Source organism: Rutilus rutilus (assembly GCF_951802725.1).
Source record: "Rutilus rutilus genome assembly, chromosome: 8".
Lineage (NCBI taxonomy): Eukaryota > Metazoa > Chordata > Actinopteri > Cypriniformes > Leuciscidae > Rutilus > Rutilus rutilus.
In genome coordinates this window covers 14,046,771-14,118,859 of record NC_140222.1, presented here as the reverse complement: position 1 = coordinate 14,118,859, position 72,089 = coordinate 14,046,771, and the positions used below count along the sequence as shown (strand labels likewise).

The 72,089-nt window shown below is 38.3% G+C and overlaps 2 protein-coding genes across 3 annotated transcripts in view; one reads left to right on the top strand and one right to left on the bottom strand.

Annotated features, from left to right (window-relative positions):
- Positions 1-5,377, bottom strand: part of LOC311294972 (CD48 antigen-like) — a 5,580-nt gene extending 203 nt beyond the window's left edge. The window contains exons 1-6 of one of the 2 annotated variants that reach the window (XR_014628156.1): positions 5,074-5,141; positions 4,282-4,602; positions 3,608-4,071; positions 2,873-2,940; positions 2,242-2,335; positions 1-749 (exon numbers count right to left, since the gene is read on the bottom strand). The exon at positions 1-749 is cut by the window's left edge and continues 164 nt beyond it. Coding sequence is in view for 1 of the 2 variants with exons in the window: in XM_084416103.1 (XP_084272229.1) it covers positions 696-749; positions 2,873-2,940; positions 3,608-3,721; positions 3,790-4,071; positions 4,282-4,602; positions 5,074-5,119 (885 nt within the window). In the remaining variant the exon portion in view is untranslated. Of the gene's footprint in view, positions 750-2,241; positions 2,336-2,872; positions 2,941-3,607; positions 4,072-4,281; positions 4,603-5,073 lie in introns of both variants that reach the window. The other variant, XM_084416103.1, reaches the window with a different exon arrangement.
- A 17,907-nt stretch (positions 5,378-23,284) lies between these two features.
- LOC311295171 (uncharacterized protein) lies at positions 23,285-34,793 on the top strand. The gene is made up of 5 exons (XM_084416407.1): positions 23,285-23,753; positions 30,175-30,504; positions 31,062-31,409; positions 32,638-32,774; positions 33,218-34,793. Exons 1-5 carry the CDS (start codon positions 23,705-23,707, stop codon positions 33,230-33,232), a joined length of 879 nt encoding a protein of 292 aa, XP_084272533.1. The 5' UTR covers positions 23,285-23,704; the 3' UTR covers positions 33,233-34,793.
- The last annotated feature ends 37,296 nt before the right edge of the window (positions 34,794-72,089 follow it).

Below are 72,089 nucleotides of genomic sequence, written 5' to 3'. Positions count from 1 at the left end.
GTGGTGTGAGACGAGATCCGCTACACTATGAATGATCAATATAACAAAATCACTTACTTGGTGGACAGCTGACCATTAGGTTCACTCGGCATGGGGCGTTTCTTCCAGTTGATCTTGTCACAATGGGGGAAAAAAACGACAACTGCCGGGTGTATTAGGGCAGAAAAATCTTCCGTGGTAGTGACGCAAATATTTTAATTGCCATCAAGCCTTGACATTGATGGCAATACCCGATCCCATTCATTACAACAAAGGCACTCGGTTTCTGTCGGCATGTTCCACAGTTACACCACCAGTCCGTGTTCGTTCTGATTCTCCCTTCGACATCAATCTGTTCGGCATCTTGTCTTACAGCTTCCAAAGTTTGTAACTCCTCGCAACATGTAAATAGGAAAATGTTTGCATTATTTTGTCACTTATTGGGATTAGTATGCTACCATTATCCATTTACATCCAGTCTTTGTGCTAAGCTAGGCTAGCGGTGGGTGCGTCAAATAACACTTACAGAACGCACAGAAATGAAAAAGGTATGTATGGACTTATCTAACTCTGGGGGATACTGTGAATAAGCTAAAGTCCCAAAAAGTCGGAGTGTTCCTTTAAAATAGGGCCCTTAGAGTCTGAGGCCGTTGTAGGAGGTTCCAGTGAAGTGATCACAATCTGGGTCTTGTTCTCAGAAAAAGACTGAAGTTTGATCATCTTCTCGTTGCGATTGGTGCATAATCCACACATTCCTCCTCTTCAACTTTCTGTAAAAAAAATGCATAAGACAAGATATAATAATAATAATAAATGTTATGGGTTTTTTTTTTTCAAAGTAACAAAACATCTGATGGTGCTGTTGTGTTTGAGATTTATGTGATAGATCATTATAATATGGATGCACATTTCCACCACATAAGAAAAATGCTCTGGTAAATTAGAGTTAAGACATAAGTCAAAATTGTGACAAAGAAAGTCGATATCATGACATTAAAAAATCCAAAAATATAAAAGTAAAAATCAGTATGTCATAGCCTACTGTAATTTTGACAAAAAGTCACAATTTCAACTTTGTATGTGATATTTTCTTACCTTATAATACCTTATAATTTTGAATTTTTCATGACCAAGACCAAGATTGGAATTTAAAGGAGAAGTTCACTTTCAAAAAAACTTTTGCTGATAATTTACTCACCCCCATGTCATCCAAGATGTCCATGTCTTTCTTTCTTCAGTCGCAAAGAAATTAAGGTTTTTGATGAAAACATTCCAGGATTTCCCCCCATGTAATGGATTCTATTGGGACCCAAACGGTAGAAGGTCCAAATGACAGTTTAAGTGCAGCTTCAAAGGGCTTTAAACGATACCAGACGATGAATAAGGGTCTTATCTAGCGAAACGATCGGTCATTTCCAAAATAAATAAAAAAGTTTAAGTTTTATAAGCACAAACGCTCGCCTTGCTCTGTTCTGTGATGCGCGTTCGTGACGTCACGTAATACGCAATTACGTTGAAAAGGTCACGCTTGACGTGTTTACAAATGTGCAGGAGGAGGACCATATACACATTTTCAAATGTATTTGTGTCAGTTTATCGTTTAAAATGCCCATTTCGTGTGCGTATCCTGGGTGTTTTAATATTAAAAAGCCAAAAAGAACATTTTCTTCAGGACAGAAATTTTTCAAGCGTGACCTTTTCAACGTAATTGCGTATTACGTGACGTCACGAACGCGCATCACAGAACAGAGCAAGGCGAACATTTGTGCTTATAAAACTTAAACTTTTTTATTTATTTTGGAAATGACCGATCGTTTCGCTAGATAAGACCCTTATTCATCATCTGGTATCGTTTAAAGCCCTTTGAAGCTGCACTTAAACTGTCATTTGGACCTTCTACCGTTTGGGTCCCAATAGAATCCATTACATGGGGGGAAATCCTGGAATGTTTTCATCAAAAACCTTAATTTCTTTGCGACTGAAGAAAGAAAGACATGGACATCTTGGATGACATGGGGGTGAGTAAATTATCAGCAAAAGTTTTTTTGAAAGTGAACTTCTCCTTTAAATAATTGAATTATGCTCCTCAATTATAGTCCACTTCATGATTTGTGTCTCTCTCTCTACTACACCTGACGCACAATCTTATGTGGTGAAAATGAGCTTCTATAGTATAAAGACAAAATCAAATGTGCACTGTCGTGGAAATTCTTTCTCAACTTTAAATAATAATTGTAATAATTTAAATAAACATTCACATACAGAACGCATCTGGTATGGGAAGGCCCCGACTTCTGCTTTTTGCCCAGCTTATATACACAAAACACATCCTGGTTAGGCTTCACCATTCGTTTACCTTAAAAGGACATCTCAACTTAATCTTTGTCTTGCATAAATTATATCTAAACAGAACAATATCATGCCTAGATACAAGTTCCTGTTTTTAGCTGCTGCTCAAAATTCACACCTTTTGTCTATCGTTATTTTGATCTGAAGCTGCGCACATATTTTCACACTTGAAGTTCACCAACAATAGGTCACTTGAGTACTCTTAGTCTCTTTGCTACTAAGTCTCCTATAACTCAAAACATTTTGTCACTCAAAACATTTTGTCCCTGCAAGCTTGTCTTAACTTATGCCTTTCTGAAACACTTGATTACACATCTTTAATAACGTGCTTTAGCTTATATGAATATATTTCTTTAAATGCTCATGAGGAAAAAATAAAGTGACAGATGTTAATACAAGTTGTACACTTCTAAAAGTAAAAACACATCTAAGAGTAAAAAACACATCTAAATGTTAAATTTCTATCACAGCACACACTGATCTACATTTGATTCTCTGCTGAAATTGTACAAATACTCAACAAATGAACAATATATTGTCTTACCGATTTCTGTGCGCTTCTTTTGTCGAATGTCGTCTCCGCGTAAGTGATCTCATCTTCACAAGTCTCAACTGTTTGAACAATAATAGAACTGTGAGCATTAAAATATCAAAATTCAATCTTAAAAATATGTTTTTTTACAATATTCCTGTTATTATTAGGCCTTTCAAACTTAAATAAATAAATGTTTAACTGCAGTTTTTAAAAATGGCATTAACAAATTGAATTTACCACACAAAATGTTCCTTAAAAAATGTGTTCGTCTTAAATTTTTTAGACATTCTTTACACATAAATCAAATCAAATGGGATGTTTGACAAAAGTAAAGTATTTTACATTCGTTGTATTTAATCAGCTATTAGGCTCAACAAGCACAACAAAAGTCATCATTCATATAGATTTTAATTTGAACACCAGCATGTAAGAGAGTTCATAAAATTGAGAAAGCTTTTTTAAGTTTTTGAAAGCAGTGTTGATGCAGTTTGAGAAATGCAGAATCTGTCTTTGTTCGAGTGAGAAGAGCAACGTTGTCATTACCGGTATATAGAAATAGACATGCATTATGATATGAGTGTAATCTACAGAGAATAACTACACATATTAGTTTGGTTTTGTATAATGTTTAACTTCAAAATTATGAGAATAGTTTAATTAATTGATTAAATCAGTTGACTGGTTTAGAGCCCATTTTCAAAATATTATTTGTTATATTACTTATTTAAAAGCAGTAATACTTGCCTTCTGTGTCAATTGTTCTACATTTCCTGCAGATCCAGAAGATCACAACTGCAGCAACAATCATCAGAGATCCAGCAGAGATCAACACTATCAGAGACACTGAGACTGGAGGAACTGAAGGAAAGAGTCATTATCATGAGTGAATCTGTAAATACACACATATATCATCAGTGCTGTGGTACCTGCACATGTGTGACAGAGTGTGTTGATGTCCAGATGTGTGGTCTGGTTGCTGATGGGATTGTTCAGCACACAACTGTAGGTGTTTTTATCCTGATATTCCACCTCCAGAGGTAGAGAGAGACTGATGCTGAGATCACACACACTGATGCTGGACAATACACTGATTCCTTTGTACCAGGAGAGAGTCGCATCACGCACATTCAACACTGATGAACACACCAGTGAGCATGATGATGAAGAACAGTGTGAAGAGTTACTGATGAAAGGAACAGGCAGACGAGCTGGAAAACATGAGAGAATAAAGAGAAACATGAACATTCAGTCTAGTTTAGGTGTTGTGAATTGTAGTAAATCAGTGTAATATACTTTGTGTTGAGTGAGTGTTTAGTGTGCTCACGGTCTCTGAATGTGTCTGTCATCTCAAACTTTAAAATAATTTAACGTATGAATATGTAAATAGAATGTGCATGCTTAGATAAATGACGTCTCACCATAGACAGAAACATTGAATGTTTTTGATGATTTTTTCGCTCCACTTATATCTAGTTTATAAACTCCAGCATGTTCAGTTGTGGTGTTTGTGATGGTCAGAGATCCAGTTTGATCGTCCAGCTTCAGTCTGTCTCTGAATCTCCCATCAGGAACATCATCATATGTGGAGAAGATTTGCTTCTTTTTATTCATTTTAGCTATGGTAGAGTTTTCAGCTTCATATTTCCACAGTATATCTTCGTCTTTACATATTTCAGTAAGATCAGTATTTAGAGTGACAAAATTTCCCTCCATCACTGACACTGAATCACCAAACACACCTGATGAACAAACAGATTTACACAGATTAAAGTTTCTGATGGTTTACAAAGCCTGAAATCAGCTGTAGATTTGATCAGTTACATGCAAAAACTCTCAGCACTGATTGGATCACTTAACTATTGCACCAATAAGAACTAAATTAAATGTATATCTTACAGCTGTATATCACCGCAATATGGACATTCCTTTGACTCAGAAAAATAAAAAATAAAAAAGTGTAAAATGTCAAATGTATTCATAAACTGCTACTGTAAACTGCCAAATGCTACCGTAACAGAGATACTGAGTTCAAACAGAGAAAACATTGCAGAATCGCTTACGGATTGCTTGAGAATGAATTCAAAGTTAGTAGATTTCACAATAATCATAATTCATCGATACATAACAGCAGATGAAAATAATCTCATTTGAAAAGTTTTACTCTGAAATGGAAAAAGAAATTAAGCCATGAAAATGCTTTTATAACTCACCGATCAGATTCCACCAGCATGGACAGAAAACAAACATGTGAAACATGTTCTAGTTTTGAGTCTGATCTAATAAAACTTCCTGCTAAGCATACAGCAGAAGTGTTGATGTGATGTGTGAATCCTCCCACGACACAGTCTTACCCTCCTAGTTTCACAAACCTGCATTTACATAATAAACTCTAGTTCATCTTGCTGTTATTAAGACTTTAACTGTTCTTAATTGGCAAAATATTCCTTATTTTTGTCATTGAACTTGCTTTTTGTACGATACTCTCAGAAAACATGGTGTAAAAGCTTTCACTGTGGTGGTACGCTTTCTAGAGGTAGCCTACCTTATTTACCCCTTAAAGGAATAGTTCCCTTAAAAATGGAAATTCTGTCATCATTTACTCATCCTCAAGTTGTTTCAAACCTGTATGAATTTATTTCTTCTGCTGAACACAAAGGAAGATATTTTGAAGAATATCAGTAATCACACAGTTGATGTGCCGCATTGACTTCCATAGTAGGAAAAAAATAAGATTTTTTTTCATACTATGGAAATCAATGGGGTACATCAACTGTGTGATTTTAAAGTTAATTATTCTATAAGGGTGTATATCGTAAATATACATATAAGTGCCCAAAGTGTACATATTACTGCCAAAATGGTACATATTAGTACCTTTTGAATAGGTAGTGCCACAGTGCAGTCAGGCAACTAGCCTACACTGTCAGAAAAGGTCAGAAAAGGTACAAAAATGCACAGAAGCTGGCACTGGGGCGCTACCTATTCAAAAGGTACTAATATGTACCCTATTGGTAGTAATATGTACACTTTGGGACATTTCTACTTTACGTTTAATTGACACAGAGTCGATTAAGTAGCCTGGAAAAACCTTGACGTACTTCCGGCCAATTTGAGATTTGCTCTGCAAGTCCATCTAGAGCCCATTCAAGCCCATTTCCAATTTTTCCAAATCACAAACGTTGAGGGCTTTACATGATGACGTCAGCTCAGTGACGTTGAAGCAGGTTTTAGGTCTATCCAGTTGCGCCCAGAGGCATTTGAGCGATGTCCGTTGGTGACGCCCCTTTGGAAATGGACTGTGTGTGAAATGTGAACCTTCCCCAGACCCACTCTCAGTTACAACTGACAAGAGTCTGCTGTCAACCAGGCTATCGATTAAGTACAAAGAAATTCGTACAAAGAAAAGATGGTGCTCTTTGACAGTATATTGTCCCCGTCACTATACTGGGGCGTTAGGACCCACACAGACCACAGGGTGAGCGCTCCCTGCTGGCCTCACTAACACCTCTTCCAGCAGCAACATCCAAGTTAAACTGTTTTGGAACAGCCCACAATATGTAGGTGAACTGGTGAAAGGTGAGGGCATCATATTTGGGTATAAAAAGAAGCATCCGCCCAAATATGGGTCATGGCTCACCACTTTGTGCCAAATATCATGAGAGAATTCTCAAACAATTCAAAAATCACATTTCTCAATGCAGGATTACAAAGTATTCAGGTGTTTCACCATCTACCATACATAATACTGAATCAAGAAATGCATCAAGAAATGAAACTTGGATCTCTGTTACTCAAGGAAAAGTGATGTGACACAGTGGTAAACATGCGTCTGTCCTAACTTTTTTTGGAGTATGTTGCAGCCATCAAAATCAAAATTTGTTTATATTTACAAAATAAATATAAGTTGGTCAATGAAAGCACTGGAAATCTTTTCTTTGTACTTTTGTCAGTTTAATGAAGGTTGATGAATCAGAAAAAGAAAAAATATAAATATTTCTGGATTATGTTTTATCATTTACTCAAATATCATATTTTAACAAATAATTATTATCATGTTGATGTGTTTCTCATTACTATCATTTTGATGATTTTACTATTAAATGTATTTTACTGTATTAATATTTATGCCTCACATGTAGCTGAATGTCTTAGAGTGAACTTTTGTGCTTGCTGTTTAGATGAGGCCAAAAGACTGTAAGTAGACCACAAATGCTCACCTGCATGTCTCAGTAAAGTGGTAGACGAATGTTACTGTATCTGAACATCTTGCAGGATACGGGCTAACACCTCAGAGTGTGAAAACATGAGAAGTTGTTATGTTTGTGTCTTTAGTGAAAAGTGTTTTAACTGTTCATTTTACACAGTTTCTTTATTAAACTTTTAATCCTGTTTATGGATTAATTCATTTTACTCTTCATTTATTATTTAATTGTCTGCTGCTAAGAAATAAAATTGGACTAAAATCATATGACTGGATCTCTGACTGGAAAATTACAAATCATAGAATATGGACTTTATTTGCAAGTTTTTTTTTTAGAAATGCCAGAAAGCCTAACCATTGATTTTTAAATTATGCATATTTTTTTCACATTTTTAGTGAATGGAAAAACCCAAAGTACAGATAAAATCGTCTGCCATCACTTCACAGTGCCAGTTTCACTGAAGTTCATCTTCTGAGTCAGACTGAAACTCCTCCGGCCGGTTTTCTACAGAAATGTGGTTTTGTCTGTTGGGTGGACAAACATCTTGCATGTGAGAGTGTGCGTTCAGTGTGTGTGTGTGCGTTCTGTGTCTGTGTGTGTGTGTGTGTGTGTGTGTGTGTGTGTGTGTGTGTGTGTGTGTGTGTGTGTGTGTGTGTGTGTGTGTGTGTGTGTGTGAGTGTGAGTGTGAGTGTATGTGTGTGTGTGTTTAGCTTGCTGGTGAAGAGCTTCTTCCTCTCCTGCTATTATCAGATTTGAGACACTTTAATCTACTGGAGAAAAAACTAACAAGACGAGCAACTGTTTGACAGAGGGAGAGAAACAGTAACACAATTATCATATTTAACTGTTCAAACGTTTAGAATGTGTTTCTTTTTCTTTTCTTTCAAATTTCCACCTATGGGAAAAAAACACAGTCTGTCAGAGCTTGGTTGGAAGGACTGAGTTGAAGCCTGGATCTATTTTCAAAGTGGTATTTATCAAAAAGGGTAAAAAAAACACACACCCTGTGACACGTGCTCAGATAAACTACAGGACTATAACTATATTTACAAAGAATAAACAAGACACCAGGCAGTGAGTGAAATGGGCAATAAAGGAACAGATTAACAGGAAGAAAACACAGAAAGAGAGAGATTTCAAACTAAAAGTCCTTGATCTGAACGCAACAGTAGGCCTACACAAAAACAGCTGAAGCCTGAGAAACAGGTGTTATTGTGGTTTATTGAATATTATCTGATTGTATGGGGGTGTGAATCAGGATGTGGTTTATATGACGTTCATTAGACTCCACAAGATCATCCAATAGATTCATTAACATGTGTCTGATTGAATGTGTGAATCAATAATGTTCTTTTTATTTGTATGTTACATTATGATTCCAGACATATTTCTCTACTTCAGTGCTTTGTGTTTCTGTCATTAGTGAGTATAAGTTCACAGCATTGAGGATGTTAAAATAGAGTGATAAAAATAAATGAAAGCGTGAGCTCTGACTCAGTATTAAAACATAACACAGATGAGATCATCTCTATCACCTTCACATTGTGACACAATTTTCATTGTCACATGACTCCTAGTCTGAAATAACTGTTGCATTGTGATCAGTTAGGTCTTATTTAGTTTATTATATAGTGAAACTTTGAATCAATTGAACCATTGCTTCAAAATAATGATTCACTGTTTTGAATCGTTGGAATCTCCACACGCTAGCGACCTCTGCTGGTCACAACATTGTAAATACAACACAAACTCAGTCCAAACATGCATAAACACCTTTTACAAACCCATAAACGTTTTATTGAAGGTGTAACCTATTCAAGGCAATTAATAAATCATACAGTTGCATCCAATAAAAACGTGTCTTTATAATATGTGTTATTTTATGACGGAACGGAATCCCATCCTGAAATCATGTGACTTTGACAGGGGGAAAAAGTAGGTGTGTTCGACATCGCCTGCGGCTGGATGTAACCGATCGGCGAGAGTAGCCGCGTGCAGGCGGGGAGGAGCTGCAAACGGAGACGTGAAGTCGGACACATTCTGGTTCCCGTAGTGACCGCTCACGTGGTGTTTGCATACTTTATGCTGAAGCTGAAGTGAAATAAATGCAATATTTGCCAAATAATACACAGATGTTTCAGAGACATTTTCATTCATACTTTAGCTACTGCTTCATACAGCGTCTGTTTGAACAAGAATAAAGTTCAACATAAACGACCTACTATCAATGAAGTGGAGTCTACGTTTTTTAATCAGTTTTAATTTGATAAACATGACACAATATAACATCGCAACAACATGAAAAGAGTAGGCTATTTACTGTTATAAAAAAATGATTTGTGAGCTTTAGAGGAACTAAAGCTGTTCAAATAAACACGAAACACACATGATCGTTGTCATGCGGTGAATCCGGCCAATCGTGGAACAGCTGTGTCGTCATCAGCCCTCGTGCAGCCGCTCTTGAGAAGCTGCGCTGGCTGAGTTCCCCGGCTACTCTCGAATCGCTCTCGCGGTACTTTGATGGCATACGTCACAGTCACGTGGCGTCGGCGCTGTATCAAGTCGGACAAAATTTCTAACCGGCATGCACTGCTTCAAGTCAGCCGCCGATCGGTCTGCGCAGAGCTGCATGAAGTCGAACAAGCCTACTGACTTTGCAGTCTCATTGTTCGAAAAATGATTCACAAAGGTTTCGAAGCTTGAAGCGTGTTTCGAAAGTGCCCATCACTCGTTCAATATTTTCCGCTTATTTATTCATAGCGGACTCTATTGGGTAAAAGTAGCACTATTATTAGAGATATGTGATTTTATGATTTGGACACTAGAGAGCGATGATGTGCTTGTGCTGAATTTGCCAAAATATCCATGATTATCTGTGATATCCTGTAAACTATGCATTCCATATTCAGTTGTCTATTTATTTAAACAGGACCAAGTGATAGGCTGCAGAACAGTGAGGGATGAGATCAAACTGTAATAAAGTTTATATGTGTGTTGAGCTAAAAATAGAACATTTAGTTCAGTTTCTGTGCCTTTTGTGCACCACTAAATTAAACTAATACTCAGCAACACAATTTCAGACATAACAATAGATCTTATGAGAGTGTACTGTATGTGCAAAAGCAAAAAAAAAAAAAAAAAAAAATACTTAGATGGAAAAAAAAAGTGAAAGCAAACCAGAGTCAGAGGAAAAAGCAGAGATGTTGTATTTGATCACCGTTTTGGGGTGATATTTTCATACACGGCCTCCTTTGATTTCTGCAAGAAAAAAATATACAGTTAATCAAGAGCAAAAGTTTAAATACTTTTGTAAAATGTATAGCTTAATAACATTTTATGTAGGCTTCACTAAACCCTATTAAAGTGTCTGTAAAATTATTTCTTTGGCTGGGCATAGCTTTTAAAATTTGAACATTTTAATTGATTGTAGCCTAGGTGACCTAACCTTTGGTTATCGCCCATCATTTGCATAAATTTGAGACTTTCAGTTACGCCTGGCTGTTTCATACTCCGTTTTCCATAGGCTAGCCTACACATGTTAAAGGGGTGGTTGATTATGATTTCACTTTTCTAACTTTAGTTAGTGTGTAATGTTGCCGTTTGAGCATAAACAACATCTGTGAAGATCAAAGCAAATGGAGATATTTTCTTTTAAAGAAATTGATTTTTAAGGACTAACGGTGTAGGGACAGCACGGGTTAGTCACATCACCCACTCTAAAATGTAGGCCTACATAAAATCCTCCCGCGGGAAGCGATATTTTTTTTCCCAGGATGGTAGGGGAAGACTCATGAATATTAATTAGGGAAGTCATCCCTGATTGGTCTGATGACCTACCCCTAAACCTACCCGCCACTGGGGGTCTGATGATCTACCCCTAACCCCGCCCTAAACCTACCCGTCACTGGGGTTAGGACCAATCAGGGATGACTTCCCTAATTAATATTCATGAGTCTTCCCCTACCATCCTGGGAAAAAAATATCGCCCCCGGGAACCAATGGATGGTACTACTCATCTCTTCTAGGAGGTGGAAAAACCAACAAGCTATTTATGACTGTGTACAATGTACTGTTTAGTTTAAAAATTGTTCAGCGCCTTGGTTAAAGGCGCTATAAATATAATTAAATAAATAAAAAATGATGCACAGGATTTCTTAAAGATTTAAATACAAATGAAAATGTTTTGTCAATTGTAAGTTTTAATTTAAAATGTTTGTGCTTTTAACTTTAAAAAAGTAAGTTTAAACATTTTGTCACTTCCTTGAGCAGCTTAATATCTAAAGAAGTTGCATTAATAGGCTATGTTGTTTAAATTGTGTTTAAACGTGAATACGTCTACGAGTGTAACTGTACTGTGTACAAAGAGAATCGTAACGCTGACAAAACTTTTTTTTTTTTTTTTTAAATAAAAGTTGCTGATAAAAACTTTTGGATTTCAGATAAAAATAGTGAATAAATGTTTGTGGTAAAGCCGCGGATTGGTTGCGCGCTGCAAACACAAGCATGTGAAAGCACAATGGCACGTGCTGCTCCTCAACAACACAAACACTGCAACACGTACCGCATACACACTGCAAACGGAGTGTACAGATCACTTTCATTGTATGGAATAAACATGCAATGTAATTGAATCGTGACTGAGGCTGGCATACTGCCAAAAAGAAACTCATAACAGTACGGTGAGTAAATTAAGACTTTTTTTTTTCATTGAATAGCCTATAAAAATATTCTATTGTTATTGAGGAAAATTAATTCATAGGTCTGCAAAATGGAAATACTGTATGTCAGTATTTACACTGCAGTGAAAACAGTAGTGTAAAAAGCATAAAAACATCCTTCTAGTCTTTCCTCCTGAAGGTAATAATTAACAAGGTTGAGCATCCACATCTGTTCACTGATCGTCTGATGCATATAATGAAACACCAAAATGAACAGATTAACTGACTGCATCAACTTCTTGCCTTTTCTTCACAGAATGATCTCACCTTATTTCGTCTTGTTGGTTTACACAATGCAGAATTATTCATGTCTTTCTCCTGGGCCTGAACTGCATTAACAATAACATAATGCATACATATTAACAACAAAGTTTTCAATCAAATATTGAAATATGTGCCTTATAAAATATACATATTTTAACATATTAATTGTTTGCACTCCTGACCTGTTTTTCTACATTTCCTGCAGATGCAGACGATCCCAATGACTGCAAGTACAATCAACAGAGATCCTCCAGAAGCGGCAGAGATCAACACTATCAGAGACACTGAGACTGGAGGAGGAGAAGAAGAAGAAGGAGACTGTGTTGTAATGTCTGAAGAGAGACATTAATGTAAGTGAATGCATCAGTGTGATCTACACCAGAAGACAGAGATCAGGTCAGTAAACACACACATATATCATCAGTGCTGTGGTACCTGCACATGTGTGACAGAGTGTGTTGATGTCCAGATGTGTGGTCTGGTTGCTGATGGGATTGTTCAGCACACAGCTGTAGGTGTTTTTATCCTGATATTCCACCTCCAGAGGTAGAGAGAGACTGATGCTGAGATCACACACACTGATGCTGGACAATACACTGATTCCTTTGTACCAGGAGAGAGTCGCATCACACACATTCAACACTGATGAACACACCAGTGAACAGTTTGATGATGATGATGATGAAGAACAGTGTGAAGAGTTATTGATGATGACAGGAACAGGCAGACGAGCTAGAAAACGAGAGAATGAAGAGGAGTATTGATATCTTATTTCCAGCTCAATGTTTTGCGTGATTGTTTAGGGCGGTGGTATTCAAATGGTGGACCGTCATTGGTTTCATCCGGACCATGGGACATAATTGTGCCCTTTTACCATTTCTAAAGTTTAAAACGAACAGCGCATCAAAAAAACGCAGTTCCATTTCAAAAGCTTCTCCTCTATGATGTGCTGTTAGTAGCGCTATGGGAACACTTTGTGTGTGACCGGCTATGAAGAATGTGTGCAAACACACCAATGAAATTGGCCTTGAACTTGAACCTCTGACGGTGATGCCATTGGAATGCATCACCATCAGAGGTAAGATAAGATAAGATAAGATAAGAAAAACCTTTATTTGTCCCACACTGGGGAAATTATGGTTTGCAACAGTAGAGACAGGACAGAGATAGAAAGACAGGACAAAGATAGATAAATGTACAAATAGCATAGCCACGTATTAAACAAAGAAATGCCGTTCTTACAAATAAAGTCAGAAATTTCTATACAATAATAATGGACTAAAATAGGCTATACAGTGTCCTGCGGCATAATAAATACTGATATTATAAAAAAACTATTAAAAAGTCAATACACATAAGTCAGGTATAGCACGCTATATGGGACATGTGATGTAAATATAAATATTAAATAATAAATTAAAAATAAAATAGTCCAAAGTCAACAGTCAACAGTGTTCGTTGTACAATCTGACGGCTGCTGGTAGGAAAGATCTGCGGTATCTCTCCCTCACACAGCGGGGATGGCGCAGCCTGTCACTGAAGCTTCTCTCCAGGGCTGACATAGTGCAGTGGGTGAGACTCATGGGTCAGCATAGCTGTCAATTTAGCCAGGACCCTTCTGTCTCCTACCTCCCTTACTGAGTCCAGAGGACAGCCCAGGACAGAGCTGGATTTCTTGATCACCTTATTCAACTTTTTTATATCCCTCTCAGTAATGCTGCTGCTCCAGCAGGCTACAGCATAGAGGGTGGCTGACACCACCACAGAGTCATACAGTAGAACGTCTTAAGGAGGGGCCCTGTCACTCCAAAGGACCTTAGCCTCCTCAGAAAGTACAGTCTGCTCTGACCCCTCTTGTACAGAGCATTAGTGTTATGAGTCCAGTCCAGCTTGTTATTTAAGTGAACACCCAGGTACTTATAAGTGTCCACTCTCTCAGAGCAGGCCGCCGTCTGCGAAAATTGACCACCATCTCCCTGGTCTTCCCCTCGTTGATCCGGAGGTGATTTCGCTGACACCAGTCCACAAAGTTCTGTATCAGTCCTCTGTACTCTGCATCATCATCCTCAGTGATGAGGCCAACAATGGCAGAGTCATCAGAGAACTTCTGCAGAATACATCTGTCCGAGTTGTGTCTGAAGTCTGCGGTGTGTGTGTGTGTGTGTGTGTCTGTGTTACTCATTCTTTCACTCTCTTGACAGGCAGACATTTCTTTGCGTCTCTAGCGAAAAAAGAAAACTGAGCGTCACACAAGGTAAAGGCCTCATTATACTTCTGCGTCGGACCTACGCCGGAGCCTATACGTCGTAGGCAACGTGTTGGTTTTAATTTATACTTATGTGTCGTTGTCCGCGTTGACGCGCACCTAGGGAGCGTGTGAAACCCCGAGGGAGGGGTTCTGGCAGACCAATCACAGCGCTTGTGTCCGCGTAGAATTGACGCGTTGTTACATTTTTGGAGAGGTGCACGTCAGGGTACGCCGTAGGGTACGCGCGCTACACACAGCCTACGACGTAGCTACGGCGGCAGTTCGACGCAGAAGCATAAAACAGGCTTAAAGGTAGGGTGACCACCTGCTAATAAGCCCAAGGGGGGACAAGGGGTATGTTTCTGAGGGACAATGTGGGACTCTGCCTGGCGCGGCGGTGCCCCCACCTCACGGGCAGATTCACTGATAGAAGTTTACCCATTTCTAGCACATACCACCTTACATGGTATATTAATAATGCCCTATTCCCCTAAACGTGTAATTGCTGATGTATGCTCATGAATAGGCCAACCAATGGACCAATTTTTTTCTAAATAAGAATATTTTGAACATTCCGTGAATTGACATACACCACTTAAGATTTACTATTTAATTTGATTTATTTTTCATTACAATTTATTCACTTTAAATAAATTATAATATAAAATTATAGGATTAACAGGAATTGTAGTTGCTCAACACCACAGGAACAGTAAAAAAATAAATAAAATAAGATTGACATCGTATTCCCCTCCATGTCGATTGAGAAGACCGTTTTGCAAAGGTCACAAAGAGCCCTCTCGGTATCCCCGTCAACACCTTTCGGCCACAAATATTCATTTTCCCAGTCTTTCTTGTACCCACGCCTTCTCTTTATAATTGATGATGGTGGTGCCTCTCAGACTCAGTCTCTTTCTCCATTTTTCAAATTGGAAAGCGCGCATCTAAAAGTTCCTTCCCAGTGTGTCTGGTATGCGCGTGCGTGCGCTGTCATGACAACAACGAAAAAGTTGACAACAACCTAGTCAGCAGTTCAACTGACAATAGCGTGTTGAACTGTCAAGTAATGTTCGTTTGGCTGCCTGGGGCTCGAGGATATAGCGCGACCAACTTTTTTTTTGAGCAAGCATAGATTATGCGTGACGCGGCCTCAATTTGCGGGACACATGAATTGGGCTTCAAACGCTGAGCGCGCACGCGCTACGCGGTACGGGTGGTCACCATAGGTAAAGGGTGTGTGCCTGAATACGAAGAGCATGCTGCCCTTGCGTTTGAGCATGGTGAGCTTTGTGATACATTCACAGTTAAAGTGCTTCGCGCTCGATTAGCTTGTTTCCAAGTGCTAGCACCCACAATGCGACCGTGGGGCTAGTGCGTCGTTCTGGGCGAGAGACGGGTCTGCCCCTATCGCTCGCGCTCTCTCTCCAGATGGGGATTTCCCTTTGCCAGACTCCAAAGCGTGCCCTGGCACCTCATCGGCTCAGAGGGAGCACACTGAATCTCTTGTTTCTCTTGTGACAAAGTGCAAGAGGAATTACTCACTACTCATGCAGTGTCCAGACTACAATTAGGTTGCCTTTACACTTAGCATGTTTATTTGGATTTAAAAGACACCTGGTGATTGCTCTGTTAGTGCGGTTCATTTGAATAAGTGTGAATGCTGCCATCTGAATCCTGGTGCCACCAAACAAGCGGACCGAAACCATAGAAAAGATGGGTCGCGATCAGCTTCCAAACAAACCCTGGTTCATATCAACGCAACACGGACCAAAGACATGTAAACGAAAAAAAAACAGGATGATGAATACTCAAGCATACCTTTTTTTTCTCGTCATAGTCGCGATGTTGCCCATCACAGTTCGGTACAGGCATCAGAACCACGTCTCCTCACAGCAGATCTTCGTTTGTGTGTGATGGAGGGATTCCTGCTGCTGTTTTGACTCCTTTACACATTTTATAAGCTCTTCACAAGTTCTCAGCTGATCAGAATACCATATTATGCAGGTTACGCATATACAATGAGCGTATTTCTCACAGAACACAGCATTGTTTTGGATGTTCGGTAAGTCCCGTGACATGAAAACATCCTCCAGAAGCGTTAAAAAACTAAATTATTTGTTTTGGTCCGGACCAAACGAACCAACCGAACTACAAGTGTGAACACTCCCTTAGACTGGCTGTGGGAACAAGAGCCCCCCAAACACTCTAGACTGGAGGACATTTTTCTGTCTGGTGGCCAGGAAGAGGGACCTCAACATCGGTCTCTCCCCTTCTTTCAAGTGATACTCACTGCAGAGTGGACATCCAATGGGATGGGATTAGTCCAGCTCCACTTCTCTGAACGTCTAAGGGATGGTGGAGGGATGGAGTTGTGGGTAGGGTTAGGGTGTGGTTAGATATTCTAGCTCCACCCATTAGGCCCAAATTGCATTAGCCCCTCCTCGCTAGACATCCTGCTAGATGTAAGCTCCACCCATTTGCTCTGCAGTGAGCAGCTTCTCCCTTCTTTGAGGACCTTCATAGTGAGTTAACTCACTCATGAGGGAAACCTTACACATCGCGTGTCTTTGTGCCTTCGCTGTCGACATATTCGGCTATCGTGGGTGTGAATGCACGTGGTTATACGATGATGCCTCAGGTAGAAGAGTCTGCAGCATTATTAAAGAAACCAACTCTCCACACTTAAGCAGTTCAGAACAACCTCTACACTGGTGGGGAAAGAGTTTCAGGGAGCAGCTCAGGCTGCAAGATGTAGTGGTGTAACAGTTGTACCAGGCTGACCTGTTGAAGGATTTGAGAGCGGGTGGTTCGATCGACAAAGAGTCGTTCTCTGAGCTTCGTTGAGCCACAGATTTGTCTCTCCATGTGACTAAAGCGACTGTTCAATGGTGTTCTGGTCGTCACAGAGAGACATCTGTGGTTGAAACTAACTGGCATCCAAGACAGAGACCGAACATTTCTGCTCGATGCTTTCACCTTCCGGGCTGTTTGGCGGCTCGGTTAACACAGTTGCTTGCAGTTGCAATCAGATTATGGGACCGTTCGTCCAGTTCCTTTCTCGCCCCACTCAAGGGGAGGGGCTATTGATCACCCGGCACAAACCCAGTCCTGCTGAGAGATGTGAGGCGCAGAAGACGAGTGTGGCGAGTCACACTCACCCTCGATTGGGGACCGGCTCGTTGCTCTTAGTAGCCTCATAAGAGACCTGATGCACAATGTTTAACAGAATAATTAATGGAAGGGCCTTTTTTAAGTCCTCCAAAAATCACATTGACTTAACCTTGAGATTTGCTTTAAAACATTTTCTTTTTTAAAAACTTTTTTTTATATCAGTCCCACAAATGCTGTTGATCGAGTTGAATTCATGCTGAATATTTCTTTAATAACGACAAAATGACCTCTCTACTCACCATAGACAGAAACATTTAATGTTTTTGATGATTTTTTCGCTCCACTTATATCTAGTTGATAAACTCCAGTATGTTCAGTTGTGGTGTTTGTGATGGACAGAGATCCAGTTTGATCGTCCAGCTTCAGTCTGTCTCTGAATCTCCCATCAGGAACTTCATCATATGTGGAGAAGATTTGCTTCTTTTTATTCATTTTAGCTATCAGAGATTTTTCAGCTCCAAATTTCCACAGTACGTCATCATCTTTACGTATTTCAGTAACATCAGTGTTTAGAGTAACAGAATCTCCCTCCATCACTGACACTGAATCACTAAACACACCTGGAGAACAAACAGATTTTACACAGATTGACACTTCTGTTATATGAACATGATATTAATGGAGTTTTAAACATCTGCTAGATCCAGCCCGTTCTCATCCCAAGGCGTCATAATACTGACGCTGTTGACATTTCGTCTGCATCAAACGCACATGGCACCCTTTATCGTCAATATGAGACGCAGATAGATATGGGCCAGAAGGCGCCTCCTAGCGGTCTAACCCTAAACCTACCCCAGACCTAAACCTACCCATATCCGAACAAGGCTCTGTGCGTGTCATATTGACGCTAAAGGGTGCCATGTGTGTTCGATGTAGACGAAATGTCAAAAGGGTCCGTATATGACGCCCTAGGATGAGAATGCGTTGGCTAGATCACAATAATTGTATGAAGCTATGAGCTTCGTATGATGCTCAAGCATTCGTACGATGCTTAATTTTTGACAGCATACAATATTTGAAATATATATAAAATATATCTTTAATTATATATACATAAAAGGCAAAGGCCTTGTGGCGTGTGCCTTCACACCTCTCATGCTCAGCACTTTTTATCATTATTTACGGTTTGCTTCCGCTCTACATTCATATCTCTTAATTAAACAGTTTTCTAAGGCTTTCCGATCGCTTCTCAGAACTGACTCTCACATGAGCAACTGGCTCAAAATTTAGCTTGAGTCTCTAGTCAAAGCACCATTGATACATTGATACACTATCAGGAAAAACTTGCAAATATCAGGGAATTTAAATATTGTGATTTCCAGGCCCTGTCCCAAGTAATGCCGGCTGGGCCTGGCCTGATATTTGAAAGTGGCATAATGGAGAAGTCTTCACTGGATGATCATAGCAATTTACATTATTTTCCATGACTTTTAACATCTGTGAAGAATGTTACTGATATTAAGCCAAAACTCCCCCCTAAAAAACGATAACTTACCAGTCAGACGCCACCAGCACAAACAGAACAAAACAAACATGTGAATCATTTTCTTCAGTTGTTCAGTGAAAAGTCTGATACATGTCTAGTTAATGTCTGCCGTCTTACATTGTGGGTCTAGCAGCTCATCCTCTGAGTCAGACAGAAACCTGCTGTGGTTGGTTTTCTTCCGAGACGAGATGAAGAGTGTGTATATAGTGCATTTGTGTTTATTTTCTAGGTGAAGGGGCTTCTTCCTGTCCTGAATCTCACGGTTAAGGCCTTCACAATGAATCTCACAGTTAATGCCTTCACACAACAGCTTTTTAGTAGGCCAAAGTACAGTAGAATCCATCAAAAACAGTCCAATCAGTGTCAGAGGTAACTAGACTCTTACCAATCACGGATCTTTGCTAACATACACATATTGACAGCTAAATAAAACACTAAATAATACATCAGACCTTTTTTTGGGGGGGGGGGGGGGGGGGGGGGGGGGGGCTGTGAGCTGTAAGCAGTGAATGACAGAGAGAGAGAGAGAGAGAGAGAGAGAGAGAGAGCTGTATTTACATCGACCCTAATAATCTGATTGTAATTGGACTAGTAGCACAGTTGGCTAAAATATTCAAAACGATAAGCCAGCAGCCAGCACTGCTTTGTTTAAGCTTTGTATATGCAGTCTTGGTTCAGTTTCCCTTTAAGAATGATGAATATAGACTATTGATACCTGCTGATATAGACAGATATTTACTTGCATGCAGGCGCCGAATCCTCGTGCTGGTTGACATTCGCCTTTAAGGCCCCGATACACTTCAAACTAAATCGAAGAACTAACCGATGTGAGGTTATTTCGAACAAAATCAGGCCAAAACTATCTTTGTTTGGAGTTAATTTTGGGATTTCGAAACAGCTTGCTAAATTGAACTTTCTGGTAAAGTTCCTTTGAACCTTCGTACTGCCATTGGTCCGTGGCGATTATGTAATAAGTAGGTGTGCTCGGAGGCTCCGCCCTCTTTCACGTTTTTCTGGTTAATTTCCTCTCCGTGGAGGTCAGATGTCCGTGAGTGAAAATATAATAAAAATCAGCACACAGCTGTTTATAGTAGAAAATGAAGTAGTTCTGATGAAACAAGTCACAGACACTTTTTTATGTTTAATACGGTAAAGCATGGTTGATTTTAAGTGCTATATAAAAAAAAAAAAACATGACTTTACTGGAGTGCTGAATTGCAGAGCATATCCACGTTGCTATGATGATCAGAGGCTTTTCTAATGCTTTATTAAAATGCTAGCTGTTTTCTCAGTTTTGTTGTATGTTTTTTATGTTATCCAGAGAAAAGCGTGTTACGTCCTTAGGGACGTTTATAGTGTTTTTGGGTGTTTTCTGTGTTTCTCTTTTGGGTCTCTTTTGTATCTCTTCCTTTCTCAGGCCGTCGCTGATTGGCTGCTTTGCCTGTCAATCATTCGAGTTGAGTGGGTGTGCCTTGTGAGGCGGGATCCTCATCATCCTGATGCCTGACACCTGGAGAAGCCCTACATAAGGAGCATGCTACTGCCAGTGGGGAGAGAGACTTTTTGGTTTAATTCTGCTTGTGTGTTTTGTTTCTTTTTGCTTGAGTTAGTTTTGTTAAGTGTTTAGTGTGTGCACACTAATCGTGCCTTGTTTGTGATTGCCCCAAGAACTTCTTGTTTGTGAGTTCTGAAAGATTTAAAGGAGGAGAGGGGATAGGTAACATACATTTGCACCTAGTTGGATTTTTTTTGTCAATATACACTAGGTTAGGCATTTTTGCCACCTTCTGTATTTTGGTTTTGTTAGTTATAGTAGTTTGGTTACGACTTTTTCTTTGATCTTTAAAAAAAAAAATGTTTAGTTCAAGATTAGATATAAATGGTTTAGTTAGTTCCTTTTGATTGTAATTTTTGTTTGTTTGGCACAATCCTGTTTTCCCCTTTGTTTCTTCCATTTTGCTTCGTTCATGTGTTAATATGAATTACTTTACCTTTCATTAAATTAACTTCACTTGATTTGGTCGTGTTTCTCATTTCACTCAGTGCTCAATGGTGACAGGTGTCTGAACTGGCTTAATGTTCCTCTTTTAAAACTCTCAGCAGTGTGGGCGACGACAGATGTTCGATAACAGTATATCACTGCTCACGTATTTCAAACTTAATTTACCCCTAAACGAAGAACGAAAAAGAGCTTCTCCGAGTATACCGGTGAGCTTTAGTCATTTTGGTGTGATCAAGCGCAGCTTTCTGGCCGAGACACATCCGACGAGAGGCAACAACACAGTCAGCTTGGTGTCTATGGAGTTTCATTTGTGTCTTTTTTGTTCAATCAAATATATTGTGTTTGAGAGTATTTTGTAATTTAAAAAAATTAAAAGATTGCAAAAAAGTCTTCTTAAGGCTCAAAAATACAGAAGTTGATGATAAAATGGTTTGCAGTGCGTGTAAATCTTTGAAAATGTCTCAGGTTACGTATGTAACCCTGGTTCTCTGAAGAGGGTACAAGACGTTGCGTCGAGACGCCGTGGGGACGCTCACGCGGGGCTATCCCACACCATCTCGACGCAGCTCGAGTTCCCTTGAAAGAGAAACTTTATTTTTCTATGTGCATTTCGAACACTTTTCATCACAAACGCACAAATGTTGCTGTCTTTTCTTTTAAAGAAAGAAATGGCATTGTTCGCCATGTTTTCCTCGCTCTTCTCTCAGACACACTGCGCAGCAGAAGCGGGAAAACGTAGTGGGCGTGGTCAATTCGGTGACCAATAGAAAAGGGCCTCCCATCCTGGTTGGTAGAGACCGCCCTGAGACACAGCTTCATTCACAAGCAAAACTTGCATGCAAAAGATTTAGACCCGCAAAAAATACAGCAGAAAAGAGAGGATTTTTTTTTTCACAACACAAAATGCTTTTGTGATTAAAAAGTGTTCGAAATGCACGAAGAAAAAGGTTTTTAACGATTTACTTTTTGAGCCTTAAGAAGACTTTTTTGCAATCTTTTAATTTTTTTTATAAAAAAATAATTAGTTTTACTCTCAAACACAGTATGTTTGATTGAATAAAAAAGACACAAATGAAACTCCATATGTGTGCTGGTGTGTATCAGGCTAACAGTATTCATAAACAAGTTGAAAAATAAACATCACTGTTCACTGATGTACCTCTCTCTGTTTTAGATCCTGTCTTTCTGTTTTTCCTCGTTCCTCCTTCAGTTGGATAAATGATGATTAAATAAATATATCAGATATCAGTGATCGAGCAGGTACAGTAGGTCAACAGGACTCATTTACAAGGTGTAGTAGATTTCTGTGCTGAGTACCAATTCTTAATGCATCTTTTTCTGGACTGACTATCAGTTTAGTTGACTTAACACACACTGCACCTCCTCCAACTCAAACACAATAGGCACCAAACCTGTTTGAGTCTGTCTACACTACACGTCAAAGTAAACACAATGCTGGTTCAATTGTCTTTCTGAATGGTATACATGATGATGTTTTTCCTCCATTATTGCACATTTCATCATAATGCTGCATTCGCTTGAATATGTTCATGACCCGTTTAATCTTTGAATCTCTAAATGCTGCTAATTATCTTGCACGTCTGTAGTGTGGCTGGCACCATCTGGCACCGCCTGTTAAAGTACACACATCACAAAAGCCATCTGTGTGAACCGCTCTCAGTATTTTCAATGTTTACATTTTTGAGGTAGATAAACCAGAGTAAGAGAATAAAAAAATCTTCCCCTTTAAAAAAAAGGAAGGTTAAGGTACTGAATTAAGCCTGTACTGCTGATACTAGTAATGTTTCATCTTTATTATGATTTACTATCCTGAAGCTTTTCTGGTCCAACTGTTTTTTTTTATATATAACTATAATTTTTTGCTGCTTTTCACTAGATTAGCAGTTTTCATGTGCACTTCTGTATGCTTCTTTCATTCGTGCAGGCTTTTAATCAGAATATATTTTTGTAGATCTGAGTTCAATGCAAAAGTTTTCAATGGGTCGGGGGAATATTGCTTCTGTGCTCTTGGTTGCTATAGCTACTATTATCTACTGTCACAACCCTGCCACATTTGCATTTTCAATTGGCAGTTGATCTCTCTCTCTCTCTCTCTCTCTCTCTCTCTCTCTCTCTCTCTCTCTCTCTCTCTCTCTCTCTCTCTCTCTCTCTCTCTCTCTGTGTGTGTGTGTGTGTGTGTGTGTGTGTGTGTGTGTGTGTGTGTGTGTGTGTGTGTGTGTGTGTGTGTGTGTGTGTTATGGGTGTACAGATTACATGTGGGCAGTTGGTGTTTGTTTTGTGTGTCTCTCTCTCTCTCTGTGTATTTTTAAGGTGTAGGCCTACTCATGTGGGCACATATGATGAATCGACTTGTAAAAAGGTCCTTCTTTCACTTGACCTTGAGGCCACTCCAACACCAGGAGTTTTTGTGTTCATTAGTTATTTAATCTTTCAATTTTGTTTGCTTCCTTTGTGTATTGCTTTTTTTCTTCTTCACCTGTTGTGCCATCCTGAGGGCTATAGGAATAAGCAATGGAAAACACCAATGCGATGAAAATAAATGTATACGATAAATTTTTTTTTCACAAGGAACACAGCGGAAAGCCCTTTGCATAAGGAGCGTTCACGTCATCGTCACTCTCATTGTGTTGAATCAATGAAAGAAACTGCGTCTCCAGTGAAGAACTGAACAACAGAACGCTTTTATGAACAAGAATCTGCTTTCATTTTCCTAGGGTAAAGTTGTGGAAATGAAGTTTCACTTTATTTTGCTCGCAGTCTTGTTTTTACTCTACAATGGTAAGACATTTACTTGTTACAATCTTTCTTCCAGTGTTTTTGTGAATGTACTGGAGTGACGGAAGGATTCAGGTTATGTTGAACAATTGTTGTTACCTGTTAACTGATCGCTCTCCTGTTTTGCGTAGACAGAAAAATATCAATAATTAAAGGACAAGTTATTTACACTTAAAGCCCTGTTTACAGATCGTATCTGATGAAATAGAACGGTTAAGATTAAAATTTGGACACATGCTCCTGTCCCGAGAATTTTAGGTTTATTTCGCTTCCCCCACCCCTCCCCCCTGCATCTTTTTCAGCGATTTTTGAGTGAGCATACCAGTGAACACCCCTGACCACTCGGTGAGTTTCACGTCTTTGTAAACGAAAGTTTAATGTGTTTTAGGAAGGAATGTTCCAGTGCACCTAGACAACCATTGTGGGGGTGGGGGGGAAAGCGAAATAAACCTAAAATTCTCGGGACAGCAGCATTTGTCCAAAATTTAATCTTAACCGTTCTATTTCATCAGATACGATCTGTAAACAGGGCTTTAAGTGTAAAATAGGCAAGGCAAGGCAAGGCAAGTTTATTTATATAGCACATTTCATACACAGTGGCAATTCAAAGTGCTTTACATAGAAGAAATTAAAATAAAAAGAATAAGAATAATTAAAACAGTTTATACAGATACAAATAAAATACAGTACAGTTCAAACAGTCGGACGAACATTGGCACAGTGCTCATTCATTAAATGCATAGCTAAACAGATGTGTTTTGAGTCTGGATTTGAATGTGATTACTGTAGGAGCACATCTGATCTCTTCCGGAAGCTGGTTCCAGCTGCGGCTGGCATGATAGCTAAAAGCGGACTCGCCATGCTTAGAGTGAACCCTTGGTATTTCTAGCTGATATGATCCTAATGATCTGAGTGATCTGTTGGGTTTATATTCAGTGAGCATATCTGCAATGTATTGAGGTCCTAGGCCATTGAATGATTTATATACCAGTAATAATACTTTAAAATCAATCCTAAATCTAACTGGGAGCCAGTGTAAAGACCTGAGGACTGGTGTGATATGTTCATATTTTCTGGTTCTGCTCAGAATCCTGGCGGCAGCGTTCTGTATGAGCTGCAACTGTCTTATGGTCTTTTTGGGAAGGCCAGTGAGGAGTCCATTACAGTAATCCACCCTGCTGGTGATGAAAGCATGAACAAGTTTCTCTAAGTCTTGATACCGAACTTGTCCTTTAAAAAAATTAATAAATGAGAGATCTTTTTTTATAGATAACGGTTTTTATTTTTATTTACCACTGCAACAAATGTTTTCCAGCATCTAATGCATAAGTTAGCCCTTTCCAGCAGTGACTGAATGACTTTTGAAATCCATATTTTCACACGAATTACATCTGAGCGACTCATACATGACTATTACAAATGGTGAAGACCAGTGATGCGCGGGTCAATGTATAAACAACCCGCATCCGACCGACGTTTTAAACTAACCCGCCCGCAACTCGGACCGCAAAAAAAAGAAAAAGAAAATATTGTACCTGACCCGCATTTTTTTAAAGTAGTAAATGCTCTTCGTTGCGTCGTTGGGAAAAAAAAAGAATATAGCCTAGGCTATTCTAATTTTGTAAAATCGTCAATAAGCTCATAATTTGTAAATAGTCTAAATGTTTAGTTTTAACAACAATTTTAAAAAGCTGGCTATGTCTATTTTGATGTTTCTGTGCAAGTTCAGCAGACAGTGAGGTTCGGGTTTGTTCCGAGCTCGTGAGCGGAGAGCTGAACCTATTCTGCTCCGCTCACTCATTCCGCAGGGCCGCTCGCTCAACCCAGAATGGCCTGCTGGTTCGAAAATATGTGGAATAAGGGCTACCTCCGACTATTTTTTTTTTTCTAGTCGACTAGTAGTTGTTCATTTAAGCCATTCGTGGACAAATCGCCCCTTTATATTAATTTAATTAGCCTACTTAAATAGGCTATAGCCTATGGATAATAAGCGTTATGACCGCACGCATAAAGCTTGCCACAAAGAACCGGTTAAAGTAATGATTATGAATGTGTCTAAATTAGCAAGGAGACATTTAATTTTTTAGTAATAAACTGGTGTTTTCTGTGTCGCTGCAAAGATGAAGTTGACAATTCGGACTCGCCATGAACGCCAGAGAGAAATGCACATTTCATTTGGATTAGGCCTACATAATCAGAGAGTAGCCTATTTATTTTGGTTTGAATATTTTCGTTTAAAAGTAGACAATTGATTGATAAAATATTGATAAAAATTAAGATACAATTTATACAAAACGAATAATCTTTTAAAAAGAGTTTTCAATAAAACAAAACGTCGTCAAAATCATGTTTTACCAAAAACAGCGCCGTTGCTAGGAGGGCGCCAGCGCCTCTGCCTCTCAGCAGCTCTGCCTCGCGAGTGGATGATGAAGACGCCTAGCAATGATAGCCTATACATTAGTGGTAGTATACCTTTAGTTAAGTTATACCTTAAGAGTCTTCGTAGCGCGCTAATAGACAATATTTTCGGAAAATGCAGCCCAGGTATGATGCGTAATGGAGATTCCAAAGCGCTCTTCTTTGGTCAGAACCATGGAGAGCGATCGCGGATAGGTCCATGCACCGAAACTTTTAACAATGCAACAAAATATTTAAAGAGCATCAAGCTATTAAAATCTATATTATGTATACGCACGCACAGATAATAACAGCTATATTAGTCAATATTTTTTTATTAAGTTAAAGGCAGGGTAGGTAGAAATGGTCTAAAAATTTTATTTTTCAAATTTGTTTAAACTTTATGTACATATCAATACATAATTAAAATGTAAGTACTCTGAAAAAGAAAGTATCAAAATCGAGTGTCTGTAGACCTCTCACGACTGTTTTAAAGACATCTCATTATTTCCATTCACTCCACCCCCTCATTTCTGTGCTTCTTCCAAAGCCACGCCCCCAAAACACATGAACGCGCGACTCCGACCGCTGAGCTAGAGGACGCATTATTTACCTGAGACAAGCGGAGGGGAAGGGGCATTTTTTTGCCTGGTTTGCCTTCACTAACTGCATATGCCGGTACTGTAAATTTAGATTGCTCTTTCTCTGCCATTGTTTTGGTATTCCTAGGTTCAGTGCCTTCTTCTTCTTCGATAGATTTTATTGGCAGCTTGCAAACATAGTGCATTACCGCCATCTACTGGACGGAGGTGTGATCAGGTTCCGTGCCTCTCGCACTCCTCAAATCAAACGGTCGCGCGCAAGTGGGCAGGTGCTGTGTGGCAAAAGGGTGGTTGCCATGGTTGCGAGAGAGTGACAGTCGCCTAAGCCAATCCTTTGATTCGTCCCGAATCGAAATAATGAGCTGTGTTTAATACAGATTAAACGGTCTAGAGTCACTTGATTTTTATACTCTTTTTTTCAGAGTTCTTACATTTTAATTATGTATTGATATATATAGAAAGTTTTAACAAATTTGGATCTTTAATTTTTAATAAATCCTACCTACCCTGCCTTTAAGCAGTGATTGGATAACGTTTTTTATTTTATTTTTTATTTAAAGGTATAGCGGAGGATCTTTCCGAATTTTAGATAAGAACCGCCCTCTCCACTTTTTGAAAAAAATGCACATGCGCAACACTCGGTCTGTTCCCGAGAGGGAACGCCTATTAAACGTGTGCAAGGTGCTCCTCGTGCACGCTCTGTTTACAAGTTCCTGTCGGCATCTCTCATACAAGATTACTTTCCAAAAAAAGATGTGCATTGTGCACTTTTTCTCCAAATAGCATGCCAAACTTTACCTGTCGAGTAGAAACTTCGCGACTGAGGCATCAGTGGGAAGCCCAACCTGTGTTTTCAGCGCACGCCATCGTGTGAAACAATCTCCCAAAAACACTCTGATCTTGTTTCTCTCTTCTGAGGCCTTTCTTTTCTTCTCATACAGTTCGTACAAACTTTTTCTCTTGCGACTCTCGGACATTTTCAAAGGACCCGGTGAAACGGCGAGCTTCAATGAATGGCTTAAACCGTAGCTCACCACACATAAACAAACCCCTGAAAGTGCGCATGCGCGAAAACTAAGGGACGAGCACGTACGACGGCCTTACGTAAACATATCACCAGAATGATTGACACTTAGGTGGACCAATAGTTTATACTACCCACCCGGAAAAAGAAAATCCTCCGCTATACCTTTAACGTTTTTAATTTAAGGCCCACCCACAATTGGTCTGGCTTATCCAAAACTGAAATCCTGGCGCCGTGCCTGGTTGGTCGTGCCAGTTTTGTGGCTATCAAATGTGTAAATAGCATCGCAAGAAGTACACATGACAAAACCAGCACTTTGGTCATCATCTTTCATTATTTCGGCAAATGTCTCCCACACTCCCACAGCTTCCACTCCCCAGTCTTCACCTTTTCTCTTGCCGCCTCCATCTCTACCTGCAGACTGAGCTCGTGCGTCATCGTACTTCTTGCCAGTTATTCAGCCAATAAAGTGTAGGCCTATGTATTTCATTGAAAATAGTGTCTAGTAATATATAAATTACAAAGGTTTAATTGGCATCTTTATTTTAAACGACCCGACCGACCGCGACCCGAATATCATTAAAAATATTTTTGGAGGACTCGTAACCGCGGGTAACCGCGGGTGACCGCAGGCACCCGCTCATTTCGGATCAACCCGCGCATCACTGGTGAAGACATATACAGTACACTGATTCTCCAGAAGGAAACACAATTCATTAAAACTCAGGGGGTGTAAACTTTTGCACAGGATGATTGGGGTCAAATTGTTCTTATTTTGTCTTCTGGAAAATATGTAAGTATTTTATTTTATTGTAATTTCCAATCCTCCTGGTCAAAGGTTTACACCCACTGGCTCTTAATGTGTAATTGAGCATCTGTGACTGTTTGCAGCTTTATATCATCCAGGAAGCAACACACACTATTAAGAATTAGGAATGTGATTTGTGGCCACATCCATAGCCAGGCTCCTGAATGGAGAGGGAGTTCAGGGACAGGCCTTCAGGAAAGCCATCAGATCAATGTCAGAGGTAGCACAGCGAAGCAGCAGGTGGATCTGGGTAAAGAGGAAGGATCCTAACTGGGCTGCAAAGAACAATAAGGAGGGGTAAAAGCAGAAGGGGGCTCACCTGGGACGCCAGGTGTTGCCGTTGAGCCCTCTGAAGGTGTCGTGGGCCTATCAACGAAACACCGGTGAAGGAGGGTGCCCACCTGAAGACCCTGATGATGTTTTTACCTCTCTCCCCACTTAAAATTAGGAAGTGCTGATTACAAGGGATATTAACATCAAGTCCTATGAGCTGAACTGATAGAAATATTTTATGTAATGGGTATTTTCAATATTAAATGTACACAGAAATGCAGATTAAGGATGCTCAGGTCAAAGACCATACACACTTACCCAAAATGTGATTGACACAGTAGAACTAACTAAATCATATGATTAGCAGATCATTTTTAAACTAATCATTAGAACTAATCACAGTGATATTGATTTTTACTCAATTGTAGGATTTAAATGTACATGTATCTTTTGTACTGGGAGACTCACTTGGTTGTTGTGGCCAGTGATCTCCCGGCCGTGAATAAAACTTCATTTCTACAAAGAGCAACTTAGGAGTCGTGTCAGGTATATGCTGCGCAGCTGAGAAATAGATTCTACACTCAAAAGACAACAACAGGACATCTATGTGTGATTGAGGTAGTAATAGAAGTACTAAAGATTCTACGCTCAAAAGACAACAAAAGAACAGCTCAAGTGTGATTGAGGTAGTGATAGTAACTTCTTGACGGGACGCCGTCACCATACTTCAGGGAAGTATTGTATTAAGAAGTCAGATTTAGTTGGTTATATTTGTATTAAATATTTCCACGACAGGAATCAAGCATATGTAAACTTTTGAACTGGATCTTTTGTGTAAATTCAGTTATTATTTTGTCTTGTGATCTACATGTAAACAAACATCATATGACTTGAACTCTAGTTACTCTGAAATTACTTTTGGTGCAAAAAAAAAAATATATATTTTTCATGCAAGACAATTTTTTGTTTTGTTTTGTTTCATTAGAAATATACGTGAATCATTCTAAATAATTTTTTTTTAAAAGTATATTGTTTGTCCCAAAACATATGAATCATACATTTAATCAAATGTCACCCAACACAAAATAATGCTGCCCCAGCAAGTTTTCAAACCCCTAGGGTTTCCAACCCATATCAAACACACCAGAACAAGCTCAAGGTCTTAAGGGTCAGATTTATCAGGGTTGGAGTGAAACTCTGCAAGACTGTGGCTCTCCAGGACTGAATTTATCCAGATATATTTATTTAATCAAAATCTTCATATGTAGAATATTCACAGCACTATTGTAAATTTTTGTATGGCTTGTGTTTGTTCTTCAGGTGTGTCTGGTGTTGGTTCAGATGTAGTGCCTGTGTCAGTGATCAAGGGAGGTTCAGTCACTTTAAACACTGGTGTTCAAACAAACCAACAAGAAGTTATTAAATGGTATTTTAATGACACTCGTATAGCTCAAATCAGTGGAGATCTGAGGGATAACTGTACAGATGTTCAGTGTGAAGATGGAGATGAGAGATTCAGAGACAGACTGAAGCTGGATAATCAGACTGGATCTCTGACCATCATGAACATGACATACTCTGGACTTTATGAACTGAAGATCATCAGCAGCAAAAGCAGCAGTGACAAGATCTTCAGAATTGCTGTCACTGGTGAGTCATTTAATGAATGTTTAAATGCAGTTTATTTATGTTTAAAACACATTGTCAATGTGTTTATTGATTTTTTTTACAGTGATATTCTGAGTTATTTTCTTTACCTGTATATTAATTCACACACAGTAGACAGATAATCTTTACAAACTTGCAGCACAAGTGCAGTTTATAAAACTCACTTTACATCATTAAATAGCTTAATTAGATATAAAACTAAAGGCCCATTCTCACAAGAACAATAACTATAAACACCTATGATGATAAATACGGTATATTAGCGTTCACAGGAAGCTTCAGTTGAGTTCAAATGGAGATGTCAGTTATAATCATGCCATTTCTGACCAACTTCTATTATCTGTTTAAACGAGGATTTTATATCAAATAAGGATGTAAAATGAGTTTTAAAAGCACAAACTTTCTATTTCAGAATGAAAGATTGTGCTGAATCTATTTCAATCGCATTCATGATCACAGTTATTTCATCTTGTAGAGGGTTTGTTGTTGTTGTTTCCATCAGCAAAAGATCCTCCAGCATCTGTTGGTTTGTGTTTCAGGTGTTTCTGCTGCTGAAGAAGATGAAGTGAAGAGAGAGTCAGTGAAGGAGGGAGAATCTGTCACTTTCGATCCCGGTGCACCGGTAATAAAAAACCCAAATGATGTGACGAAGTGGTATTTTAAAGACATTCTCATCGCTGAAATCACTGGAGATCAGAGTAAGATCTGTACAGATGTTCAGTGTAAAGAGAGATTCAGAGACAGACTGAAGCTGGATCATCAGACTGGATCTCTGATCATCACAAACACCAGAAACACAGACTCTGGAGAATATAAACTACAGATCATCATCAACAACAGAAGCTTCAGCATTACTAGAGTGAAGAGATTCAGTGTTTCTGTCACTGGTGAGTGTATAATTCAGTCATTAAATCCATTTTTCTTTGAGAAATTAAAATAACAGTTCAATATTTTAAATAAACGTAATAATTGTTGGGTAGTGACCTGTTTAAAAAAGGGAGCTTTGACTCAATAACACTTTGACTAACATTGCAATTATTTAATAGCACTTTTTTATTAACATGAAAAATGCATAATATCAAAATATTTACTCCTGTGAATGGTGTTTCCTGTTGATCTCAGTGCTTTCAAGCTGTTTTAACTGCTGTTGCTGAACAGATGGTGCCGTTTATCAGTTCATATGAAAAAAAATGATTCATTGACTCAATGAAAAAAAATGATGTTCCACATAATTGATTTTAACTACATTTAAACAAATGCATTAAGTTTAACTTAGTTGAACAAGTCGAATCATACAGTATTGTTAAAGGGATACTCCACTTTTTTTCGGAAATATGCTCATTTTACAACTCCCCCAGAGTTAAACAGTTGAGTTTTACCGTTTTAGAATCCATTCAGCCGAACTCCGGGTCTGACGGTACCACTTTTAGCATAGCTTAGCATAGATCATTGATTCAGACGAGTCCAGTAGCATTTCTTTCAAAATGACCAAAGAGTTTCAATATTTTTCCTATTTAAAACTTGACTCTTCTGTAGTTAAACCGTGTACTAAGATCGACGGAAAATGAAAAGTTGCGATTTTCTAAGCCTATATGGCTAGGAACTACTCTCATTCCGGCGTAATAATCAAGGAACTGTGCGGCCGTACCATGGGTGCAGCAGGCGTAGTGATATGACGCAGCGCCTAAAAATAGGTCTAATAGGTTAGACAAACTTAGTCCCGGTCACGTTGGAAGAAGTTACCGAGCTGGGGACTATTTTTAGGCGCTGCGTCATATCACTACGCCTGCTGCACCCATGGTACGGCCGCACAGTTCCTTGATTATTATACTACAGAAGAGTCAAGTTTTAAATTGGAAAAATATTGAAACTCTTTGGTCATTTTGAAAGAAATGCTACTGGACTCGTCTGAATCAATGATCTATGCTAAGCTATGCTAAAAGTGGTACCGTCAGACCCGGAGTTCGGCTGAATGGATTCTAAAACGGTAAAACTCAACTGTTTAACTCTGGGGGAGTTGTAAAATGAGCATATTTCCGAAAAAAGTGGAGTATCCCTTTAAATACTTGATGTATTATCATTCACTCTGCAGTAATAATGTCTGTTTCTCTGTAGATGTTCCAGGTTCAGGTCTGTCTTCAGGAGCTGTAGCAGGAATAGTTGTTGGTGTTCTGCTGGTGTTTGCTGCTGTAACTGCTGCTGCTGTGGTTTACTACTGTAGCCACAGGACCCATGCAGCAGTACCACAGAGTGTGTGTATTACATCTGCATTAACAAGATATTAGAGATTAACTTTGCAAAAATGCCTTTAAAAGAACAGTGGTATGAATATGTTTTATATTATTATAAATGTACTCTGTGAAAATGTTTATTTTTTTAACAGTACAGAAGCAAATATTCACCAGTGAAACAACAAAACAATCAAACACACCAATAACTCCCAAATAAACAAAGTGCACTTTTTCAGAGTGTCTTATTATAAAACAGAAATACAACAGTTTAAGCATTTTAGATGTGATATTGAAAGGTTTATATTACTGAAGTACAAAAGATGTGATGTGTGTTTTGACACAATATTTAGGAAATTTAAACCTCTGTACAAACAACAGGAAAGGTATTTGTATGTTTGTTGTGTATCTGAAACATCAATCCTCCTCATCACTTTAACCTTCTGTGAATCTGTGTTTTCTTACAGGAGGATGGCATGTGATAACTCACCATGTGATCCTTTGAGGAGGATGAGCCATACTTCAGATTCAGGCTGAGGCTGTCAATCAAACAGTGCAACATCATTTATCATTTTAATACTTTCATTGAAAGGGACACTGAAGAGAATTAGGAAAGAGTAAAGTTCCTAATGTATACCTCTTGGCCCCTATGCAATTTATACGCGGAAATTAGTTTCTACGTGTATATAATACGCAGTTTTTGCGTGCATATGATAAACACTTTATTGCGTGTAATACACACGCACCACACACCACTAATCCTAGCCAAACGTAGCATAGACACGTACCCCACACCACCACTAAACCTAAACACAAGAAACACAATGTGTGCTATAGACAGATAGAGTATTTTAAGAATCCATTTTTCCGTTAACCACAGCCAGACCCTCTGTCTTCTCTGAAAGGCCGATGATCCTCAAATTACGACGTCGCCCTCTGTTTCCTGATCATCTAATCGCTCGGTTTGGGAAGCGATCGTCTTTTCAATCTGTATAGCTCGACCCTCAGTCCCAGTAGCCGCATTTTCAAGAACTAGGATTCTTTGCTCCGCTTCTTTCACTCGGTTATTAGCACACTACACTTATTTTGAAACATCCAGAATTTTCTCCAAAATCGGTTTTTGTTTAGCATCAATCATCCTTGCAATGTTAACCGTCAAAGATACCACAACTTCACTGGTAAACAGTACCTAAACTTCCTACTAATAAAGTAAAGAGGATCAGTAATTGTGTCACGATTCCAGCAGTCGGTTAGCCTGGCTGCGCCCTCCTACGCACTTCCGCTCAATTTCATTTTCCTTCAGTACTACGTCTGGGATTGCTGTATATTCTTAGGTTTCCAGAAATCAATTTTTTGTAGGACCAATCAGCGAACAGAGGGAGTGGCTGAGAACGATGACGTTGATGTGATCACACACATGACTAGCGTCGGCCAATAGTGAGCCAACGTGTGACGTACAACACAGATGCGCTGCTCTATCAAACTACTTGAAAAGACTCGATGCACAGAAAGAAGGAAATGAATAGTGGAATAAAGTCATTATTTTTTTTATTTTTTTGCGCACAAAAGGTATTCTCGTCGCTTTATAAACTTTATAAAAGACAGACATCTTATTCTAAACATAATCCTCTGATCATTCGGACTTGTTGTTTCCGGCCGGTTTCGGCGCATGACATACGTCACGACCACACGTTAGCGATTGGCTATGGCAGATCCTGAGTGACTCTGGGCAGATCCAATAGTTTTGAACTTTAACAGAGAACCCGCCTACAAGGAAGTAAACGTTTCTCAATGGAGAGAGGCCAGACTCTCTGTACAAATGAAATGTACGAGAGTCTGGTAGAACCAGGCTAGCAGTCGGTACCAATACCAGTCAAAATCACCTATTACATATCAATTTAAATATGACATCCAAAACTGATTTGGTAGATTTTTTTTTTTTTTTTTATGATTTAAAGTCCCCTTGTGTTGAAAATCCAGCTTTTAATGTTGTTTATATGCCTATGTGGTGTTTTTAATATGCTTTAATTAAAGGGATAGTTCACTTTGAAATAAAATTTTGGTATGTTTTAGCTTACCTCAAGGGCATCCAAGATGTAGGTGTCTTTGTTTCCGCAGTAGTTTCAATTTTGATATTTTTAGGTCAAACCGTTCTTGTCTGTCAGTCATATAATGCAGGTATACGGTCACTGTCTCAAAACACAAGCACAGAGTCCAAATTAAAACAATTCCACATCGTCCAAATTAAACAATTGCCCATCGTAAGTACACATTGATGATCTGAGAAGGCGGGCGGGTATAGATATATACACTAGACGTCGCCTTCGCTACTGCAGTTCATTGGAACGAAACCGTAGCCAAGGCGACACTATGTATATATCTATACCCGCCCGCGCCGTCAGATCATTTGGACGCGGCTGTGTTCAAGAGGTAACAACGATATAAATACTGTTCGTTTTCTTACACAAACCGCTCGTTTCGTGTCTTATGCCATCAATGTGTACTTACGATGGGGAATTGTTTCATTTGGACGATGTGGAATTGTTTTAATTTGGACTCTGTGCATGCTCTTTGAGACAGTGACCGTATACCTGCATTATATGACTGACAGACAAGAACGGTTTGGCCTAAAAATATCAAAATTGAAACTACTGCGGAAAAAAAGACACCTACATCTTGGATGCCCTTGAGGTAAGCTAAAACATGCCAAAATTTTATTTCAAAGTGAACTATCCCTTTAAGAAAATTCATAAGTCAACAGCATTGCTGAGTATTTTCTCCTTAAATCTACAGTGAACCAAAAACAGTCTGAAAAACACGGTTTGAAATCTCTGGTGTTTCTGACGTCATGAACTACCTTGTAACCAATCAGATTCTCGAGAGATGCCAGGTTATAATATATTTTTTCTGTTGATAGGAAAAATCGGATAGATTTAGCAATATGTATATTATGCTGAACTATATGCCTTTCTTCACTGATGTTCTGAGTTGTTCAAAGCTTTTCTAAGGATACTGAGGCAGCGGCCTGACTCTGAGATGGCGAACAGGAACATGGTTTGTGTAACATAAGCAACACATTATAAGCTGTTTGATAACATAGTCAAGCAAAAGACTAATCATATTAATTACTGTTATGTGTCCGACGTTGTAGAGAGTGATATCATTGTGCAGCGTTTACCTCAGTAATATGCACCTCATTATCATGGGTGGAGGCGGGGCTATTTGCATATGGTTTTTTTTTGCATTTACCTCAAAGCTGGCATTATGACCAATATATTCCATTCATTCCTAAGGGACAATATTGTTCTCCTCAACAGGAGGACAGTGTGCATTACTGATACAGGTGGTTTTACTGGTATTGTTGCTGTTCCTGGAAAATACTGGTGCTAATATTTATGGTTTAAACATTAACCCTTACTTCATCAGAAAACACTCTCCAGCAGCTACACTGAAAACACAACCAGCCTTAATAAGCTTTGAAATTCATTGATTTATTTAAAAGTTGTGTAAATGTATTTATTCTGATAAATGCCTATTTTAATGCATATGATACAGACTGACTGTTAAAAGTTGTTACTCTGGCATTAAACCTGAAACATATGCCTACCTAATGTGACATTTGTCAGGAGTGTTACAGCAATAGTAACACACAAATGTGTCTATACTTGATAAAAGAAAGTAATTAAATTATAGTAGGTCTTCATTTGGTAGAAATATAGACTTGTTTGTTGAAATGTGCAACGTTCATTTTTCCTATACCTGAAGTTGTGAAAAAAATTGTGCATTTTATGAGGTTTAGTTTGTCTTTTTCAATTAGTCTTTTTTCCATTTCTTGTCTCTTTCAGTTCTATTGTGTTAAGATTGACTAGTGTGATTGTCACTGTTTTGAGACGATTGCCTTCACTTAAATACTCAATCTAGACGTTAGCTTTAGACTTACAGTTTTTCTTGCTTCTTTCCTTTGGCAGCATTCTTGTCCTCTTGTTCCTAATTTTGGATTTGTCTTTTTGTCTGGTGCTCACTGTAAATGTAAATAGCCACAATAGAGGATGTTTTTCTTTTCTGAAACAACAATCTTTGTATGTTTTATTATATTTCATTCATAATGGCTGGAATCTGTATCTCTAAAATATTGTTATTTATAATATAATATAATTTTGAATCATTGCGTTATAAATGATTTAAACATGCTACTTTCACTAGCAACTTTATAATGGTTGTTGTTACGTCTAGTAATGTCATGATGGATGGACAGCTGAGTTTGTTTTGCTGTCTGTTCTCTCCCTCTCTATTGTATTTTCCTCTGTGCTGCTGCTCTGCAGACTTTCTAGTTATCAACTACTCCATCCATTGGCTCCAGCAGGAAGAAGCCCAGCAATAAAAGCAGACATAGAATCACAGCAAGCAGAGACTTGGAGGTTTCTCATTATGTCCTGCCACAGACAGTTTGCCATCTGTTGCTGTGATGGGAGAAACGAAGCTTTTCACACTGTTTTGAATCGCCGCACGCTAGTGACCCCTGCTGGTCAGAACAGTGTTAATGCGGGGAAACTCAGTCCAAACATGCATAAAAATACACTTTTTACAAAACAATTTCAAATGTTTTATGTAATCTGTTAAATGCAATTATCATCTTATACGGTTAAATATGAAGTGTCTTTATAATATTTTATTCAATTTTAGGGCTGTTTTAGTCGTTTAATGGAGAGCTTGGTTAATCAACAGTCAACATTTGTTTTATGTAGTTAACTCATAGCTGTCAACAATGAACATTGAAAATAAGGGATATTTCCCGGAACCTATCCCCAAAATAAGGGTTTTTTTTTTTACACGATTCTTACCCACTAACTAAAAAAAAAAAAAAAAAAAAAAACACTGGTTCCGGTTTGGCGGAATAAGTCCTGCTTTTAAGTAAGAGAACAGGCTTGTTTGAGATGAGCAAAATCTGCGCAGAACCGATCACCGGTGATCAGCGCGAGGGGCCGGCCCTGCATCCAGCCTGGAGCAACCTGAAATGTGCACTAATCATTAACTGTCTAAAGAGTTTATAACTACACATATATTTTTTTTGGCAAAAAGCCTCCAGCTAACGTATTTGTGCAGTCTCAAGCGCGTGTCATGTTTCTATGGCAACCAGAGTTTCTGCAGTCACAGTGACACACTTAAAGGGACAATATGTCGTTTTTTAGGTATTTTATTATCTAAAATCAATATTTTTATTCATAAATATGCCCTCAATGGTGTACAAATACCTATGCCAATGATCAGACTAATCCTCGTAAACGAAGAATTTATTATCTTTATATACATGGGACGGGTAGGTCCACGGAGGCTTCCATGTAGTTCCGCCATCTTGAAAAACTATAATAGCAGAGAGGGACAAAAAGTACTAGGCCAACGCGTTTCCACAACGCGTTTCGTTCAGAGCCAGCGTCACATGACTGAAGCCAGCAGAAGCGGAGGAGCAGAGCAGTTGAGAGGCGCTTGTCACTGCCGTGGCAAGTTTAAAAGGCTGCACTGTACGGTTATTTATACACCGTTCATTCATACATACATATGAGTCACAGGATAAGGAGTCCTCGTCATCGAAAAAGTCCAAAATAGACCGTAAAAGGAAACGTGACCGGAGATTACAAAAACAAGGGTTAATGTCGGGATTGCTAATTATCTACAAGTAATATCCTTTCAAAGTGTACAACATGTGGTTTTGTGGCCTTGCCCTAATAGCTAGCAATTAGCAAATTAGCTTGAATTTGTCAAACCTGTTACTGTCAGGCCTGTTACTTTTGTATAGTAACAGGTTTTGACATGTGGGGTAACAGGGATGACATAGATTAGGTGTCACCTTAGCCACACTGTTTTTAAAGTTTATCTGTGTAAATAATTGCTAACATTTTTAAAGGTCATCCTGGGTGTTTTATTGAGCTAATGCCTATATCATTCAGAGTTGGTATTTCTGGTGCATCTGGCAATTAAAGTATTAACTATTTAAATAGTTTTAACGTTATTGTGTTGATTTATATTTTATTTTATATTTGCACTATGCACTTTTACAGATGATAGTAGTATGCCATTAAGTGCAGCAGAAAAACAAAGGCGCTACCGTGCTCGCCGAGATGCAGATCCTGAAAGAAGGGCAAAATACCTTCAATGGGAGAAGCAGAAAAGGAGGAGAGACAGAGAGCAGGGGAAGAAAAAAAACATACAAGAGTGCAGCGAGAGGGAGCAGAGGTTACAGCGAAGAAAATGGAGAGCAGCCCAGGCAAAGTGTAGGGCAGCTAAAAAGGCAGCTTCAGTTGCACTCAGCAGCCTGTCCACACCTCCATGTGAGCCCAGAACTACAGCCAGATCGACAAGAAGCTGGTCCTTCAAGGTCAGAATAGTAAAAAAAAAAAAAAAAAAATGCTATACATACACAGACAAACAGTATAAGCAGTGCAATGAAGCATGGGACAATGCATTCTAGAATAGACATAGAACAAGTACACTACACAAGATGTAGGCTGCATCCGAAATCACATACTCTCGTTGAATAAGTAATTACTTCATAACCGCTAAAAAAAGTATGTTTTATATAGTATGAATATGTGTAGTATGAATATAATCTGGACGTACTACATTCGTCATGTTGTCATTATCATGTGACCTACCACCGTCAGTTGCGTCGCTTCACTGCCATACATAAATCTTCTCCTGTGGCCTCATGGGATAGTAAAACACACTTCATCGTATGCACACTTCAGAATCTCACCAGAAGAAGTAGGTCATCCAGGTACTTTTGCCTACTCTTTTATACTGTGAATTTGGACATACTTCTTTTTCAGCGTCAGTTTTTGTGTTTATGCTTACATTTCAGGCAACGTCAAGCAGGAAGAAAACATTCAAAAAGGCACCAGAAAAAAATAACTGTCCTTTTGTTACGCCTGGAAAGAGAGCTGCAAAAGGAACGTAAAGATAAGGAGAAATTCAAGAAGAGATACCAACGGCTGCTGAAAAAAACACTGTCCCCAAAATCCAAGGTCAACCATGAGCTGAAACCTTTGCCCAAAGTGGTAAGAAGACGTATCCTTTTCAACACGGCCCTTACCAAAGACCTCAGTGACCGGTATCGTAATGCCACCGGTGAAAAAGAGAGGCAGTTAATTGCAAAAATATGTGCAGGAGGAAAGATAATACAGAAGTACAGGCTCAGAAAGTATGCCGAGAAGGTTTTGGGATTCTCAAAGAAAAGATGGAAATACTCTGACAAAGATCCCCTCACATTCACACGAAAAGGAAACACTCGGACAGCTGATGCAATAAAGAATTGTGTGAGGCTGTTCTTTGAACGGGATGATGTGAGCCGTTTGACCACTGGTCGGAAGCAGACAAAGACAAAAAGCAAACTTAAAAAGCAAAAATGATTCCTCATGGACACAATGAGAAATGTGCATAGGAAGTTCTTGGCGGAATACCCAAATAGAATGATTTCTTATTCTTTATTTTGTCACTTGCGTCCTTTTTGGGTGGTCACTCCAAGCCTGTCTGAGAGAGAGACTTGTTTGTGCAAGATGCATGAAAACCTTGGCTTCATCGCAAACAAGCTCTACCACCTGAAGCTACTAACACACTGCAACACTGAGGACTTGGTAGAACAGATTGTGTGTAACTCCAAGAAAAAGGAGTGCATGTATGGCCAGTGTGAAAGGTGTAAGCTGAACAGCTTTCCAGTTATTACACCGGACAATCCCACAACCATTGTTTCCTATTCACAGTGGGTAACCGAAGAGAAGCAAAGATCAGAAAGTGGCAAAACCCTGTCATTTAAAATCACTGTCAAAAAAGAGATGGAGACCACCATGGAAGGTCTCATTGCCCTGTTCAATGAACAGTTGTCTAAATTCAAGAGGCATGTTTTTAACATCAAGCATCAATTTGCCTTCACCAGAGCACTCAAGAAAGAGCTGTCCAGTCATGAGTGCATAATACACGTGGACTTTTCGGAGAATTATGGATGTAAATACAGCTCTGAAGTCCAAGCTGTTCATTTTGGTGCTTCGCATCAACAAGCCACTCTACATACTGGTGTGCTATACCCAGGACCAAATGCCACACCTGTCTGTTTCTGCACTGTGTCTTCATCCAGACAAAAGGGTCCATCTGCAATTTGGGAACATCTCAGGCCTGTGCTGAACTACATCAGGCTGGAGTACTCTGCTGTGAAAGTGCTGCATTTTCTAAGTGATGGTCCCTGCACACAATACCGCCAGCGTGGTAACTTCTATCTCTTTTGCACAGAACTGTACAAAAGAGGATTTACACAAGGTACATGGAATTTCTTTGAAGCTAACCATGGCAAGGGGGCTCCTGATGGAGTAGGAGGTGCGCTGAAAAGACAAGCAGATGACCTTGTCAGCAAAGGCCATGACATACCAGATGCAAGGTCTCTGTTTTCAGCACTGTCCAAAACACAAACCTCCATCAAGCTGTTTTATGTTGAGGAGGAGGATATAGAGAAGGCAATACAGGCCATGCCTCAGAACGTCCAACCAGTTCCCTCAACAATGCGCCTACATCAGGTTGTGACACTGACAAGAGGTAGTCTGATCTGCCGTGATGTCAGTTGCATGTGTGCAGCTATGAAGATGCTTGAATGCCAATGCCCAGGCTCCCAGTTCTTCAGTTTTCTGTGTGACCAATCTCCAATTCAACACAGTGCAGTTCAGAGGTCATTGGAAAGTGGTGTGTGGTCACATACGATGATGACCTTTATCCAGGGATCGTGATGGCAACGGATGACTCCTATGCCCAGGTCAAATGCATGCACAGCGCATGTGTAAATAGATTATTTTGGCCTAATCGAGAAGATGTACTCTGGTACATGTATGATGATGTAGTTCGTTTCATCCCTGCCCCCCTGCCAGTCACTGCCCGCCATATGGAGATCCAGAGAGACATATGGTTGGATCTTACTCAGTAAAATGAGTCTCTGATTTCTGATGCTTTCTCTGTTGAACGTAATTTCTTACCTCATTCAGAGGTTTCATGTGGCTGTTCTCAGTCTCTTTTGAAGGACTATTCTCAGTTTGTTTTAATTGCTACAAAATATAATGGTTACATTGTAAATTTTGAAATTTGTTCCCTCTTTCAATGTGAAAACATGAAGTTTGTATGGCTGTTCTCTCTTTTAACAGCTACAAAAATGTTATGCTTAACATAAGCTACCAGTTTTTTTTTACCTTATTGCCTTTTGGCAAAATGTTGGCTCCTTTTATGTGTTGGTTGTTGTTTGGTTGTAATACTTCCAGTTGGTTTTAACATGTTAATGACCAAGAAAAGATGATTAGTCTCAATAAAACAAATTTTTTCCATAACTCATTGTCAATTCATCCATGTAAGTGCGATTACAAACAATAGCAGTAAGGTGACTGCAGACCCTCGCCCCAATCTTGTAATGTTCAAGAAAGTGAAACCAAATGTTAGCATCTGTTTTCAGATCATCATAGAAAGACCAAGATCTGATTATCTTCCTTGCCTAATATTTGAACCAGATCAGTATGTTTTAAGTTCTGTGAGGGGACATACTCACACAGACAAACAGATGGACGCATGGGTCTAATTACTCTAATTACAATACCCTTAAATCTTTAGATCTCTTAGAAATGTAATGTGCTTCGCTAATACAACTATGTCATACAATTTAAAAAGGTAAAACTTTACAAAATTATGTAAACAAATGTGTGCAGTGTACGCTTAAGAATGTGTGTCCTGTCATCCCTGTTACTCTAGTCAGTCCTGTTACTATGATGTCAATCCTGTTACTGTCATTAATTTCATAAAAAATATAAAAATTATATTTGAAATGGCCTTCCAAGTTTTTCCATTGTAACCCTATCTATATTGTATTTTTGACAAAGCTTTTAATCTCTCTCTTGTAAAAATATATATTTTTCTTAATTGACATGTGATCACCCTCCAAAATTTGTATGTTCTTGGTCATCTGAATGACAAATATAAGATTGAAAAAAAAACAACTAAATTTTGAAACAATTCCAGTGAAAAGAGGGACTAAAATACTGCTCATATATGTGAAAACTATAACATATTTCTAATTAAAACTATAGTATATAGTAACTCATGTGTCTGTAACAGGCATGACAAAAATATAAAAACATGAGGTAGATAAATAGTCATAAAATAAAAAATTACATAGCCTGAGATGGCACAATACGATTTCTTGTTATTTTATGCTGTCTTCATTTAATGGATATTAAAAAAAAAAAAATTAAACTTATTTTATATTTTAATTTTTCAAAGTTGAAAAGGCACTGATTTCGTGGAATGACCCTAATGCAGGAGAAAGCTTTCAAAAGAGATGCTGAAGTTGCCTGCTTTCTTCTCGACAGGTAAGTCAATGTTACGGTCTTAATTACAAGCTTATTTTTCATTGCTTGGTTGTGAACTTTATTATATAGATAGTAGAACATTTATAGTTATATCTATTTATCTATTCTATTCATAGTAAGTTAAACAGGCTCTTTGATGAATAGCAGCTATTGAGTAAAGTAACGTTAGAGAAGGCACGGATGATGATGATATCTAACAATGCACGTACTTCAAACATATAACGAATAAAGGCGGCATTACTACTAACTACCATTAATGTTTTTCACAGTCAGTAATTTATACTGTAACATTCTTTTTTTCGTTGATTCAAGTTTCAGTTTGTTTTAAATAACAAACCTGTTCATGTAATAGTGTAATAGTGAGTAGCCTACAGGCCGTTTGTGTTTGTACATTTCTTTGTAAAATAGTGTGATGTTAATTTTCCAATACTTTTAAATATGGTTTAAATGCTTATTTGTGCTTTATGTTTAAAAAGGAGTGTGTGTTATGCGCATTTATTCATATGATTATTTTCGCTTGGCATACCAGCGTGATGACGTCATCGCACGCATCGCATAGTAACGCGAGCGCTAGTGATGCCTCATTCGTAGTAAATGCAGAGACGAGAAGCCATCACAATTGCGTTCTTCTCTTCATTGTCTTCTTGTTACTTACAGGTCTGCAGAGTATAATGCCAAAACACATTTCCGATTTGAGCATAAACACTGTTTATAATATATGAATGAGTTGTGCGCATGTTTAACGCCGTTGTTTTGTTATATGAATAGTGCGTCATGAGTTTGTCATGTTGAGCACATGGTTAGCATAAGTGCTCCGCGATTAGCGCCAGAGTCCGCCACATAACTGGTTAAAGTATAAATACTATTTGAATCTATAATGTATAATATTGTTTAGCGTTATACATTTATTTCTAATTTACATATGTGGTCGTTAATCGACGGGGATGTCTGTAAACTGTGTAATGAGTTACATTTTGAGTGAATGTAGTTGAGTGAATTTCACATGCCTAGTTATTCAATGTAATACATCAGACAACGAACTTGTACGTGTTCTAAACTGAGAATAGGAAGTGAATTCTTAATTTATTTTACATCATCATTCTCATGTTATTATTTAGATAAAGGGTAAATGCTAGTTAAAGTGTTATATATATATATATATATATATATATATATATATATATATATATATATGTGTATATACACACACACACATTATCCATTAGAGTGTCACTTTGGCAATTGTAAATCCTGAATATACAAAATGTTTAAAGTTGAAATGTTTTATTCAGGCAGACTATGCAAAAGTCATATGTGTGTTGACCATGTAGTGTCTGAACAGTTCTGCCGCACTAAGGCAAAAGGTCGTAACTTCAATTTTTGGCGAAAATGAGTTATTGTAATTTTTAGGACAATAAACATAAGTTTTATCATGTAGACAAACATCAAGTTTCAATTCGATTGTTTTTTGGGTGGAATCAGAGCCGGATTAACGCAAAGGCAAACTAGGCACGTGCCTAGGGCCCGATTGGCGGGATGGGGCCCAGACAGAGGGACAAAAAAAAAAAAAAATTAAATGTCCTATCTACAATTTATTTCAAAATGTAGCCTATTAATCAACTAAAAATAGTGACGATGTTTATCTTAACCATAGACTGTTACATTACGTCACATTAACGCCAGCCCATGACTGTATAGAGGCGCCAGCCAGTTTAGTCCGAGGGGACGTCAGAGGCGATCAGAGGCGGTCAACGAACGCATCCATCAGGTGCTGCGAGTGCGAAGCAAAAGCCGAAATAGGCACGCAAAGAAGCACAGCTCGTAATGCAGGTCATCGATTTTGGTGTGATTGCAATGTATTTTAAATATAAACTTGTGGGCTACTGTAGATCAGCGTCATTTTTTGAAAAATCATTCACCGCTTTGTGAGTTTAAAAGAGCGCGCGAGCGTCATTAACGTGCCCAGACCTATTTTTTACAGTCTATGGCCCAGACGCGACGCTTTGAATTTGCGCGTACAATCAATGAATAACATCGCGTCCAGAGCTGACTAGTAAAAAAGCTACAAAAGTAAAAGACAAGACGTTTGTATTCAAAGTTAAAAAACCAACACAACACACTGCAACATTTTTAAATGTTTCAAATAAAGGATCTCATATCTATGGGTCTATCTTCTATATTCTGATGCTGATGATTAGATAATACCCTGACATCATAGCCTATACGAATATTAGTTTAGATTTTTTTTCCTGCTCAGTAGCGATCGTGTCTTTCTCTTCCACTTGATTTGTGTATAGCATATTTAAGGTAGCAATGCAATACATAATAACATATTACTGATATTAATAATATGACAATATCTGCAGTCAATATTGATTAAATGGGAGGGAAAAATCCTGCCCATAACGCAGAAAAATTATAAAAGCACGTTCATGTTCATCTACTGAAGTGGTATTCTGGAACTGTGAATAAACTGAATAAAACAGCAAAATAACAACAAGAACAATAACATCTTCATTAAACAAAAAAGAGATTAGCTTAGATAAAGTTTGATAGGCTACCAGTAACAAGTCTGGACCCATTACTATTTTAATGTTTTTGAAAGAAGTTTATTATTATGCTACAAGCCTGCATTTATTTGATCAAAAAAACAGAAAAAAACAGGAATATTCAGCAAGGATGTGTTAAATTTATAAAAGTGATATTGAAGACTTTTTTAAAACAACTTTTTAATAATCAAAGAATCATGAAAAAAAGTATCACATGTTATAAAATAAATATTAAGCACCATTTCTAACATTTGATAATAAATCAGAATATTATAAAGTTTTCTGAAGGATCACGTGACACTAAATTCAGCTTTGCATCACAGAAATATATTTTAAAGTATAGCCTAGTAAAATAGAAAACCATTATTTTAAATTGTAATAATATTTCACTATATTATTTTTCTGTATTTTTGAACAAATAAATCCAGGCTTGATGAGCATAAGAGACTTCTTTCAAAAACATTACAAATAGTAATTTGTCCAAACTTATGTACTGTGTAAGTAAAAATATACTACATTTAAAATTAAATGTTGAATAAATAAAAAGGTTAGGAATCATATTTGTTTCAAGTGTGTTTTATTGGGGGTGGGGGGGCCTCCAACATGAATTTTGCCTAGGGCCTCCAAATGTCTAGATCCGGCCCTGAAGATACCAGTATATTGTTTTTAAATTAGAGTAATAAATAATAGTTTTTGATTTAAAGCATATTTTCTAAGTACTTTACATAAAATTTAACAGCAGCATAGTGCAACATGAAAAGAAATTATATATATAAAAAATAATAATAAAAGGTAGTGGCAAACATAAAGTCTTTAAACTTGTTTTTAAATAATTACAATATGCAGCATACATTAAGTTTTCAGTGAATTTGTTTCAGATATAAAACTGAATGCTGCTTCTCCATGTTTTGTTTTGACTTTGGAGATATAAAAGTAGCTGGCTACTGTCCCAGATGACCTGAGAGGTCTGCTCTGGATGGTTCATAGTGCATCAGAAGATTAGAAATTTACTTTGGCCTTAAAATGTTAATTTAATAACCAACTTTTGACAGACAGATAGCCAGTGTAAAAACCTCAGAACTGGAGTGATGTAATCCACTTTATTTGATTTAAAGACACTGTTTATTGCAAATTATCCAGCAATCAGTCAACAAAGTACAACAATTGAATGTACAGAACACTTGTCAATGACTACCATTAAATGTCTTGTTACCAACATTCATCAAAATATTTTTTTGTGTGTGTGTTCAACAGAAGAAAGCCATACAGGTTTGGAACCAAGTGAAAGTGAGTAAATGATTACATGTTGTTTTTTTTTGTTTTGTTTTTTTAAGTGAACTACGCCTATAAGTATCTTTTTATGTTTATTAGAGTTATATGAGTAAGTGATAAAGAATGACTTATAGTGATAGTTCACTTTGAAATTAAATTTTGATATGTTTTAGCTTACCTTGTGGGCATCCAAGATGTAGGTGTCTTTGTTTCCGCAGTAGTTTCAATTTTTATATTTTTAGGTCAAACTGTTCTTGTCTGTCAGTCATATAATGCAGGTCTATGGTCACCACCTGAAAGAGCATGCACAGAGAAGTCCAAATTAAACAATTCCCCACCATAAGTACACACTGATGGCCTAAGACACAAAACGAGCGGTTTGTGTCAGAAAACGAACAGTATTTATATTGTTTTTACCTCTTATACACAGCCACGTCTAAGTGATCTGAGGGCGCGCGTGCTTCGGTGTGTGCGCGTTCTGGCTTAAGCCTGTTTTATACTTCTGCGTCGAACTGCCGCCGTAGCTACGTCGTAGGCTGTATGTAGCGCGCGTACCCTTCGGCGTACCCTGACGTGCACCTCTCCAAAAATGTAACAACGCGTCAATTCTACGCGGACACAAGCGCTGTGATTGGTCTGCCAGAACCCCTCCCTCGGGGTTTCATGCTCCCCAGGTGCGCGTCAACGCGGACAACGACACAGAAGTATAAATTAAAACCAACACGTTGCCTACGGCGTATAGGCTCCGGCGTATGTCCGACGCAGAAGTATAATGAGGCCTTAAGTCTAAGTGCGCCGCTTGCGCAAACTAAGCCAGAACACGGACGCGTCACACACCTGGAAGCACGCGAGCCCTCATATCACTTGGACGTGGCTGTGTACAAGAGGTAAAAACGATATAAATACTGTTCATTTTCTCACACAGACTGCTCGTTTCGTGTCTTAGGCCATTAATGTGTACTTGCGATGGGGAATTGTTTAATTTGGACTTCTCTGTGCATGGCCTTTTTAGGTGGTGACCATAGACCTGCATTATATGACTGACAGACAAGAATAGTTTGACCTAAAAAATCAAAGTTGAAACTACTGCGGAAACAAAGACACCTACATCTTGGACGTCCTTAAGGTAAGCTAAAACATACCAAAATTTAATATGCGTATCGTTACACCCCGTATTGCATCACCATTACGTGGGCAAAAATGTTCAATTATTGATATTAATTTATTTATAATATTGATATAAATTATTGTCTATATTGATATAAATTATATAGTCTCAATCTATATTCTGTTAACTCTATATTGGCCAGCTCTAGTGTGCATCCTAGCAAAAGTGATTGACTGTAATTAGTTAAATGACTGTCAACAATGCTTTTCTTGAGCAATAATTATTTCCTTTTTCTCATTTGGCAGACGCAGTGATGACCAGCTTTCCATCAGCTACAGAATGTGAAATAAAAAAAGCAATTTCTAATAATTTCAAACAAGCACCAGGGAGGGCAGGGGGTGGGGGTTATGGATCAAAAGTAAACAGTTAATTCTTAAAAATGTTAATATCTTAATTTGTTTTACATATTTTTCCAATGTTTTATTTGTTCATTTTTATGTTTGAATGTTGTCTAAGTTGTTGTTGTCTATATAATTGTTCAAAATAAATCCCTTTATATTCAATTAGTTTGGATGGATTTTCATTTATGAGAACCTGTTATATTTGAGTGAAAAGAATCCTTATGCCTCATTTTGTTGTCTATTACATGTATATGCATTGTAATTGATGACTAGTCTATTCTTGGGCTATGGTTAGACGTCTATTAGATTTTCACTGACAGCCCAAAATCAGCCTTGTTTTAGCCTAGACCCATATTGCCTGTCTATTAGACGTATGTAGTCGTTTAATAGCGGTCTAACTGATAACTAGTCTATTCTTGGGCTATGGTTAGACGTCTATTAGACGTATATTTGTAGTCATTCAATAGCTGTCTATTCTTGGGCTATGTTTAGAAGTCTATTAGATTTTCACTGACAGCCCAAAATTAGCCTCGATTTAGCCTAGACGTCTGGGCTGTGTTTAGACGTCTATTAGACGCGAAATTGCTTGCTGGGCGTGGTTTTGTCTGTTGGTGGACAAACATCTTGCAGGTGAGAGTGTGTTTTCAGTGCATGAGTGTTTAGCTTGTAGGTGAAGAGCTTCTTCCTGTCCTGATACTGTCAGATTTGTTAAAACTCTTTAATCAAAACAAACAAGATGAGCAACTGTTTGACACAGTGGAAGAGAAACGGTAACACAATTATCATATTTAACTGTTCGAAAGTTTAGAATTGTTTCTTTTTCTTTTCTTTTTTTTTTTTTTTCAAATTGGTTGGTTGGGAGGAGAAAGTTGATACATTATGATTCCAGTCATTTTTCTTACCCACAATCTTTATGTAAAAAAAAAAAAAAAAAAAAAACGTTAACATTTTTAAGTGCTTCAATGTTTCTGTCATTAGGAAGTATAATTTAGTAATTCACAACATTTTCCTTTGAGGATGTTAAAATACAGTTTAATATTTAGTTAAATCGACCCAATAAATTACACCGTGAGCTCTGACTCGGTATTAAAACATAACTGACATCATCTCTATCACCTTCACATGCACATCAAGTGACCGTTTTCACATTATGTCACATGACTCTTGATCTTAAAGTAACCTGTTGCATTGTGCTGTAATTCAAAACCCACCAGATGGCGCCACTCAATATGGAGAATGAATTTGAGATGACGTGACAGCAAATACAGTCAATAATAATTGTATCCATTTATCATTACAGCTTCAGGTCTGTCTTCAGTTCTATAGCAGGAATTATGATGTTGTTCTGCTGACTGCTGGTGTGATTTACTAGTAACTATGTGAAAATATGTATTTTTATTATAATAGACCAAATTAATTTGAGTATGTTGTTGTTATTATTATTATTATTACAATAGTACTATATTGCATGTAGAAAAGGAAAGAAAGAAAGAAAGAAAGAAAGAAAGAAAGAAAGAAAGAAAGAAAGAACATTAGATGAGTCAGAAGAAAAATATCCTGGCAGAGATGCTGTATTTGATCACTGTTTTGATAAATTTTCATACACGGCCTCCTCTGATTTCTGCAAGAAAAAATATACAGTCAATCAATATACAGTCATTTTAATTGATTGTAGCCTATGACCTAACCTGTGGGTCCTAGATGACCTAACCTAGCTTGTTATGACCTAACCTGGGTATTGCCCATCATTTGCATAAGTTTGATCTCTTGTTGATCACGGTCACTGTCCCGTATCGGCAGAAGTCATCAGCCTATCCAAATGAATGATGTTCGATCGCTTTGTCACTGATAATCAGTGGGCTTATTCAGAGCTTTGCATCTATGAGAATCTTATTTACTAATAAATCTGCAACACTTATGTGTGGTGAAAGGATACTTTGCGATTTTGTGCTAAAAATAAATAAATAAAGTGAATCCAGACTTAATTTGACCCAATTGCACTATGTGCCATTCACCATGTAGAAAATAATACTTGTGTGAATAAGTGACTGATTTCAGCCCAGTTACTAATGTTGGGGGCGGGACTTCAGATTCTAGAGAGCATTTGATAGGACAGTTAATCTGATGTGAAGCTGAAGTGCAGAATGATGTCTTCAAAAATCATTGATTAATATTGGCAGAAGTGAAAGATGGTAAGTTTTGAACTTATATCATCTAAATGTTAATCTTGTCATTGTTTTGGAGCACACTAGCTTTAAAGAGTTAGTTCACCCCACAAATGACAATTCTGTCATTTAACTGAACACCTTCAAATTGTTCTAAACCTGTATGAGCTACTGTCTTCTGTTGAATACAAAAGAAGATATTAAAAAAAAAAATTGGCAACCAGACAGTTGATGGACCCCATTATAGTCTATATAGGCTATATAGCCTATATATTATTATTATTATTTTTTATTTTATTTTATTTTTTCATGCTATAATGGTAGTCTATAATGGGGTCCATCAACTGTCTGGTTACCAACATATTTTAAAATATCTTCTTTTGTATTCATAATATTTTTATTTATTTTTACGCTATAATGGTATATATTCTATGGAAGTCAATGGGGACCAGAAACTGTTTAGTACCAACATTCTTACTGACCTTAAATATACGAACTTGATAAAAATGATCATTCTAGAAGAAAATTTCAGATGGCACTTAGAGGCTTTTGCATCTGAACTCTTCATATATATATACATATTAATTTTATGGTAGCCTACTTTTGCCTTTCAAGTAACGAAATAACACCACCAAAATAATGTAGGAAGAACGTTTAATTGTAGGCAATTTTTTTTTTTTTGCCATCGGGAATGTGCAATATACACTATTGGGACGTGCATGGGAGCCTGTAATCAATAACGGTTGTAATAAAAAAATAAAAAAATTGCCAATGAAAGGTGTTAATGTGTCTACTCTGTATATGTATCTGTCTAATGTACATGAGAACATGTGTTCAATGTGTTGAGAGATGTCTATTATTATGTGTTGTCTTTGTAAAACTGCGGAATGGACAGAGTCCAAAACAAATTTCCCCTTCGGGGACAATAAAGTATATCTTATCTTATCTTATCTTATCTTATCTTATCTTATCTTATCTTATCTTATCTTATCTTATAAACATCCATAGGGTTGAATCATAACGCCAGGTAAAATGTCAACTCACCCCATTGTAATGGTATAGCCTAAGGTGTTTTTTTTTATTTTTTTATTTTTTATATATATTGTCGTTATTTTATTTCCATGCCGTTGTTCCTGCGTAGGCCAACATGTTTACGCATATTTCCAAGTGGCAAATACAACAGCACGATTAAATAAGGACGAGCGACTTAGGCAGCTCTTCCTCATCACGTCTCCCCGACCACGACAAACACCAAAGTCTTCTGTTACAACCGACGATGGAGATAAACTTTCTTCCGGGAAACACAAGGTGGTGGTAGGCAGACACTGGCAGTTATAGTTCACTTCAAAAATATGCAGTGAAAGTAAATGGTGACTGAGGCTGACATGCTGCCTAAAATAATCTAATAACAGTGCGGTGAGTACATTTAAGACTTTTTTTTTTTTGGATGAACTAAGCATTGAATATAATCATATTTTATTGTTACTGAGGAAAAATACAGTACATCTGTTTACTGAATGTCTGATGCATACTGATTACAAAAATTCAAACAGACAACAACTTCTTGCAACAAAGTCATGAATGGTCTTACCCTTTTTCGTCTTTTTGGTTTATACAATGCAGAATCATTCGTGTCTTTCTCCTGGGTCTGAACTGCATAAACAATAACATAATGCATACAAGTTAAAAACAACATTCAATCTATTGAAATTGGACTTATAAAAGATTTGTTTGATCTCCTTACCTATTTTTTTCCTGCAGATACAGAAGATCCCAATGACTGCAGCAACAGTCATCAGAGATCCAGCAGCAGCAGCAGAGATCAACACTATCAGAGACACTGACACTGGAGGAACTGAAGAAGAGAGTCATTAGTGTGAGTGAATCTGGATATAATCACATCATCAGAGCTGTGGTACCTGCACATGTGTGACAGAGTGTGTTGATGTCCAGATGTGTGGTCTGGTTGCTGATGGGATTGTTCAGCACACAGCTGTAGGTGTTTTTATCCTGATATTCCAACTCCAGAGGTAGAGAGAGACTGATGCTGAGATCACACACACTGATGCTGGACAATACACTGATTCCTTTGTACCAGGAGAGAGTCGCATCACACACATTCAACACTGATGAACACACCAATGAACATGATGATGATGAAGAACATTGTGAAGAATTACTGATGATGACAGGAACAGGCAGACGAGCTGGAAAACATGAGAGAATAGAGAGAAATATTAACAATCAGTCTATTTTAGTTATTGAGGATTTTGTGTTGAGTTGGTGTTTAGTGTGTTAACGGTCACTGAATGTGTCTTTTATTTCTAACTATAAAATTAACATGTGAATGTTTGGACAAATTATCTCGACTCACCATAGACAGAAACGCTGAATGATTTTGATGTCAGGTTAGCTCTAATTATCAGTAGTTGATAAACTCCAGCATGTTCAGTTGTGGTGTTTGTGATGGTCAGAGATCCAGTTTGATCGTCCAGCTTCAGTCTGTCTCTGAATCTCCCATCAGGACCATCATATGTGGAGAAGATTTGCTCCTTTTTTTTTATTTTAGCTAAAAGAGAGTTTTCAGCTCCAAATGTCCACTGTATATCTTCATCTTCACGTATTTCAGTAAGATCAGTGTTTAGAGTAACAGAATCTCCCTCCATCACTGACACTGAATCACCAAACACACCTGGAGAACAGACAAATTTACACAGATTAAAGTTTCTGATGGTTTACAAAGCCTGAAATATCAACCGTTTTATATGTGCTACTGTAAACCTCTAACCGCTACCGTTAAAGATAGATTGTCTGAATCAAGCTGTGAGAGAAAACATTGCAGCAGTGCCTATGAATTGCTTATAAATGAATATAAATATGTTCAAAAAAAAATAAAAATATTTACAGTATCAATGAATGGACTAATACAGCAGCATCATTTATGGAAAAAAAGGAGAGATGATTAGCCTGGTTCTATCAGACTCTCATACATTAAGTACATAAATCATACTGAAGGAAAATTCAAGTTTAGCGGAAGTACGTAGGAGAGCGGAGCCAGTCTAGAGATAATGGCTTAATGCTAGGCTACTATTCTTATGCAAGACTTATTATTATTATTATTATTATTATTATTATTACTACTATTATTATTATTATTATTCATACTTGTACATACTTGTATTCATACTTGTACAGATGTACCATAAATATTAAACAAGCAAATGATCCAACAAGCCGTAATACATTGTATTGTCATTCTAAATATTACAGGCTATTTAATATAGTAAAAAACATAAATGCTTAATTCCTGATATGAACTCAAAGCGGACAGGTTTCCAAAAACAACAAAAACTTTTTCCATCATATACGACTTTAATAAGGAGATTAACTTTGACCCTGTTCTTTAATGTAAAGGAACAGAATTCAGTATCAATGTATAAAGTTACATATTTATTAAAAACAAATACATAATTATTTATCATACTTTATTACATAAAGTGTACATATTACTCCCGAAATGGCACATATTAGGCGCTTTCGCACCGGGTAGTTCTATAAACTTGTCGCGGTTCCCCGAGAACTAAATGTTCCCATTTCCCTAAATGCAACGCCATTAGGAACTCTGAAGTGACGTAAGCCGCGCTTGTTGTTGTGACTTTTATTTTGACAGCGCTGAGAACACCAGAGCCTGATAACACAGCACTCTTATTCTCCGTCTTTAGTTTACAATCTGTTTAAAAGCCATGACTAATACGTTATTAGATAGAACTGTTATACAAAGAAAGTAGACAGTATATGAAAAAGTCTTAGCATTTGCTGTGTGGTTGATATACAGTGTCGCTAACTGATCATGTTTCGTTTGGTCCCCTCAACGTTGCGTTGGATTTCCTCCTTAGTTATAAGGTTGAGAGGTCGATTTATCACTGTTTTAAGTGTTCATAGAGTTAGTTAGTGTTGTAAATATATAGGCTACAAACTGTGGCTGCATCTGAAAACCTAGACAGTCCCTGCCCTGTAGACTATGACTTAGCAGACAGCGTTTACATATAAAGATACCTCACCAACTGATTTCAGACAGACTTCTGAGGCAGCGTAACGATTTAATGATTGATGACAAAATAGAGAGAGCTTTGGTGACAACAAATTGAATAGTTGATTTCTACAGTACTAACTTCTCACTAGAAATGTCATCAAAAGAGGGAAAAGTTGATAAAAATGTACACTTTACACACAAACTGACCTCCGACCTCAAATTTCAAACGCAATCTTTATTTAACTGTCACAGAATGGAATGCAGGGGATTGTGGGATATCAAAGGCAGTGAAGGATACATCTATGCTGCCTTCAAAAATCAATCAGATGAAGGTCTCCTGATGGATGTGGATCGATCATTGGATTTGTGCCTTGTTACCTTCCTACCTCCCTATCCTGTCTGTAATTTTTCAAATTTCGGATGCAGTCTGTGTGTTTGCACCAAGTGATCTTGGCGAAATTTCCAACTTTATGGCAGAAAATTTCAGTTTAAAATTCAGACACTGAATACAACGTTAGTAGATTTCACAATATTCATGATTAATTTCACACATAACAGTAGATGAAAATAATCTCATTTGAACAGATACTGTCAGGAAAAAAGGTACATAAGCTGTGACTGGAGCGAGACCCTTTCACTTATTAATCCCTAAAGGATGCCTATTAGTATCTTAAGGGTACATATTAGTACTTAAGTTATTATATTACTTTTGAAAGTGTGTCACCTCAGTGACAGCTTTTGTACCTTTTTTTCTGAGTGTGTAGCAGCCACTGTATCACCATCAAAACATAAAAATGTTTTTATAACTTACCAATCAAACGGCACCAGCACAGACAGAACAAAACGCATGTGAAAAACACGTGAAACATTTTATTCAGTAGTTCAGTGTCTGATGAAACTATCCACTGGAAACACTCAGTCTATATGTGTGAATCCTCCCACGACACAGTTTGACCCTCCTAGTTTCACTCGCTGCATTTGCACATGAAATAATGTTATAGTTTATCTGGCCTTATCAAGACTTAAACTGTTCTTAATGGGTGAGATATTATTTATGTTTATCATTTAACGTACTTTTTGAAAAGTAGTTGTAACTGTGTTAAATGGCTAAGAGCATAACTGATTTTAAAATGGTTGTGTATATATTTATTCAGTTCTAAAATTTAGTGTATGAAAAGTTCAAAGTTAAAAGCATATCTGATCTCATAGTTTTACTGACGTTCAGCTTCTGAGTCAAACTGAAACCTGCTGTGGGTTATTTCGGTCTTCTTATTTTTTTTGTGGTTTGATCATTTGGGTGGACAGACATCTTATATGTGAGACTGGGCATTCAGTGCGTGTGTGTTTGTGTTAGTTTGTAGGTGAAGAGTTTCTTCCTGTCCTGCTTATACGAACAGCTTTAAACTTTAATCTACAGAAACTTGATGAGAGACTCACACAGAGACAGGAAAACAATTGAAACACAATGATATTTAACACTGCCATTCACAAGTTTAGTCTGTAAAAGTTATTTATTCTTTTGTTTTAAAAAAAAAGATAATTTTATATCAATTTGGTAAAGAATAAAACATTCACATTCTAGAGATCGTACTGTGCAGCTTAGAAATCAGGATGTGAGTTGAATGTGCATTAAGTTGTTCAAGATCATGAGACATGTTTGTCTGAGAGTGAAAGTATGAATCAATGATGATCTTCTGCTGTTTGTTTGCATATGTTACATTTACAGACTGAAGCTGGATCATCAGACTGGATCTCTGATCATCACACATACCAGAAACACAGACTCTATACTCTATAAACTACAGATCATCAGAATTATAAAGAGCTTCAGTGTTTCTGTCATTAGTAAGTGTAATTTAGTCTTTCACTGCATTTTCTTTAAAGGTGACATTTTTTGCCCCTTTTCACAAGATTTAATATAAATCTACTGTGTTCCCAGAATGTGTCTTTGACATTTCAGCTCAAAATACCCCACAGATCAGGTATTGCAGCTGATTTTTTTGGGTGTGAGCAAAAACGCGCCATTTTCGCATGTGTCCCTTTAAATGTAAATGAGCTGCTGCTCCTCGCCTCTGTTCAGAGGAGTGTCGATCCTTTACACAAGCTTCGGATACTCCAGCAATGACAAAACACACAAATAATCTCACTTATCCAAAATCTCAGAGATAACCAGTAGTGAGTGCAGCCTTACAGAGAGACTCAGGAAGAGGTTTAACTTTTAGACGCACCTGGACATTTCTGAATGGTTAGTGGATACATTTATGTAGTTGTTGTGGAGTTACATTGATTCATCTCATCGACTTGCATGTACCGTCATTTTTAACTTTTACACAAGTTGACGTCAATTTTCACGTTTTTTGGGTTGGTAGATGTCCCCGGGGACCAGATTATAGCACTTAAACGATATTTACCCTTTAAGGAATGTTAAAATCCAACAATATAGTGTTGGACGCACATCCTGATGGGTCACACATGTTATGCTTTCGTCATGATGATTCCGTATTCAAAGAGACTCTGGGTGCACGCAGAACTAGTTTTATCATGAGGATTTATTAACTAGACTCAGACTCGCAACATGAGTGTTAACTCTTCAGCAGCATAATACACACTAAACTTTTAGAGCCAATCTGCATAAACTTTACTGACAAGTGCTATAGCCAATAAGAACACAGGATACAATGTCTCTGGCATGTGATTGGTTCTTAGCAGAACGTAAGAATACTACAACACATATCATCACTATAATAGTGTTTCCTGTTGAGTTCACAGTGATGATGCTGTTCTTCAAAAACACACCAGTTGGAGCCATTAATCAGTTCAATATCATATCAATATCATGCAACTAATGATTAAAGGTGCTGTATGTAACTTTTTTTATAAAATGAATCCTTTTTTTATTGCCCGTCTGTGAAGGGGTTGTAATCACACATTACAATGATCCACTTTTCGCGTTTTGCTATTACCTCTGAAGGCCAGTATTCCTATTTTTATGTGAAGTCTCCGGGTCGGATTTTCTGCGAAATCCACCGGATGTGACGTGCATGCGCGCTCCCGAGCCTCTCCGTTTTATATACAGTCTATTGCGACGGCACTGCAGCTAACGACATGGAGTCTGATAACACCAAAAAACGACCTGCCTCCAGCACAACACAGACTCCAACACAAACTCCAAAAAAAAAAAAAAAAAAAAAAAAAAAAAAATTTTATCTGCTGAAGCTCGTCAGGCCAAACGTCAATCGGATCGACTCAGGACGAAAACACGGATCAACACTGGCAGAGCATTTGAATTATGGAGAGACCTCCGCTTTGTTTTAGGTATAAAAACAGACCCTGAGTTGGCTTTCATCCTTTTGGACAGGTAAGCTAACATACTTCAAAGCATGTAAAATATATTGTGATTTTGTGCTTTAGTTGGCTCAAGTTAGACATCATTAGTTCATCAGCTAACGCCGACCATTTGCTAACGTTATCTGATGTGAAAGACTACAGTTGTAACTTTATTGCTTTTCACGAGCACGAGCGCTGTTGTTGCAATCTGAAACATCACCGCTAGAGGCCGCTGGATCCTACATACAGCACCTTTAATGCATAAAGATATCAAGTATAAAACATATCAAAGGACCTCAACTTTTGACCTTTACTCAAATTAACTAGCCATTCAACTGTGTGTTGAGCAAATAGGACGTGATACTTTAGTGCAATCCCTTTGAATAATCAGCACTTTCTTAAAATCTTGAGTGGGGGGTAGGGGTAATCACTTCATTAGGGTCATCAGGTGGGCACCCTCCTTCCTTGGTGTTTTTGTTGTTTGGTGTTTTCCACAACACCTCCAAAGGGCTCAAAAGCAACAACTGGTGTCCCATGCGCTCCCCTCTACTTTTACCTCTCTTGGTCATTTTGTGGCCCATTTGGGATTCTTCCGATTTAGCCACAGCCAGTTTCTGCTTTGCTCATCAGTCTCTGACAGTGACCCAACAGCTTGTCGGAAGGCCTGTCCTCTGACTCCCAACCCCTTCAGTACCCTGGTTGTTGCTGTGGCAACAAGTACAGTTAAAGTACAGTTTATCTGGACTTCTTACACAGTGTTCGAATTGTGTCAAAGCTCTTGGGGGGTCCCCCAAAAAAAAAAAAAAACGTAATAATATACATATTTTCATTTATTTATTTCATATAATACTATAATTTCATTTACTGAACTTTTAGTGTTTCGGAACATGTTTTTGCAGTTGAGCATTAACTCTGTGCATAATTGATGAACAAAGACTTTTCTCCACCCAAAATCTATGTAATAATCCGGGTTTTTCCTGGGTGCTAAAATCCCGATCATGTATTTTAATAAGATAATTAAATGTGTATTTTTCGTAGACCATCATATAGCCTACTGAGTTCCCCACAGTATTTTTGTGGATTGAGCTCGGTACCTCTAGGGGGTACCTCCCCGGAAGAAAATTTTGTACATTTTAAAGATAAATTCATTAATCTGGTGCACTTTGAGTCCCCCGAATCTGATTTAGATATCTGCATCTGATCATCACATTTCAATTATTCAAATTCTCAGTGTTAAGCATGATAATATGATGAAATATCACACTGTAGGCTGATTTAAAATTAAGATTTATTTTAAATAAAAGTTCTTCTTTTGTCAAAATTACATTTCCAGCCTAAACAGAGGCTTTACTCCCTTCAAACTTAAATTATCAATGTTTCATTACATCACTGTTGGAAAACACTCTTATCAGAATATTTTTTTTAGCTTTATAAAGGGCATTTCTTTCCCTAATTTGTACTCTCTAGACTCTTTCCCTACTCTCAGGGAACTGAGGTTACGTTAGTAGCCTAACCGAGTCGTTATTTCTTATTTTATTTTTTTGATATTGAAAATTGTTTTAATCAGGGCATTTGTCCGGTTGGGCAAGTAGGCTACAATTCTCTTTCACTTGTCCCTTAAAAAACACACGCACGTGTCCCGGACAACCGTTAATGTCGAAATTCTATTCAGATCAGTAAATTACCAAACAATCATAAAATAAAGAAATATTGTCTTACTGTCATTGTGAGGTGAAAATGAGGATCCACTCTGCCAGACTCTCGTGAAAGTGCTTATCTATAGCACGAAATTTATTTCTCGTACCATTTATTCGACAAAAATATTTTTTGCGTGCATATGATACGCACTTTATGGCGTGTAATACACACGTACTCCACACCCCTAATCCTACCCAAGGGGTTTGCAGTGTGTATCATTTACAAAAAAACCAAAAAAAAAAAAAACACTATTTTTGGCATATAAATGGCACGATCAATAAAAAGGTAATTTTTTTGGGCCTTATGGGGGGTCCCTTGATGCTTATGGGGGTCCCGGACCCCCCCAGCCCCCCCTCAAACACTGTTCTTACACTTAATAATCGCAACACAGTGATTAAACCAGAGATTGAAGCAATGCTGGGCAGGTTAAGGCTTCTGAGCACAGCGAGGTGGAGGAGTGATACACACCGGCTAAAGGGAAGGAGGAAGCGGTGTGCACAAAGGCAGAAGAGGGGTAAGTGGGCTGGTCTGATAGCCAGGCTAAAGGCTAATAACAAACAAGCAAACATCCGCTCTCTTGACAACAAGATGGACTTAACCCTTGTGTATCAATTTAAAAAAGTTACTCATAGGTCCAAAGAGGACAAAAATGTCCATGTCAAAAAACTGTCATAAAAAGTTGAAGCTTGGGAGCACAGACTTAACTTTGGTATCATTTTAAAGAATACCCTTGGCAGATTATTGCTGAAGTTCAATATTTTTTTATAAGTAAATCCAAAAAAAAGCTATATAGGTTTAAGTTTATGAAAATTATTTATGAATATTATTTTATATAAAATATATATTTTATGAAACAAGTTGAACTCTAAAACGGCTAGAAAATCAAAGCCATAAATCTAAATAAGTTGTGTTCCAAATTTGAGGTTGATATCTTAAATAATGAGCTTTCAGTGAGATTTTGTTTGGGCGCAGTACCAAACTTTCCCCATTGGATGCCAGCAAAACTCCACTGGTGAACACAGTGATTGGATTTTAGATTTGCAGTAGAGTTTTTCTCTCTCAAATATTACAAGCTGTTACGGCCACTAGGGGTCAGCCGTAACAGGAAAAGGAATGAGTCTCGCCACCAGAGAGATATCGAAAATAACAAGTGTTTAATTCCAAAAGGGTTTAAGCGTCAGGGGCAGACAAGGCCAAAATAACAAACAAAAACAATCTTTTTGTATAACATCTACAATTCCTAAAACAAAAGAAAACAAAATACAATTTAAACTTACCTACCTCCCTAAACCAAAAACAATGTGAAAAGATATACAAAACAAAATGGCGTCAAACCCCCTACCTCCCTTAATTTGGCAAAAATATATACAAATATTTACAGGAGATTAATGTAAAGTCCGTAGCAAACAATGCAAAGCAGAATCCAAAATCGTAGTCAAACAGGCGTGGGTCAGTTAACAAGGATAAACAGAGGTTCAAAATCACAGACACAATCTCCAAATAAACACTCACAGCACAATCTCAAATAAACACTCACAAACTCTCAGATACGACACACTAGCATAGACGATGATACAAACAATAGCAAAGTGGTAACAATCAACAATGGCACAATAGTCGGCCCTGTTGAGTGTTTGGGGCGGTCCTTATATCTGGATCAGGTGTAGAGGAGAACCAATCGCAGCGTCCAACAAATTATCACCAGATACCGCCCACCTGCAACACAAACAAGCACATGCACCTACGCAGACAATACACAGGACAGAATGGAATCAATGAGTAAATGACAAATAACTCCAGCTCATAACACAAGCACACAAACACACTTTTTATTTTATTACACATATACAAACCACACTTAGACATCCATACCAACAAACCCACACAATTATCGTTCCATAATTTATCCAACTGGCTCTATAATATGCCGAAGTAGAAAACAGGAATAAAGCGAGTATTTGCTTTATAGGCCTAACCTGAAAAAATGGCACCATCTGATAAAAAAATGTGAAAATGTCAATTTTGAAGCCTTGCCAACAGAATGAAAGCCTATTAAAAAAGATTGCATCATTTTATAGTTAAACGGCACAGGGATTAAAAAATGCAGTTTTAATGGGTTTCAATGGGGCCATTTTTGTCCAAAAGGTCCTGAGAGGAAGTATTTTGTGTAACTAGTGCAAAATAGATTTTTTAAAGGAAATGGTGATGAAATAGTAAAATTCCAATAAAAATACACACCCGTGCCAAATTTTATGCAGTTAGCATTAACACAGGCAAAGTGATCAAAAAAACAAAACTGAAAAGGACAAAAATGTCCTTAAGGATGCACAATGCGACTCAGACTATGCAGCTATAAGGAAATGAGAAACTGTTGTGTACTTCTGTTAACAGAGACTTGGCTATGTAATAAAATCCCAGGCTCAGTTTACCATATTGACGGGTTACTCCTCTTCCAAGCCGATCAAAACCATCTCTCGGGGAAAACTTGCGGAGGAGGAGTCTGTGTTTACATAAGCAAAGACTGGTGTACAGACTGCTCTCCGGTAAGCAGCCACTGTTCTGAAGTGGTGGAATACTTGACATTGAAATGCCGACCATACTACTTGGCTCGGGAGTTCACATATGTTTATTGTGGCTGTTTACATCTCCCCGAGTGCTAACGCTAGCATTGCTCTCGGGGAACTTCATGACCATATCTATGCGTTACAGAACAAACATCCAGAGGCTTTCTTTGTGGTAGCAGGTGATTTTAACCATGTTAATTTGATGGATATTCTGCCCCTGTTCCACCAGCACGTCTCCATAGCAACCCGGGGAAACAAAATGCTGGACCGTGTGTATACTAAAAGACGGGAAGCATACAGAGCGGTGCCCCGCCCCCACCTAGGCTTCTCTGACCACATTTCCATCCTGCTGGATCCTGCTCATCATCCTTTGCTGAAAGACACCAAGCCATCACGGTGTTGCCAAGTGGAGCTGACTTCATGCTCCAGGACTGCTTTGAGCGCACCAACTGTCAGATCTTCAGAGAAGCGGCAACCAGCGTTGGTGAGGTGGACCTGGAGGAATATGCGTCATCTGTTTGTGGCTACATCAGTAAATGAATTGATGATGTCACTACTAACGGGAAGATCACCATCTGTCCAAATCAGAAACCCTGGCTCAATGGAGAGGTGCAGTGTCTTCTGAAGGCACGGGACTTAGCCTTTAGGACAGGAGACGCACTTACACTGAGAACGGTGAGGAGGGAATTAGAGGTCGGGATCAAGAGGGCAAAGCAGCAGGTCCGGATAATATCCCGAGCAGGGCTCTGAAAGACTGTGCTCATGAACTGGATGGGGTGCTGACTGACATCTTTAACACCTCTCTCTCCCAGGCTGTGGCGCCAGTGTGTCTCAAGACATCTACTATCATCCCCGTACTCAAAAGCTTGACCGTGATGTGCATGAATAACTACTGTCCAGTGGCTTTCACTCCGATAATTATGAAATGCTTTGAAAGGCTGGTTATGGCCCACATGAAGGATACCATCGACATTAATGTGGACCCCCATCAGTGTGCTTACAGGGAGAACCGGTCTGCATTGGATGCAGTTTCATCGGTCAACCACTCTTCTCTCACTCATCTGTTAGGACTCCTATGTTAGGCTGCTCTTCCTGGACTTCAGTTCGGCCTTTAAAGGTGAACTAAGTAACTTTTTTACCTTAACCAAACAGCTTCGGAGTCATTGGAATAGTTATATGACTTTTTTCGGGTTGAATGGTGGTCGTCTCGCACCCCCTGAGCGCCTGTGAGCAGAAAAAACACACTTGCAACTTTGGGCCGCCGGCCTCAGCGTCAGGAAGTATCGCGTGATATCAGGTCTCGCGATGTAACAAATTGCTTTACGGCACTGCACACATACACTATCTAAACATTTATATTCTAGCCTTCTGTGTATCATACATACCTCAGTGGACATGACTCTGTGCATTCGCCCGGGTTGTTTGAAAACAAATGCGCATGACGAGCGGGAGAAGATGGGAGGGGGGAGAGTCGCCAACGAGTTTTGACGACAGTGTTGTCATCAAGCGGCAACCTCCCCGTCTCTCTCTTGAAACCAATACGGAAGTGAGTTAAACTGCAATTCATTGACTGGCCGCTTGGCCTGGCTGCAGAAGTGAGTCAAATCTGTATCTCCCTCATGTTAAAATTACCAACTTTACAGCAGAAAAAAATATGTTTACAGCCTGGATCTCTATGTGGCTTTGGTCTATACAGCTAATTTTGCCCTTCATAACAACTGTGAGGGGGGTGAATTATTTTATAACTCGTCCGTTTAGTTGATTAATATTTAAATTTAAGGGTGTGGCCAGTGGCCACTTGAGTGACAGATGGATTGCCGCTGTCAGTGCTAGCCGTTTGTCTGCTGTTACTAGCCGTCACTTCACCTCAGCAAATGTTGCTGCTGAACTTGCCATCTCTGCAGTGTTTGTGCTTTTTTTCGGGATTAATTCATACAATTTAATACTTGGGTACAAAGCCCACGTCTTTGGATTCCGTCGTTATCGTTCGAGAGAACAACCAGCGCTGTATTTCAGTTGTTTTCCTCCGTGAACCTGCACTAATGGATGTCTGACAATTTCGTTGCTTTTTGGGGTTTTCAAATTTAAAACGTCAATAAATACTCGTTCGTTCTGCTCTCACTGCACGGAACAGATGGATTATAATATGCTTGTTTCATCAGATGAAATCCTGCAGGCGTCGGCGCTTTCTCCGTCCATGCAATAAATGCACATGAATGAGCGCGGATTTTCTAGCGCATTTACTTGCACTTCAAAGGCAATATATCTATGGTTTAACCCATTTGAGAGACGGCCAAAATCAGAATTTAAAATGGACTGAATAAGCTCTCTACGAACTTGAGCGATGCCGCGCTGACGGACCATGAAAGAGTGACGGACATGTATGCACATAAATCACTGTCACACACAAACACTCTCGAAGTAATACACAGTCTCACTTGTAGCCATGCCTTTTAACTATTATAATATTTCGAAGGGCAAAAATAGGAACGTTTAATTGGCTTTACATCATCAGCTAACTCGATCACGTCGAGCTAGGTGATTTCAGATAGCCAGGTCAGCTCCACTCACGCCCCGCCTGTTTGCCTATTTTCTGTTATCCGGGAGTGACGCAAGGCCAAGATGGCGACGGCCGGCTCCGCCCACTTTAGGCTTCAAAAATGCTCTTCAGAAACCTACGGGTGACGTCACGGACACTACGTCCATATTTTTTTACAGTCTATGGTTGTCATATATCTATTCCGAAGCTGTAGGGGGAGCTCTATAGAGAAACCCGCGAGCAAAAAGGGAGAAAACAGCGAAGAAATCGGCAAAGCTGCATAGCGCTGCTTTAATACAATTGTTCCACAGACTCTAATTACATTTTTTTACAATCACGTTGTTACTATTTTCAGAACCGTGATGTTTTTTTTCACAACTCTAGACACAAAACTCACAACCATTGATCAAAATTTTTCAAAACTCTAACCCTTTTCTCAGTTGCTTGGATACAATACACATAAAACTTAGATCATTTGTTCATTCAACAAAAATCACCTGTTCAATATGACACAACTTAACATCAAAGTACTACTATTTCAAAAGGCAATTCACACATTACATTTCAAATGAGTGTCTATTCATTTCCTTACAATGATCTAACTATCAATTGATACAACTGCTCAAAATTATAAGTAACTGTTGAATTACTCTTAATGCATAGTTGTATGGAAACAGACAAACAATCTTCCATGTTTAAATCATGAAAGTTTCAAGATAACGAGATTCATTGTCACCAATTAGCGTGGAGCATGAACCAATTAGACTACAATATCCATGGATGTAGTCTAGTATTTTATCATAATGCTTCATCAGACACTGTGTCTAGTGTCAGGCCCATGCACTATTTACTACCCTGTATTCACCCCCATACTCTCCCTTCCTTAACCCGATTGAGGAATTTTTCTCCGTATGGAGATGGAAGGTTCATGATAGGCACCCTCATGAACAAGTCACTCTTCTCCAGGCCATGGATGACGCCTACAATGACATCACAGCAGACCAGTGTCAGGCCTGGATTCGCCATGCCCGAAGGTTTTTTCCAAGATGTTTGGCTAATGAAAACATCCATTGTGATGTAGATGAGAACCTGTGGCCAAATCCACAACACAGAGTTGATGACAATGTAGAAGTACAGTAATCACTCCTGTTTTGTTTCTTACAGTACAAGCAAGCAAGTTGAGGAACACTGCATTTGATGTTATACAGTACTGTCTTTTCTTTTCTATTTCATAGCTAATTATTTTTGCTTTGATTCAAATAAACCTGTTGTGATTGTACTGTAGTGTTTTGCATCAATATATTACAAACTTTGTTCAATGATTCCACTGTCTGTAGTATTCTCTCTACTACTGCAGTACTTTTACAGAGATGTATTTACTGTACATGTAGTACCATAATGAAACTTGTATCACCTATTTTGTCCTACAATATTTAATGATTGTACGAACAATGACACAGTGAAACTATCGGTTGCTCGTGGGTGATCTATAGTTATGTTTCAATGGTATTTCACAGTAAATTTGTTTTTTGAACCAATGATTGTGCAAGTGCAAGATTTCTTTAAAGATGTGAATGCACAATGCAATGTTTTGAACATTAGACAGCCTGTGTTACAAGTGATAACCGTTTTGTGTCTAGAGTTTTGAAAAATGACATCAAGGTTCTGAAAATAGTAGCAAAGTTATTGTAAAAAACTGTATATATGTAGCTTTGCAGTTGTCCATTGTCAGCATAATAATGCTAAATTCAGAACCGCATACTAGCATACAGCTTTCTGCCTTAGAAAGATATGGTAGATAAATGAAGTAGTTTATGATTATTAACAGAGGGGTCATTTAGTGCCACCTCACCCGTTTATTAATATGTTTTATATTCATGTAGCGTAAAGAACTTCGACTCATTTATTGTCAAGTCACAATCTCGGCAGCGTTGAAGTTATGGACTATGAGTATGGATACATGTCTGTCTGACTTCAAGTGGTGTGATGACACTTTTCTTAGTAGAAGTTGGAAATTGTGACTTTCTGAGTTGAATTGAATGCAGAAGTATCTGTGTGTAAACTGTCCTGCACAGTTTCAGTCCTGTGCTCCAGACATGTCACATGCCTGTCCTGTCTCATGTAGCACATGTGGTGTTTGTGTTCCTGTCTCTGTTTTGACCCCACCCTCCTTGTTATCTCATTATTGGTTTCATTTGTCCCACCTGTTGTTCCATCATTATCTGCCTGATTTGTCCTTTTTATAAGCTCCTTTGTGTTTGCAGTCTTTGACGGATCGTTGTATTGTTTACGTTTAGTATCGAACATGTTCACTAGATTCTATAGCCTACGTGTAGAGCCCGTGTCCTCCCATGTTCTCACCCTAAACGGGTAGAAGCACTGTGAGTACTGGCTCTGTCGGCTTGCTGCACCCTACTGTGCATCCTTATTGCTCCAGAGTCAAACCTGTTTAGTCCACCAACACCCTCGGCCCGGATATGGCGGAGCGTCCGGTGCCAGGCCTTTATCCGCTGAATACTTGAGAACCGGGCCTAGGCTGGGTCCCATATGTGTGACCCTACGGGGGTCCCCTGTGTCTATATTCTCCACGGCTGCTCCTAAAAGGAAGCCCGTGTCTTTCCCTTGGGCTAAGTCACCCACTATTCATATGCAGTAAAACGGCAAAACATCTCGGGTTAATTCATATGTGTATTCCCACATAACTCTTAAGAATGTGGCTCCCGCAGCGTTCCCCTCCCTCAGATCGGGCACGCTTTCCCAGTGTTATCCAATAATCTCACTGTATGGGTTATCACGGAACAACAGTGACAGATACACTCGGTGTAAGCCCTCTCCTATCATCCTTCCAGGCAAGAAGGTGTGGAGGCTTACTCAGGGCGCTGGATGGGGTGCAGCAGCTGTGGCCCTTTAATAGGGATTCCTATTCGTCGGTAGTGATGGGCGTATCGATCCTGAAGTATCAATACTTCGATACTGACGTGGTATCAAAAACTTTGGTTTGGGAAACGAAGCCTTGCTTAGATGACAGAGAAACAATCGGGAGTTATTTCGCAATAAACAAACCAAAAGTGTACATAACGGTTCAAAATGTTGACATCAGTAAGTTTTTTTTTTTTTAATGAAATTAATTTTTTTATTCAACAAGGATCGATGCATTAAATTGATCAAAAGTGACAGTCAAGGGTTTTACACTGTTAAAAATGGACTTCAGCATGGGTTGTGTCTGTCTGACTTCAAGTGGCGTGATGACACTTTTCTTAGTAGAAGTTGGAAATCGTGACTTTCTGAGTTGAATTGAATGCAGAAGTATCTGTGTGTAAACTGTCCTGCACAGTTTCAGTCCTGTGCTCCAGACATGAATGATTGATTCTTCATATGTGTGTTGTTGAGGAGACATGTGCTGTTAAATGCTGTTAAGACTCATGATTTCCCCCTGCTGGTGAATGAATCAGGTGAAAAGTCCCTCAGACGCACATTGAAGGAGGGACCGAAACATATCAAACCAGAAGATCACAGAGACTGAGAAGATCACAGAGATGTGGGCTTTTTTGACCACCTAGCAATCACATAGCCGACTAAAAAGGTACTGAAATCCACCAGAACACCGCACTAACCACATATTTGATAATTGTGCCTTTTCGTTTATCGAGTATTAGCCTAAAGATAAGATTTATCACAATTTTTTTTATATAAATTATTTAATAAAATTAAAAACCAAACGGTTTGTTTATTTGTAGGATTAACATCCCTTCAGACTTGCCCTCACTCTGGTTTGTTCCTGATGGCGGTTCAGAGCTGGAAATTAAGGTGAGATTTTTTTGTCTACATTTTCTCTGATCTTGATCTTGATCTCTGAGATTGATCCCTGTGCACAAACGACTGCACCGCCAAAGACCCCTCTGTCAAGCTCCTGAAGTTTGCAGACGACACCACTTATCAGCCTCATGTTTCTGCTTACAGACTGGAGGTTAAAGAGCTGGCTGTCTGGTGCAGTCACAACAACCTGGAGCTGAACACACTCAAAACAGTGGAGATGATTGTGGACTTCTGGAGAAACATCCCAGCACTCTCCCACTCACCATTATGAACAGCACAGTGGCAGCAGTGGAGTCATTCAGGGTCCTGGGCCTGAATTGGGACAGTCACATTGACTCCATTGTGAAAAAGGCCCAGCAGATGTTGCCCTGCCTTCTCCAGCTGAGGAAGTTCAACTCTCACAGGAGCTGCTGATACAGTTCTCTAACGCCATTGAGTCTGTCCTCTGCACTTCTGTCACTGTCTGGTTCTGCTCAGCTACCAGTCAGACCTCTGAAGACTACAGCGGATAGTCCGGACTGCTGAGAGAATCACTGGTACACCTCTCCACACTCTCCAAGAACTGAACTCATCCAGAATGAGTAAAAGGGCTGGCAAAATCACTCTGGACCGCTCATTTAGAAGTGTATCGTGATGCCTGTGTCTGTCATGTAAATGTTTTGTCATGTCAGAGCCAAAATACTGTCATTTGTCAAACCCCTCCACAGTGTGTGTGTGTGTGTGTGTGTGTTGATGTGATAAATGACATTAAAAACATCAAATGAACATTCAATTCCTAGTTTTGACACTAGATGGTGGTCTAACACAGTCTCCATACTGCTTGTAGTGCACACTTTATGTATTAATGAAATATCAGGTAATTTATCCTCCTGATGTTTCAACGCAGAAGTAAGCTGGACACAGAATGTGCGAGACTTCCTATTTATTATCAGCTATAGAGAAATAACGAGAAGAATATATCAAAGTTCAGTGAACTTTACACTGTTTGCTACAAACCAGCATGTTTATAGTTACTAAGACAAACCATTAAAATAATATGGTAGGATATGTAATATGGTAATATGGTAAGGAGTCATATGACACTGGAAGCCAGACACATTAAAAGTACAAATGGCCGTGCCTGCTCTTATCTGAAAAATAAAGTGATAAAAAGGGCACATTGTGTGGGATGTTGTTCTTACAAATAATAATAATAATAATAGAGATCATGGGAAACAGCAACAGTTATTATAGTGAAATTTAATAGATTAAGACATGAGTGACTTAAAAAATAAATGACAATTTATTTACACTCTTTGAAGATCTCAGATTATAATTTTATTATAGGAACAATAACTACTATTTTGTGGAAAAATATAATTACCATGTTCAATCGCTCCATGCCATGGCAATGAACATTATTAATATTCTTTATAAAAACAGTAGCCTATAGGCTTTGACGCTTGACAAAGCAAATATAGCTACCACATTTATTCTGGGTGGGAATGTGATTAATCCCTCTAGTGGTCAAGTGTTGTTATAGTCATTTGTTTGAGTGTTTAAAGGGATACTTCACTTTAAAATGAAAATTCTGTCATCATTTACTCACCCTCAAGTTGTTTCAAACCTGTATGAATTTCTTTCTTCTGCTGCACAGAAAAAGAGATATTTTAAAGAATGTCAGTAACCAAACAGTTAACTGGAGCCATTGACTTCCATAGTATTTTTTTTTTTCCTACTATGGAAGTCAATGGCTCCAGATAACTGTTTGGTTACTGACATTCTTCAAAATATCTATCTTTCTGTGCAGCAGAAGAAAGAAATTCATACAGGTTTGAAACAACTTGAGGGTGAGTAAATGATGACAGAATTTTCATTTTAAAGTGAAGTATCCCTTTAAATATCTGCTTTTTTTGAGTATTAGCGCATGTTGAAGTAAAAAGAAACGGAAACTATATCTCAGCGTTGAACTGGCAGGATTGTAGAAATGCAGTTAGGGAGGTTTACAATACAGAAGCATTAGATGGGAACACATTTGATGAAGGATATTATTTACGATTAGGAACATTGTCAACACAAAGAACTTCGAATATATATATATATATTTTTTATTAGAAATGAATGTTCTTGAGTAGGGTAGAGTGGGGGAAAACGCCCCCCTGGGGTAAAACGCCCCCCACCTGTTTTTCCCAAAATAACCACTAAAAGTAGTCAATATACATTTTTACTTTTGCTATGCACTACGTTGATAACGGGGATATACAAATCTCTATGGAGAAGCTGACACCAGCGACATATTTGAAGAGAAGAGGATTACATGGTAAATGCTATAATTTTCAGATATTAGTAAACAAGTGTTTAAGAGAATATTGTTCTGCAGGATATCGCAGTGATGTATGATAGATGAATAGTGAAGTCTGTAGTTTGAGATCATATGTTATTTATAAGGAATATAATTATATAAAAAAAAAAATAGCTTGTGGGGTAAAACGCCCCCCTGGGAGCATAGTTTCTCTCTATCAATTACTATAATAAAATATTTCTTTCTATCAAATCCTTTGTTTTACACTTAATGCAGTATAACTAGGTGGTAAAATCAAAATATTTGAACAAAACATAAAAAAATTACCTCAAGTGAACATTAACTAGCTAGCTTGCTAGCACAGTTAGCTCACTGTTGGAAGGTAGTTAAATTTGGCTATTTTGGACATTGCTGGAATAAATATTAATATATGTTTATACATTACTTGCCTTTTACTTTTAGAGATTAAAAACTATTTTCTGTTAATTTTGCTGTTGATCTATGAAGCAAACTGGTTGGTAAGAAAGGGGGCATTTTACCCCACCTTGGGGGGCGTTTTACCCCACCGCTGGGGCAAAACGCCCCCTTTGTACAAAAATATTTTCAGTGAAAATACTAATTAATTATGAAGGCTGAGCAATTTTAATATTTGGTGAATAACTCCTGCCATAGTCACTCAAAACCGGGATGGCAATTCTAGTCACATTTATGTTTTGTTTCACTGTAATGTCACATTTTCCTTAAGGGGGGCGTTTTCCCCCACTCTACCCTACATCTCCCTGGATGAAGCCGTGTTCACGTGACGTCATCTTGGCGGCATCAAAGTTAATATTGTCTTCTGCATGAGCTGTAAATCTGACTTCATGTCACTTTTCTTAGAAGTCGAAAAAAAAACATCAGAAAATCTGCGCGTAAACAGTTTCAGTCCTGTGCTCCGTTCAAGAATGATTCCTATAATAATGTGTGTTGTTGAGGAGACGTGCTGTTATTTTAAGTGAGCAGATTTTCACAGGAATGAAGATGATGAATCAGGTGAAAAGTCCCTCAGACACACATTGAAGGAGGAAACCGAGACATCAAACCAGAAGATCACAGAGACTGAGAAAAGCACTTTTGGCCTGTAAACAACCACTCAGAGCACCCAGGTAGCCTATTCAAATCCATTAGAACACTGCACTAACTAGCCTACATATTTGCTAAT

What these genes read in the sequence shown, in the direction of transcription:
- LOC311295171 (XM_084416407.1), top strand. Translation starts at nt 23,705, where the DNA reads ATGAAGTTTCACTTTATTTTGCTCGCAGTCTTGTTTTTACTCTACAAT. An exon ending in CTTGTTTTTACTCTACAATG is followed by an intron (nt 23,754 to 30,174) that starts GTAAGACATTTA and finishes TTTGTTCTTCAG; the next exon opens with GTGTGTCTGGTGTTGGTTCA. An exon ending in ATTCAGTGTTTCTGTCACTG is followed by an intron (nt 31,410 to 32,637) that starts GTGAGTGTATAA and finishes GTTTCTCTGTAG; the next exon opens with ATGTTCCAGGTTCAGGTCTG.